The sequence below is a fragment of the Tursiops truncatus genome, chromosome 17, assembly GCF_011762595.2.
Source record: "Tursiops truncatus isolate mTurTru1 chromosome 17, mTurTru1.mat.Y, whole genome shotgun sequence".
Classification (NCBI taxonomy): domain Eukaryota; kingdom Metazoa; phylum Chordata; class Mammalia; order Artiodactyla; family Delphinidae; genus Tursiops; species Tursiops truncatus.
In genome coordinates, this window is record NC_047050.1 from 9,833,847 (window position 1) to 9,905,935 (window position 72,089).

The 72,089-nt window shown below is 39.0% G+C and overlaps 1 long non-coding RNA gene across 1 annotated transcript; it reads left to right on the forward strand.

The window, feature by feature from the left end:
• Positions 1 to 30,308: 30,308 nt before the first annotated feature.
• Positions 30,309 to 42,336, forward strand: LOC141276840 (uncharacterized). The gene is made up of 3 exons (XR_012327019.1): positions 30,309 to 30,328; positions 40,503 to 40,552; positions 42,120 to 42,336. It is a non-coding gene; the product is annotated as an uncharacterized lncRNA (long non-coding RNA).
• The last annotated feature ends 29,753 nt before the right edge of the window (positions 42,337 to 72,089 follow it).

Below are 72,089 nucleotides of genomic sequence, written 5' to 3' on the forward strand. Positions count from 1 at the left end.
GCTTTCTGTACCTCTTTTTTTTTTTTCCTTCCCTGTGCTTTTCCCCTTTCAGTTACCATGGAAACCATTTCCCTGGTAGGGGAGGAGCCTAATGGCATCCAGGAGTGTGAAGTAAAGTCAATTTATATCATGGTTTGTGAAATATTGGGAGTTTGTAATCGTTGTTATCACCACATATGGTAAATCAATCTCTCTCTAGAGCAAATTTCTAAATATTGATATGAGTATGGGGGTGATAAAATTATAGAGAATCAGACATCCCAGCAACTTGCATGGCAACCTTTAAGATATACATTTCTATTTTGTGTTTGTACAAATAGAAAATGAAATACAAAAGAGGCAAGATGTACTATTTATGGTTTTTTATCTAGTTTAAATTCTCCAAAGGCATGAAATGGTCTCTAGTATAAAGCATATGGTTGTTTTAATGATACAAATTAAGAAGTCCTGTCTGATCACTTATAAAGTTTATATATATATCATGTATGTGTGTGTAAATGTGTAATTTTTTACATATAGCTTATATATAGCAGAGCAGTTATGCCATCTTCATTCTCACTGCTATCATTATCACTTGAAATCAGCCGATATTTGGACAACCATGTTAATTCAGAAAAATGCAGGCTTTAAAACTTTGTCAAAATATGTGCACTTCACACAAGCAAGTAAGGTGATTATATTTTAAGGTTTTAAAATAGCTCGGTCTGTCCCCCCTGCCTGAACCAAAATTTGTTTATTTAGTTTCACTAGTAGCTTGTTCTGCTTTCTGTTTTCTCTCAAAGAGCCGTGAATGACAAGATGACAAAATACTGGATTATTTGTGCTCTTGAAATAGATGCCACCTGAGTTGTGACAGGTATTTTAAGTATAATCTTCTGCATTCACTTAACACTCTGATTTGAACATTGTCAAACCTTGGGCATCTTCTTGTCTGCTTCCCACCAAAATGAGTCACCTCTTGGGTGTGACGGCAGAGCTGGAATAAAATGGGAATGCACAATGTAGGTGCCAAGGGACCAGTAAGAGAGGGGTGTTAGAACTGTGGCTAAAACTTTGGCTGGCTCTAAACACAGATGTAGAACAACCAGGGAGACTGTGAGTATTTTGACTTTTTTTTTTCTGAAAGAGCACCCTATGTTAATTTTAATGAACAGAGAAATTGTGGCTTAGCTGACATTTTTGAAGAGCAACCGTTCTTCTTAAACGATTTCTGCGTGTTGCTCTCCTAGCATCTTGTCCTCTCGTGAAGACGGCCAGCGTTGACCAGGTCATTGAAATACTGCGTCATCTCATTCCCTTTTTAGATTAGGGAAAACGTTGAATATTTTATGATCTTTCGAGACAAAGAGTCTTCAGCTTAAAAAGGGAAGACATTTTAAAGTAAAAAAAAAAAACCTCAAACCATCTTATTTGAGATTTTTATAAAATGTACACAAAAAAATTAGAAAGTGGAATTCTGTGCAGTTAAAGACAATAGGAAAAGCCTAGAGGGAGGGGATGGAAGAAAGGCCAGGACGATCATTGAACTTACTCATTAAAAAGTGCCTATGATTTCAGCAGAAACAGAAACAAGCCAGGACACTGCCGGTTGGCGTGTCTGTTCGTTTTCCATCCTTTGTCCTCCTCTGCCCAGAGACGTGCTGTTGAAAGAAGCACCACCATTTCCCCCAGGCTTTGTCTGAACCACATGAGTTGGTTTTACAGTTGCTTCTTACCGAAGAGTAAATTCAGTGATAAGTTTGCTGTTATTCTAGGAAATAGAACATGCGCAGAGAGCGGAGTCAGAACCAGTTGGGGAAGGGAAGGTGGCCTCAGAGGTGACGAGGTGGAGCCGGCTGAGTGGAGGAAACCACTTCTTCCTCTGAGATCAGCCACCGTGCGGTCAGAGGGCTCGGTGCTCCGCTTCTTTCTGAGGAGCTGTTTGCAGTGCAGCCGCGATGTGTAGTGTGTGCAGCAATTCTCTTTGAGGAAACACAGGCCGTCACAGAAACTTCCAGAAGCTAAGGACATTATTCGTTTAGATCTCTCTAGTGGGAACCCTTGTTGGTATGGGCTGACACCAGAGCACAGGTGCTACTGTCTTCAGTGAGGCCAATAGAATCAGGCTGGTTATGCCTCCCCTCAGAATCCTAGTGGATTCCATGTGCATCAGGGTGTCAGTATAGAAAATATCTGGGTCCATCACTCAAGGTTAATGAGAGAGAGAATATAGGGTTTTTCTTTTTTTTTCCACTCAAGGTTAATGAAGAAGAGAATATAGGGTTTTTTTTTCTTTTTTAATAAGAAGAAACCTTCACTTTTAATAGTATGACCCTTAGGTAAAATTGGAAAAGTTCCAAAGTTCTCTCCCTATGTTTATTATTTGTTTGTTTGGCTTTGGTTTTGGATAGATAAAGGTTATGGATGATTTGAGGAAAGGGAAACATTCAAGAGCCTGGGTCTGGTGCTGAACAAAGTCCACTGTCTTTTTTTTTTTCGGTACGCGGGCCTCTCACTGTTGTGGACTCTCCCGTTGCGGAGCACGGGCTCCGGACGCGCAGGCTCAGCGACCATGGCTCACGGGCTCAGCCGCTCCGCGGCATGTGGGATCTTCCCGGACCGGGGCACGAACCCGTGTACCCTGCATCGGCAGGCGGACACTCAACCACTGCGCCGCCAGGGAAGCCCGAAAAGGCTATTTTTCAACCAATGAATTGCTTTTGCCCCTTTTTCTAAACTCAGTTGAGCCTATTTGCATGGGTCTATTTCTGAGTTCTGTATCTCTATCCCTTTGCCAATACCATACAGTTCTGATTACTGTAGTTAAATAACAAGTCTTGAAATCAAGTAGACTGATTGTTTCTACTTTTTTCTTCTTTAAAATTTTTTTTTGCTCTTCTAGTTACTTGACCTTTCCATATGAATTTTAGGAAAACTTTGCATCTACCAAAATCTTTCTGGGATTTTAATAAGAATTGAGTTACATCTATCAGTTTAGGTAGTACTGACATATTTACTATGTTGGGTCTTCCATTCCATGATCATCATCATCCTTTCCATTTATTTAGATCTTTAAAAAATTCCTTTCATCAGTGTTGTATAGTTTTCAGCATACAAATCCTATGCATATGTTGTTACATTTACACCTATTTCCTTTATTTATTTATTTAGTGATTGTAAATATTTTAAATTTTGGTATCCACACATTCATTGCTATATAGAAATACAATTGGATTGTGTGTTTTAGGGCGTGTTCTTTGAACTTGCTAAACCTACTTATCAGTTCTAGGAGGTTTTAAAGATTTCTTTGCGTTTTTTACAGAGACAATCATGTCATCCGCAAATAGGGACAGTTTTCTTTCATCCTTTTAAATCTGTACGTCTTTACTTCCTTTTCTTGCCTGATTGTTCGGGCTGAAACTTATAGCACTATGTTAGAAAAGAGTGATAAGGGCAGACATCCTTGCCTCGTTTCTGACCTTAGTGGAAAGCATTGACTATTTCACCATTAAGTGTAATGTTAGCTGTAGAGTTTTTTTTTTTTTTTAAAGATGTCCTTTTCAAGTTGAGGAAGTTTCCCTTTATTCCTATTTTTAAGAGTTTTTATCATGAATGGGTATTGTGTTTTGTGAATCACCTTTTCTTCATCAATTTCTCTGATCATATTATTTTTCTTCTTTAGCCTGTTAAAATGGTAGACTACATTGATTGATATTCAAATATTAAATCAAACTTGTATCCTTGGAATAAACCCCATTTGGTCATGGTGTATGATTCTTTTTGTCTATCGATGATTTATATTTGCTAATATTTTGTTAAAGATTTTGATGTCAGTATTCAATGAGGCGTATTGGTCTATGATTTTCTTTTTTTGTACATTCTTTGGTTTTGTAACTAACTTCATAAAATGAGTTGGAAAGGGTTCCCTTCTCTGGAAAACATTGTGTCGAATCGATGTTGATTTTTTCCCTCTGGAAAGTGTTGGGAAGTGTTCCATGTGCAATTGCATCACATTATTTCTGTGAATATATTTTGTGAACTATAACCAAATTTTCCCTACTTTCTTTTACCCTCCCTCATTATGACAACTAGATATAAGGTCTCCAATAGTTCAAGAGGGATTAGAGCAAGTATAAAACTAAAAGATTTGAAAGAATGTGGATCTAGTTTTGTTCACCCTTACCCACAGAAAAAGAGAAGGAAAAAATAAACCTTCTGGGCTGGGGAAAGCAAAAAGAATTCAAAGAGAAGCTTAAGTAATGCTGATAAATGTTTAATAATCAGCTTTTGCCGGGGGGGGAGTTGTAATTTGTAACGTTTTTCTTTAAGGTCTGTGCTATAAATATTCTTACCATGGCTAATTTCAAGCTACCAATGTGCCATTACTCAGTGTGGAGCTGGGAGGGGCTGCTAAAAACTGGCCTCACAAGTTGACGTATGCCAGCTCCTGCAGCACTGTGAGTGATGGTGGCCTGTGAAGTTCTTTGAGAAAGGACCTCACTGACTCACTCCACTATTTAGCTTCAGGAGGAAACTGTCAGTAGAGCTCCCACTAACTGTGACGATCTAGGAGTCAAATAGGCCAAGTCTGTTCTACTCCTGAACAATCAAATTTATTTCAAGAACTTCTGGGGATTCTCTCCTACAATGATAATGACATGGAAGAGGTAAAAATGGGTGTGCGGTGCTGTGTCAGGCAGGCCTGAGGAACTTTCACTGAGTCTCTTCGGTGACAGAAATAGAGGAGAGAAGCTACACTTTCCTTCTGTTCCTGAGAAGGGCAGAGCATTTGGCTCCGTGTGAGAGACTGGATATCAAAGCAATCTCACTGTCATGAGAGGAAACATGAGAGCAAAACTCAGCATGATTTGTATATAACAATCAAGTGTGGTCATGGATATCTCAATGAATGTCTGTGTAGATGTCAGAACCAAGAACAAGGTACGGCAGTTAAACATCTCACTGAAAACCAGCTCAGGGTTGATCATAACCAAGGAACAAATTCTAACTGTGCCTTCACTTGCTGTGTGACTTTGGGCAAGTCATTGACCTCAATTGCCTTGGTTTCCCCATCAGTAAAATGTAGATAATAATGTTGCCTACACTAGTGTGTAATGATGATTAAATAATATATAATTCCCCCAATATGGTAGACACTTGAAAATACATAGGTTGAACATATTAAAAAAAATACTTATGTATATCCTACAGTTCATCTCATTTGCTTCTAGATACATTCTTCTGCCTTCGAAAAGCAAGAAATGTGAGAATTTTCAAGGGCATTTGTATCCTTTCTTCTCTGGAACCCTAGGGATTCAGACTAGGATGAGGGCATCTGGGGAGGCAGGAGGAGAGAAAATGTGACAACATTAGATGACATCCAGAAGAGTCAAATACCCAATCATTCATAACTCAAGCTGGATATAGGGTAATGTTTTTCATTCTTTATTTTTATGTTTATTAAATTTCAGTATCCTTGAGTACATCCATGAACCTGTTTGAATTAGAAACTATTGTGCTTTTATTGACATTAATGACAATTTATAGAATGAATACATTAGATGTGAGACACGCATCTATGGAAGTGTCACTACACTTACATTCATAGAGTCAAAGCAAGATGGTGGAGCAGGCACTGCGTATTGGGAATTCTGGGTGAGGGAGGCTAGTTGTGAGGGAGATAGAGTATCTATTCCAAGCCCTGTAACCATGGCAGTGGTGTTTGGTGAGAATTTAAGACTAAATTACATTTTTGTAAAAGGAGAGAAATAGATGCCTTGATCCTCTCAGTACTTTCATTGGTGGATTGGTGTCAGAAAAATCTTTCTGTATGGTACTTTGCATATTCTCTACAGTATAATAATGTCTTCTAAGCCAATCATTTCTTTAAACTGTGAGAGAAAATTATTTATTTAAAGAAAAAGATATTATTGCTTTAGGGCCTCCAATGATGTGTACAAAATACAAATTCAACAATTAAATTACATCAAATTAAATTAACTCTGGCAGCTGTAATTTCCCATAAAAAGCACTGCAGAGTATCGGGCATGAGAGAATGTCATGTAAAGCCTCTTATTTTTTTCTTATGGTTTTCGTTATTTAATCTTTTCATTCCTGAAAGAATTAGAATGCTCAAATATACTTTTTATATAATTTAAATCTTTCATATTAAATGTATCTATTTGATTTATCTACAAAATGTTCTATTTGGCAGTATCTCATTAATAACTTGTCTGTTTCAAATGAAACATTCAAGAAACTAACAACGCATTCGGAGTACATGACAATAATCTAGTAACTATCAATAGGAACTGATAATCACCACAAAACAAATTGTCATCATATGATATCGATTATAGCTTGTTGAAAATATGTATATTTTATATTCATACTTCCATTTGTATCTAATATGAATTTAATGCTATGAGCTCCTTGCAGCCTGGAACTGTTTCACTTTGGGTATCTAGCAGTGGTTGACAGATCATACTTGTAATCTGCGTTCAATTGAATGACTGCTTTGTACTTGGGCGGTGATTCCTCAGTTTTAGTTCTTACAGTCTAGTTTGAGTATAATATCCAGACACAACACCCTTAGGATGACTCATCTCCTCCCCCCGACCCCGTCTTCTTCTTCTTCCTCTTTTTCCTCATATGTGTATTGTATTTGTCTGAAGTTTTGAATTTGATTTTTGGACTACCGATACAGGATGTAATTGACGTCAAGAATTAAGGATTATCTGGAACTATCAAAGTTACAAGCAGCAATAATTCTGGGTGGTATGTACAGCAGTATATATACCAAAATTCTTCATTTAATTTGTTTGGATAATGACGTTGAAAATGGGAGCCAGGCAATTTGGGTTATATTCCTGGTTGTGGAATTAACTTCTTTTCCAAACTCAGAAACTTCACCTGATGCTTTTTTGCTTTAGTTTACTCATATGCAAAGTGCTGATAATATGACCACATGATAATATGATAATATGACTATCCAAAATAACTTGTGAGGTTCAAAATGAAATATGTATAAATATATATATTATACATACAAATATTTTTAAAAGTAGAGATATATAAATGTTAGCTGTTTTATTTTATTTTTATTTATTTATTTTTTTTGCGGTATGCGGGCCTCTCACTGTTGTGGCCTCTCCCGTTGCGGAGCACAGGCTCCGGACGCACAGGCTCAGCGGCCATGGCTCACGGGCCCAGCCGCTCCGCGGCATGTGGGATCTTCCCGGACCGGGGCACGAACCCGTGTCCCCTGCATCGGCAGGCGGACTCTGAACCACTGCGCCACCAGGGAAGTCCTGTTAGCTGTTTTAATTGTCAAGGTTGTATATAAATTGGTTAATAAAACACAGTTATAATTTGCAGTATGAAGCATTATAGTTATTTTATTATGTAAAGATTGTCACTTCTAGAAACCTGATAACAATGTAAAATGTGATTTTATGCATTCAGTATCTGTGATAGAAAGTCTTGAAAGATATCAATATTCTATTTCAATAAAAAACAAGTTTTGCCAGATATCCAGACCAACACGGTGTTCTCTGCTGCCATAGGCTTGCAAAATTGAGAATGCATTAGCCCTAAAAGCAATGGCGTCAATCACCAGGAATTCTGCAAGCTTTCACAGATCTCTGAGGAAGGATTTTTCCACCCCTTCCCATTTGCTCAAGACTGCTTGGAATTGAATTTAGACTTGTGAGGAGAAAGTAATAGGTAATTTTTCCTTTTAGTAATGTCTCTGTGTGTGTGTTTGAATGTGAGAGAGAGAGAGAGAGAAAGAGAGAGAAAAAGAGAGAAAATCATTGACACAAGAGTCTTATAGCTTCTTTCCATGTGTACTTTGCCTATTAAGCACTAGAAGTTTTGGTGGCTTGGTTAAAACAGATTTTTGGTCATCACAGCCATGGGGAGCAAAGAATATTTTAAAGGTAGTTCAGGATAATAGTTGTAATGCTGTCTAATGATGTTGGCCTATCTCTGTGCTGGAATTCCCAAGGAATTTCTGCAGAATTCTCCATTGTGTCTGTGCTTATTATGCAATACTGCCACTGCAAAGGGAGAACAATAGCATTTCATTTCTCTGACATATATTGCTGGTTTTTGGTACTCAGCCATGGGCAGGTCTTTTCCTAATTGGGAGGAAAAAGGCAATGTGTGCAGGGTAATTTCTAGAAAACTAAGAGATTTTTCTAAAGACAGACCCAATCGTGCAGGCTCTCAAAAACAAACAAACAAAACAAAACAAAACAAGCAAAAAACCCCAAAAAGCCCCCAAAACCCACCAGATGTAGTCTGGTTCACAAAATGTACTGATTTTATGAGATGTTTTTAGAAAAAAAAAAGAAAAAAAAGAGGAAGAATTCAACTTTGGAAGCTATTGTCAAGAATCTTTTCTAAGTAGCATGAAAAGGAGTTGGAGTCAGAGCCTTGGTTCGGACCCCAGGTCAGCCACTTAGCAGTTACTTTGTCTCTCTGAGACCTCCGATTAAATCTCACACATACGAAGATGAATCTTTGTTACCAATGAGTGAGTAAACTGTGATTGTCAGGTCCCCTGAAAGTAGTTTCGTTTAATAACATTTACCTTGGTGATGGAATTTGGGAAGTCCCGGTCTCCTTTACCCTCTGTCACAGGACATGAGGGCTGGGAAGAATGCCGTGAGGTCTGTTTCACAGGCCTGCTTTGGGTCTCAGACCTTTATCCTGGTTGAGAAGAAGGCAGTACTTCCATAGCCCACAAATCCTGGAGTCAGGTAAGCCAGTTGGGCTGGGATCCTGTAGAACAGGGGTTCCTGGCCTTGGACGTACACGAAGAACCTGCTATAACACATTTTCCTAAGCCCCATGTCTGGAAATTCTGATTCAAGGGTCAGGGTAGGGGTCCCGAAATCCTATTTCCGACAAGTTCACGGTGATGCCAACACTGCCGGTGAGTCGCTCCCTGTTTCAGGGGCAGTGAGCACACGGCTTCCATAGGCCCAGAGCGTCAGGGAATCATCTTCTCACACGGAGAAAGACCTTTGCCCCCCAAAAGGAAAGAATGAACAAAATAAAGAGAAGTACCAAATGTCCTCTCCCAGGCCCTGCATGAGACACCTTAGTGCCCTCCAGGCAAGGTGGTCTCTGCAGTGCCCTGTGAGGAAGAAAGCCCAGAATAGGGAACAGGGACCCTGAGAAGGGGAATGAACACCATGCCAGGAACGTGGCTCTGCCACAGGCCTGAATCCCTAAGGAAGCTCTGACTCTATTTCCAGTGCTTTCCACCATGGAGAGCAGGCTTACAGACGCCTCTCCTAGGCTTCCTGTATTACATTTATAACAAATCAGACAAGTGAGCGTATTGTTGGAATTCATCCCAATTCATTATAGGAGCCTGTATCCAATGTACTTGGACCAGAGCAGATTCATAGAAGTTTAGTAATAGCTGCAGGATGAGGGTGACCAGTCCTCATTGGTCATCTTCAGTGAAGAACTGGTTTCCATTCTGCTACCACCTGTTCTGTCCTTCTTTCTCAGGGCTCAGCCCCTCCCTTACTTGACTTCTCCGACAAGTTTCACTCTGATGATGGCTCTTAGCTATTCTGACCCGAGGGAGGAGACGTACTATTCACAGACCAGCAGCCTCCTCGTGTCACGTGACAGTTTGTCAGAAATGCAGACCCTCAGGCTCCATCCCAGACTTATTATGACATCAGAAGCTTCATCTTTACAGCGCCCCCAGGTGATTCAGATGTACATGCACATCCGAGAAAAACTTGTGGAAAGGATAACAAAGCGTTGAGAAAAAACCCTGCACTACCCCTCGTGGTCTTACCCACTTTTCTAGCTCTGCTGTCAGCTACATTTCATGACTGTAATGTGACTGTAATGTGTACCATGTAAGTTCCTTGAGGGCAGGGATTAGGTCCGTCTCATTCAGCAGCATTTCCAGCCCTTAGTCTAACAGAGTAAATGACAAATGACTACTTATTGAAGAACCAAAATCACATCAGGCTCAGATTTCTCCCGAGTCCTAGAACCATGACTTCTATCTGGGTATTTCCAGAACTCCTTTTTCTTTTCATTCTTTCTTTTTTTCTTTTTTTACAGACACCTCTAATTTGACATGTGAAAATTGATTTCTTGCTTAAATATGCTACACCAGTGGTATTCCTTCTCTCTGAGAAAAGCACCTGTTTCTAGAGTCATAAACTATCCTTAACTGCACATTCAATCAATTATCATATCTTGACTTCCTAATAATTATGGGATCCACACCATTTTTTCTAAGATCATGGATGCCCACTCTCTTCCTTTATTTTTTTGTTTAGTCATTGTTTGCCTGATTTATTTTTTATTTAAAAATATGATTTATTTGCTATTCATGTTTCCTATCAGTACATGACTACTACATGTAATTTATTTACTTATTTATTTCTCAGCTATGAGGTATAATTGACAAAATTGTAAGATCTTTAAAGTGTCTATCATAATTTGCTAAATGTACACATGGTGAAAGGATTCCTCCCATGTAGCTAATTAACACATCCATCACCTCACATATTTAACTTTTTAAATTTTTTGGTGAGAATATTTAAGTTCTACTTTCTTAGCAAATTTCACTTACACAATTCAGTGTCATCAACTCTAGTCACCATATTATACATTAGATCCTGAGACCTTATTCATCTTTAGGTGAAAGTTTGTACCCTTTTCCAACCTCTCCCTATTTCCACCACCCCAGCTGGTAACCACTTTTTTACTCTGTTCCTATGAGTTTGACTTTTTTTTTTTTTTTTTTTTTTGCGGTACGCGGGCCTCTCACTGCTGTGGCCTCTCCCGTTGCGGAGTACAGGCTCCAGACGCGCAGGCTCAGCGGCCACGGCTCACGGGCCCAGCCGCCCCGTGGCATGTGGGATCTTCCCAGACCGGGGCACGAACCCGTGTCCCCTGCATCGGCAGGCGGACTCTCAACCACTGCACCACCAGGGAAGCCCCTCACTTTTTATTTAGATTCCACATATAAGTGGTACCATGTGGTATTTGTCTTTCTCTGCCTGGCTTATTTCACTTACTTTAATGCCCTCAAGGTCCATCCATATTGTTGCCAATGGCAAGATTTCCTTCTTTCTCATGACTGACTAATATTCCATTGTCTATATATCACATCTTCTTTATCCCTTCATCCATTGATATCCATTGATAGACACGTAGGTTGTTCCCACATCTTGGCCATTGTGAATAATGAGGCAATGAACATGGGCGTACAGGTATCTCTATGATGATCCTATTTTCATTTCCTTTGGGTGCATACCCAGAAGCCTCACCTGATTTACTTTAATGCAATCCTTTATTGCCACCTTGTCTATTGTCTTACATTGCTCAAATCTATTTTTTACACTGCCTCCAAAATGATTGTTCAAAAATCTAAACCTGATTGAGTCACCTTTTTCGCTTAAATAGCTTCTTATGGCCTTGAAAATAGAATTTAAACTCTTAGAATATTTTCCAAGGTGTTTCATTATCTGGTTCCCACCTGCTTCTGTACTCTGATATTTTACCTCTTCTCTCCTGGAACTCTGTAACCAGCCTCCCTCTGTGACTTGCGTTTCTATAATGAATGAGCTTGGGTGCCTCTTGCATCCAGAATTTCCATCCTTTCTACACCTACTTATCTTGAAAACCTTCAACTTTTCCTTCATGACTCAGGCCAGTGTCTTTGCCGTTAAGAAAACTTCAGTGCTTCTGCTCTAAGTCAGGTGCCTCTTCCATCTGTTCTTACAGATCTTGTGTACATTTCCAGTGTACCACTTATCATGTCATATCACAATTGTGTTTATTTATCAGGTCCACTTATGAGCTCCTTTAGAGCAAGTGCAGAGACTTTCACCTGTATATCACCATAAGGTAGCATCTGCAGGGGTCATTGTAGATCTTTATCATACACGTGAGCACGCATGCACACACGCACAACACACACGCAGTTTAATTGATGAATAAGTATGTTGGAGGAAGCAATTCTCAAACAGGGGCTTAGAGGGAAGCTGAAGATTATAAATACCTCTTGAGAGCAAGGGTCATCTCTTGTTTACCTTTGAGCTCTCAGAGCTTAGCACGATGCTTGGAATATAGTATGCACTCCCTAAATATTTACTGAGGAAATAAAGGGATATATAGAACAACGGAAGAATAGATACTTTCAACAGAAGTATTGCTATAAAACTTTGATTACCTGCTTGATAGGGGCGTCATTGCCATCTATTTCATTTCTTCTGCCCTTTGTCTTCTACTCCTTGAAACTCGGCGTGTTGGCAGATATGCCCACAGGCCCAGGCCTAGGCCAGTTCTGAGCTAGGTATGACAGGGATTATATCAGTACCCTCAGTCCTATACTCCTGGGATTCAGTTTTCTTGATTACCAAGGCCTGGTGCATCATGAATAAGTTCTGGGACTGTGTCAGCAACTTATTAATAACAGCCTTGGGTGAGCAGGGCACATTTGGCAGGGTTATTTCATCATCCCTCCTATCAGTTTCAATTTCCTCTGCTGTATGCCAGTACATTTCACTTCCCTGACTGGACTTCCTCCATAGACAGCTTGTAGGCAATTTTGTGTTTCTTTCCATTATCACACCCTGCTACCTGCTCTGTTCTTGAATTATTAGATTTACCAACTGCTCGATCATTTCTGATACTGAATCTATGCACCTCTGTTTACCTCTCTCCAAGCCTATATTTCATGAGGTGAGATGCAGGAGTGATGATGCTCTTTTATTTTAAATCCAATGAGGCAAATCTGGTGGTCATTGGGCCATTCCAGGTAAACAATTTTATCCATCAGACAAGTCTATTCATGCTGAATACCTGTGTAACCATATTTTTTTCCTAGACTTATTTTCTCTATGTAGACATTACCAATGTTTTCACACATAGTTAGCAATATATTTTTATACTGGTCAATTTTTTTTTTTTTGTGGTACGCGGGCCTCTCACTGTTGTGGCCTCTCCCACTGCGGAGCACAGGCTCCGGACGCGCAAGCTCAGCGGCCATGGCTCACGGGCCCAGTCGCTCCGCGGCATGCGGGATCTTTGCAGACCGGGGCACGAACCCACGTCCCCTGCATCGGCAGGCGGACTCTCAACCACTGCGCCACCAGGGAAGCCCCTATACTGGTAAATTTTTGAAGGCCCTCTTATACATCATCCTTAAAATGAAATAAATATCCATGGGTTCATACTGATATAGCTATATAATGAAATAAACAAATAAATAGGGGGAAAAGGAAAGCTCTTTCTTACAGAAGAATTCCAATTAATAAATGTGGAAGAAATGAGGGAAGTTGAAAATCACCAATGGACAGCCAGTAGAGTAATAATTGTCACCGTTAAGCTACACCGATGGATGCTAAAATTCCTGGGCAGAAGTTTGAGGAGAAATATGGTGTTCATGCAGTCTCAAAGTATCTCCCACCAAATATTTATTAATTACAAAAAGAATTAACATTACCATGGAGACATCTGATAGACACCATCTTATCAAATAGTCAAGCTGAACATTGTACCCTGATATGATTCACTGAGAAGGTCACCTTTCTGTGGTAAAATTGCCCAAAATAAGTAATCTTAAAGTAATCACAAGAAAATTTCAGGAAAATAAATCCACCTGGAGGGCATTCTGCAAAATACCTGACCGGTACCCTTCCAAATTGTCAATTCATGACAGACAAGAAAAGCTGTCACAGACCAGACAAGGAGAGACAAGGAATTGTCACAGATTGAAGAAGATTAAAGAGACACAACAATTTAGTGCAAAAAGGATGATGGAGGAAAAACTTGTAAAAATTTTACTAGTCTGTAGTTTCATTAGTAGTACTACACCATGTCAATTTCTAAGTCTTGTTGATCAACCTATGATTATGTAAGATGCTAACACTAAGGCAAAGCTGGGTCAAAGCTACACAGGAATTCTCTGTACCATTTTAACAACTTTTCTGACAGTTCATACCTATGTCAAAATAACGAACTCAGGTTAAAAGAATGTAAAGCGCTTAGAACAGGGCCTGGCATATAGTAAATGCTTGACAGACTCACCTTGGGGATTGCCAATGTCATTGTAGCTTTAGCCTGCCTGGGCTGCCTTGCCAGGCCACACCCAGAATGTGTGTGAAATCCAGTGCACATATCTGCCCTCTGCCCCAAACCTGAGCCCTATGTGACAGCCCCTGTTACCAACACATAGCGCTTTCCAGAAGAGGCATGGAAAAACTGGGCTCTGCAGCTCTGTCCTGAAATATGTAGGAAAATAAAACAAGAAATTCTTATTGCTTTTGCTTTACCTGTTCATCTACTTTAATAGATTGCTTGAATTTCTCTGAATGTAAATAGAGAATCTTAGCCAGATCGCTTTGAGATAGTCAAGGTGGACTCATGCACGGGTGGCCATATTTCTCTCATATTCTCTCTGGGACAGCACTGCCTCAATAGGTAAGAAAAAAAATCGTTTGCAAAAAAGCATTTGACAAGGTTTGACGTTGAAGATTTATATCTAAAGCAGACCCAGGGAACAGGAGGTACAATAGGATGTCGTAGCTGAAAACTAATTTAAGAGTAGTAGACAAAAGACGGCCATAGATGGCAAACTCGGCTTCGAAGGGGGTTAGAAATAGCATGTTTTCCAGAGCTCTGGGAATCAGACCTACACATCTGGGGACATGTGCAGAGGAGAAAAGATCATCGAATTTGCTGGTGATACTAACGTTGAAGTCTTAGTGAATAATAAGGTGCAATATTATCAGATTGAGAAGGATTTGAATTGAGGGTGATTAAGGCAGAGGATGCCGAACGCTGTTCAGGTATAAAGATACAAACTAATAAGTACGGGATCAAGGAGCCAATTACGCAGAACATACACCCAGAAAAGGATTTGGAGGATATTGTGGGGAAATCTGCCAACCATCAGCATAGGGCACAACTGCATTAGAAAAAGCAATCCAGATTTACTAGGTTATCTCATCCAAGGGGAAGGAGAGGAGACGAGAGAGTGAAATTGCACATTTGTTAGGCATTTACTTGATGTCTAGTTTGAACATAGTGTCCACTGCTGGACTGAACAGAAAATGAAAGAGACTAGGCTTGAGGATGGGGGATGCAGTAAAGGGAAACCCTTAAGTGGGAACCTATTTCCATTTTAGTCGCACTGGGAAATGAGAGGTTTACTAGCGGAGGTTTTAAAAATGGGGTATTCTCAAGAAAATTTTTGAAATACAGAAAATGGTGGACACATTATTGTTTAGTGGCATAACAAATCTCCTTTAAAGGACTCAACTAGAAAAGCTGACTGTGCTGCCGATGTGCTGGTACATGTGCACACAGAGGCAAAACTCAGCCCCAGGGTTAATACAGGGGAAGCAGAGCAGAACTGTTTAATGCTACATCCAAGAAAAAGCTGTCAGGAAAAGCTGGGAAAGTAAAAGTGCAAATGAACTGAAGAGACACTTCAACTTATTTTTGGTGAAGGAGGTGATTAAAAATCATTGCTAAAAAAAAAAAGAAATCACAGGGAAAAGGAAGTGTGAACAAATTTGAAGTGACCAGTTTTGACAAGCAAAGTTTTCCTAATTGCAACATCTTCCTATATATACGAGAATGTAGTTACATAAACAAGCCCTGAAGTTTTCCACCTACTTATATTTGTGTGCGTTGCCTCTCTGATTCTGCCACAGGGAATGTGGATCCATTTTAATATAAGTACAGTGTATGCCAATTCCACGCAGCTCAGTCTAGCATTCTGCTTCACACGGTCCACTAGACTTAGTATATATGAGCGAAGCATGGAGTTCTGCACTGGCACACAGAGTAAAGTTAAAGCAGAAGCAATTTTACTGGTGATTTAGGATTAAAAAATAATTTTCCTCTGAAATATGCAGACAAGTAAAGCAAAGTACTAAGTCTTGTTTACCCTTTGATGCAGCTATGTGGTTATCTCAGTTTTCCACTTTACTTTGTATGATAAAGAATCGCAGAATTTTCTAGCTGGAAGGGACCTTAAGAATCATCTAGTACAATCCTCTTAAGTTCCCGATAAGGCAAATGAGAAACAGAGGGATTAAGAAATTTACCCAAACTTGCAAAGGTACTTAGAAGCAAGCCCAAAACTAGATTCTTGATTCCTAATCCAGCATTCTAATGTTCAAAGTTGTGGTCTCCTAAATGTATAAAGCAAATGTAACAATGTAATCCTGAATTTCTGCAATTTTGTTTAACATACGTCTTGTTTTTTTATATTCGTCTGAAGTAGGGCATCTAGAGTTTCTTGCAGTATTACAGTGTAGGAGCCAATTGGAGAGCAGCATGTAGGTCAAGAGGGGCATGCCATCTCTAGGACAGCAAGAGTGACCCTTGACTCTTAAGCTGGGAAGGGACACACCAGTCCTTGAGAAGGACCCTTCATGAAGAACCACATGCCGTAGAGCAAACGGTGACCTGGGGGTCAAAACTACTTTGTATCTAGTGAAGGCTTTACTAAAACAAATGCAGCTTGGGCAAATCAAGAGTTTTTCATCCCCCTTGATCCTCCTTAGGTGACAGAATAGGATTAGATGATCTAAAATTTCCTAAAAATGTAAGATTCTAATATATGATTACAGTAAGGCTGCTTCTTATATAGAGGATAAGGAGGTAGAGAAGATGAAGCGAAGAGAAAAAGTGTAGCAGTATAGAAAGTGAAATGTAGAACGTAGAGTGGGTAGTAAAGATGACACTGGTGTGTGAGAGGATTTACACTTGGACGTTCTTTAGGAGATCACCATACTGGGAATCAACAAGCGGTTTCTCCATAAATCCAACACTGCAAGTTTGTTCTTCTGAAGCAGACTACACTTTGGCGGGCACGGGGAGTGGGCATCACATAGAAGATTTAAAGTACAATCACCTTCAGTATAGCAAGTTGCTCACATTATGAGAAAAGTCCATGCTCCTGAGACTAACTGAAGGAATATAGCTCATCTCATGGTCTCCAGGACCTAGGAAGGGGAGTATAGAATCCAGTGCAACAAGGACAGATGGTGAAATATTTGTACAACTCTCAGTTAGGAAAGGTTTTATTTATTATATTTATCCTTCAAGAGTACTGGCTTACCTGAGCTTTGCTCACTTATTAATTTGTCATTGTCTCCTGCCAAAAAGTCTCTATCTTATTAAAATCTCTGAAGATAAAATATTAATATCAACATTACATAATATCACATGTGGATTTACATAATTACTCTTACAGCAGAAGGACTCTACCTATTGGAAACTTTTCATGTATGTATATTCTTTAAATGTTGTGTCAGGAGAATTTTGCTTTTACTAATGCAGATATGTTAAATTATTCAAATAACACACCGGGTAAAATGTTCAAAGCAGGGTGAGAGGAGTGGAATCTTGCAAGTGGCATTTCATTATTTGGTACTGAAATGGGAGCAGCCACAACTATACCTGACTTTGAACTTCACATGTTATGGTAAGGCCTCCATAGTAGTTGAGATTGCCGGCAATACCTGTTTTCTGAGTGTATGGAGCTATAATGTTGCATTATTTTGTACCAGCAATTCATCCACATTTCGGAATATATGTACCACCAGGCATGGGACTGTGGGATCCATAATTTATTCTGCAACATTTTGAGCTCTGCTAAAGGATAGTTATAAAATGTTTGGTTCTTTGTGCTTTTTAAACGATGTAATAAAAAATTAAATAAATGATGTAGCAAGGCTCCAAAGACATAGCTTGAATTGTCTTATTCATTAGTTTGAGTTTAGATGGCAAAACTTTTAGAACTAGCTGCTATTAATCACCATCATAGTTCATATATAGACCCCTCTATGTATATTTTCTTGCTATTTTTTTCTTGTAATTTATTCATAAAAGGCAATGTTTTGATATTGCTTAAAGGATATTGTTATTCATTTATATGTGGCCATATTTGTATTACAAAGCTTACACTATACAGTAATTTGGGTGATTAATTAAATATTGAGTATTTAATAATAAGCAAAAATCAGAAAATATTTTGGTGATTACATAATTATAAGAAATCCTTATTGTGTTTAAACATAATATTTAATATTTTAGCTATGTTTTTGTACTCAAGAAGTAGGTTCACTGATATCTTATGATTAAGTAGGTATTTGTAAGATGCTTAAATTTTAATTTTAACTAAATATAATGAATAGACACCACTGATATTTGAATAATTATACATGGATGCTTCCTTAGTATATTATCACCTGGGACATTAATATGAAAGAGTAAATTTGACTAAATTCAATAATATTTGGCTATTTAATATTAACCAGAACACTTCTACCACCTTTAAATGTTAGAAAAAATACAGACATTTGTGAAATTATCATTAAATTAAAGGTAATGCAGTCTATGTATTTTTCATCACTTTATACATTGAGGTAATAAATTTCCAAGACTACTGGTTGTGGGATTCCACTCAGCCCCAGATTATCTGGTCAGTGTTGAAATTAACTAGATAATGGGTTTTAAATGAAAAGTATAAGTTAAATCTCAGAAATTGTTTTAAAATATGCATTTGGGATATAAAATAGGCATTGAATAATTAATGATGTTCAGACTGAAAAGGAAGAGAAGAAACAATGAAAATTCCTGCAGAAGCTTTTCACTTACCTAGGCACCTTCACCCATTTTACTCAATATTATTTTTTACTAGAAAGGACCATACCAAATATAACCCACACACAAAAAAAATAGTTTTGCTTCACTTGCCTCGCCTACAGTGCCAGGGGGATGGATTTAATGATCTTATAGGCCTTTTCAATCTCTCTAATATTTGTGAAATGGCAACTGTCAATGTTAAACAAGAAATTGCTGAAATAGCACAACTTTTTGAAATGGATAATACCTCATAGGACAAGAGCCCGGAAATGGAAAGAACAACCATAAACCTCACTGAAACTCATCTCAACAGGATGCCAACTTTACTCTTGAGCTAATAAAAACAGCCAACTTTAAAAATGCTATCTCTGCTATACAGTAAGACCTTGTTGTTGATCCATTCTAAATGTAATAGTTTGGATCTACCAACCCCAAATTCCCAGCCCATCCCTCTCCCTTCCCCCCTACCCCTTGGCAACCACAAGTCTGATCTCTATGTCTGTGAGTCTGTGTAGCACAGGGAACTGTATCCAGTCTCCTGGGATGTATCATAATGGAAAAGAATATTAAAAAAGAATGTCTCTATGGGTATAACTGAGTCACTTTGCTGTACAGCAGAGACTGGCACAGCACTGTAAATCAAACATACTTCAATAAAAACAAAAACTAAAACTAAAAGGAAGCAAAAAAAATGCTATCTGTCAGTGAGTCTAAATCAGCCACTTTGAAAATCTCAGAACCAGCTGTGTATGCCAAGGTACAGTGACTTTCTTTTTTTTTTAAATTGAATTATAATTGACGTACAATATTATATGTTACAAGTGTACAATATGGTGGTTCACAATTTTTAAAGGTTATATTCCATTTATAGTTATTATCAGTGACTCTTTCTTAGTGTACATATTTTTCTTTCTTTCTTTCTTTCTTGCTTTCTTTCTTTCTTTCTTTCTTTCTTTCTTTCTGAGCTGAGCAGCATGTAGGATCTTAGTTTCCCGACCAGGGATTGAACAGGGAACCACTGGACTGCCAGGAAAGTCCCCAGTGTTCGTATTTTTCGTTTTGAGCTTTGCGGTTGCTTGACCATTTGGTTTCTATTTATGTCTGATTAGGGAATATGATCGATTATGTATATCCTAGATGTAATTAAGTTTAGTACTATATAGTAAACTCTGTCTATTTGTTGATAAATGCAAATATGTATTCTTGTGACAACATTTAAAGATTTCTATAGAAAGAAAACATTTAAGCAAAAGCACTTTCAAGTTCTTCTGGTATGTTAGGCAATTAAAAGCTCTCTATTTTCCAACATAGAGTCTGAATTTCTAAATATTATCAATATTTGACAATTTTCTCTTTTTTTTAGTGGCAGTTCTGGAGCAGTGATCCTTGAGAGAAAGAATGCACAGAGAAAGGAGTCCAAGATACTTTTATTTTCCTGCTAGAGGCATTTGACAAATTCTAATGTTGTGCAAAGTGATAGATAAGGAAACCAAGCAGAAGTCACTGCACAGGAGCTGAGTTTTCAGTAGTCTTCTAGTGTTGAGGGTGTGTGAACTAGCTTTCAGGACTTGCCAAAAAGGAGCCTAGACAATCAGTTAAGATGCACAATAGTTAAGCCTGGGAACAGGGGAGAACTAGAGGTAGAAAGTGACTTAAAAAACTTCAGTTCGGTTGAGTCATTCTTTCATTAGATGAAGGTGATCTGCTCCAACTCAGGCTGCCTACCAGAAGATGAAGTATATATCCTCCAGAGCCTTCTCAGTTTTTCTTGTACAATATCTGTCATTCAGTCAAAAAAAAATTATAGGCACCCGAAAGGGTCAAGAGAAAGAAAACTGATACAAAATTTCCAGATGACCCAATCATTGAAGTTATCAAACACAAACTGTAAAACAACTGTACATGTTCAAGAAAATAAATGACAAAATGAAATATTTCACTGGAAGCCTGATGTCCAGAAAAAGAGTGAAATGGAAATTATAGAATCACAAAATGCAGTAATGAAAATTAAAAACTAGTAAGTGGGTTTGAACTGGACACAGAAGAAGAGTGGTTTTGTAAACTTGAAGACAGGATAGTAGAAGATATCCAGACTCAAACATGAAGATCAAAATGGTTGGAGAATTTGTAAAAGGGCATAAGAAATATAATAGAAATGTGAAAAGGTCTAATGTATGTTCAACTGCCTTAGAAAGGCAGGAAAGAGAAAGTATGACAGAAGCAATATTTGAAAAGGTAATGCAAAACCATATTTCCAAACCTGAGAAGAGAAATCAACTCATAAATTCACAAAGAAATATGAACCCCAAGTAGAATAAAGACAAACAAACCACCCCTGGACACGTCATAATAAAATTTCTGAAAGGGAAAGGCAAAGTAAGAAGTTAAAAGAAGCCAGAGGAGAATAAAATGCATTACCTTCAAGGAGGAAACAATATGAGAAATAGTTTTTGATAAGAAACAGTAGATGCCAGTTGCAATAGAATGACAATTTTAAAGAGCAGAAAAATAGATGACAACCTAAAAATTGTATACCCTAGAAAATGATCTTTCAACAGTGCCAGTAAAATACAGAAATTTCCAGACAAGAAAACACGAACATAATTTAAATCATTGCCAGTGCATCTGAATTAAAGGATAAAAATGAAAGGACTTTTCAGGCAGAAGAAAAATTATTCTAGACAGAAACACAAGGCAACTATGTGGGTAAAAATAAATGAATATTGACTAAACAAAATGTAAGGGTAGCGTTCTGAGCCCTCAAATGAATATGGAATTCAAAGGCATGGTAGCAATAAAAAAAAATGTGGTAGTTTGGGGAGAGGAAAATGTGTATTTAAACTATTTATCAAAACTGACCACATATTGGCCACAAAACCAATCCCCAAATCTTTCAGAGAATGAAAATCATTCAGAGTATGTTTTCCAATCATAGAATTAATCTTGAAAGCAACAGCAAAAAGTTAACTTAAAAGTCCCCCCAGTATTGGAGATTAGGGAAATTAGAGGCAGCAGTTAACAAAAATATTAAGAATTCTCAGTGGGTAACAGAAAACATTTTTATTGTATAATAATAAATATATCAATAAATATGTCAAGACTTGTAAGAGGCCGCTAAACAGGTAATTAGAATGAAATTTGTAGTTTTAAATGCATTATATTTGAAGAGTAAAAAGGGTGAAAATTCAGTCATCTAAATATTGCCTCAAAAAGTTATTAAAAGGGCAGCCGAAAAAAAAAACCCAAATAAAATAGAAGGAAGGAAATAAAGGCAGTACAGAAAGCAATGAAATAGAAAGCAAACAAATGGAGAGAATTAATCATACCGCAAATCAGTCACTTGAAAGAATAGCATAATTGATGAATATCTGGCAAGATTTATCAAGAAATAAAAGACAGTACAAATTCCTGATCTCAGGAATAAAAATAAAAGAACCACTATAGATTCTTCAGATCATAAGTATAGACTGATATTATTAAACTTTTTAATTTGAAAATTTAAATAAAAGAAAAATTTGCTAGAAAAATAGCATTTACCAAAGTTGATAGAAGACAAAATAAAACAAACTGAAAGCTCTTTATCTAATAAATTGAATCCCTAGTTAAAAGCCTCTATAGGAAGAGCATTCCAGGCCTAGATGATTTATTTCACCATTAACTTCTTTCAAATATTTGTGGAAGAAATAAAATCATTCTTATACAAATTCTTCCAGGGGATAAAAATAGAGGGTACATTCCAAAATTGAATTAATTATGAGATCAATGTGATCATAATACCATAACCTGACAGGTATATTGAAAGAAATGAAAATTACATTCCAACCTCAATTATGAACATAGACATAAAAGTCTCAAACAACATATTAGCAAATTGAATCCAGCAATAAATAAATAGAATAATATTTCATGACCTAGTTGAGCTGATTTCAGGAATGCAAGATTGATTAACTTTTGAAAATCAATCAATGTAATTCAGTACATTAACAGAATGCTTCAGAGAAAACATACGATGATTTCATTAAAAGTGAAATAATTTTATAAAATTCAATACTTGTTAGTAATTTTAACAAATAAAGTCGAAGCAAAATTTTCGTAATCTGATACATGATATCTGCAAAAACAGATAAAACCTCTAGCACACCTCAGACAGAGTTGAAATGTTAAGTGCTTATGAAGAATCAGACAAGGATATTCACTACATCTTTGCTAATTGAAGTAAGGTTTGTAGATTGACATCATGTGTATCACTAGGGAGCTTGTTAAAAATGTAGAATCCTAAGCCCCACTCCAGACTTACTCCCTTAGAATTTGCATTTTAAGAAGATCTCCAGGAGTTTTATATGCATATTGAATTATGAGGATTTCTTTAAACCACTTCAATTCCTTATGGTCCTATGGTCTATGTTAAGACAGGAGGTCTTAACAATTGCAATAAGAGAACACAAATAAATAACATGTTATAAGGGCTAAAAAGAGGAAATGAGGTGTCATGATTCAGGACAACAGGATAGTGTATGTAGAAAATCTGAAGACTCTGCAGAGACGTTATTAGAATCAATAAGTGAAGTTAGCAAAGCTGCTAGATGCACATTTAATATGCAAAAATTAAAAGTATTTCTATGTATAGTAAGAAGTGTTAATAAACTTGGAATTTTAAAATGGTACTTAGGGAAAAAATTAAGAAAAATATTTTATGTGCTGAAACCTACAGAACATTATTGAAAGAAATTACAAAAACCTAAACAAATACAAAGATATACCATATTTTTGTGTTGGAATATTTGATACTGTAAAAATGCTAATTTTCTACAAATTGACCTAAACAATGCATTGCAATTCCAATAAAAATTCTAAAAGTTTTTTTGTGGTGGGAAATAATAAGCTTCAAAAAATAAGATTCCGAATTAGTATGAAAACGAAAAGTTTCAAGAATATTCAAAAAACATTTGAATAAAAAGAAAGAATTTGGAAGGCTTACTCTACTTGATATTGAGACTTACTAAAAAAACTATTGTAATTAAGACAGTATGGTAAGCACATTGGGTAGGCGGATGGACCAACAGAACAGAATACGGTCCAAAAATATATATAAAGTCATCTGAATTTTGATGAAGTTGCTACTATAATGCAGTGAAGAAAGGATTGTTATTTTAATAAATGATGCTGGGTAAATTGGCTATCCATAAGGGAATTGAACTTTGATGTTACCTTACTCCATTGGAAAAAGAAATTCCAGATGAACTATAGACCTAAATAGAAAATCTACAATAACAAACCTGCTAGAAAATAACTTAGAAGGATATGGTCATGACCTGGGGTGGGTAAAATTTCTTAGACTGGACAAAAAACACACTTGCCCATAAAGAAAAGATTGGAGAATTCTACTTCAATAAAATTAAGAATTTTGTTCATCAAAAGAACACTATTAGGAAACTGCAAGTGCAAACCACAGAGTGAGAAATATGTCTGGAATGCAGATGTCCACCAAAGATCTCCTGTCCAGAAGAAACGCTTACAAATTAAGAAGAAATAAACCACAATCTAATAAATAAAATAGAAAAAGCATTCACTTCACAAAAGTCGACATCAAAATGGCCAAATATGAAAAGGTGCTCAACCACAATTAGTCATCAAGAAAATGCTGATTAATACCAAAATGTGGTACTGGTATAAATCTACCCAAATGGCTGAAGTTATAAAGACCGTCAATAGCAATATCTTATCAGGATATGGGACCAACAAGAATTATCGTACATTGCTAGGGGGAGTAAAAATTAATTTAACAACGTTAAAATCATGGCAGTATCTGCTAAAACTGTAGATATACATACCTCCTTGATGCAGGGATTTCTTTCCTAAGTGTATATTCAACAGCAATATATACTGTGTACAGTAAAAGACAGGCAGACGGATGTCCGTAACATTATTTTCAATAGCCCCAAACAAAAAATAACTCCAATGCTCTTCAATACATGACTTTATAAATTGTAGTATGTTTATAAAATGGACTATTATCCAGTATTGAAAAATAACAAGCTCTTTGTACATGCCACAACATGAGTAAATTCAAGCACTATTTCATTTCATTAATTTCAATTTCACAAGTGGAAAAAACCCATGACAGTGTCATCAGATCTTTTCAAATGCAGGAAAGAGACCATTTTGTCAAGTAAGCTATGTGCAATCATAATCAAATGGGAGGGGCACATAGGGAGCCAGCTAAGAAAGTAATCTGAGAGATCAGACTCAAAGCAGTCCTGTGTTTTTTTTGTTTGTTTGTTTGTTTTTTTTGCGGTACGCGGGCCTCTCACTGTTGTGGCCTCTCCCGTTGCGGAGCACAGGCTCCGGACGCGCAGGCTCAGCGGCCATGGCTCACGGGCCCAGCCGCTCCGCGGCATGTGGGATCTTCCCGGACCGGGGCACGAACCCGTGTGCCCTGCATCGGCAGGCGGACTCTCAACCACTGCGCCACCAGCGAAGCCCAGTCCTGTGTTCTTTAACTGCTGGGAGAGAGTGGAAAGAGTCTGAGACAAGAGAAACAGTCAGATCGCCTCCCCTTTGGGAGTAGTTTCATTGCTGTTATCATTCAAGTGCAGTAGAAGTAAGTTAGACCAAAGAGAACTCAGGAATGTGTGTTTCCATTTCCATTTAACTAATTAACTAACTAATGTGTGTGCTTGTATTTTCAGACTGGTAATTGTATTAGTCACCTATTGCTGCGTAACAAGTTACTCCAAGATTTAGCAGTTTGCACAACAAACGTTTATTATCTCAAATCTTCTCAAGGTCAGAAAACTGGGAGGGATTAGCTGGATGGTTCTCATTTAAGGTTTCTTAGGACCTTACAGTCATGTCGTTGACCCTGGGCTGAGGGTACCTGAAGGGGCTGGGAAATCGACTTCTAAGCTCTCTCCAGTGGCTGTCAAGAGAGGAGGCTTCAGGTGACTCTGTGTGGGCCTCTTAGCCTGCTGACACCTCACAGCATCTGGAGAACTCTACAGTGAGCGATTCCCAGGAGGAAAGAAAAAGAATGCTCAAGACAGGAGCTGCAGGCTTTTATAACCTAATATTAGAAGTGACGTTCCCATTCTTCTGGCATCTTTTAATTGATCAAAGCAAATCACAAAGTCCAGCCCACACTCATGGAGAAGTGAGTTAAGTACCATCTCTTGAGGAGAAGAGTATCAAAGAACCTGTAGATGTATATTTAAGGTCATAGTGGCCAGACGTTCACATGTTATGAAATTCAAACTATATCGAAATCTCCCCAGGACACCAGTTCTGTTTTCTTGGGGTTATCTGTTTCTTGTGTGTCTTAGAGACAGTCTATGAAATTACAAATACTGTTAACAGTTGAACTCCTTTGAAAGCTCTATTCCCAGTATTATAGACCAATCAGTCTCTCTGGCTTTTATCAGTTCAAATAAGCACTGTTTTCTGTGAGGGTGTGAGGAGAGGGATGGAGAATGACCTTCTCCATGCCTTCTCCTCTAAACTCTTGCCAACTTCGGCCCACTTATAACTGTAGTATATGCCTTTTAAAACATTGGCTTAACAAAAGCTATTTAATTGTAGCTCTTTTTCCCCCTTTGGGACGTTCTTTGTGACTTTCTCTCACCATTAGCCAGGGCCTTAGGCAGTTACTAGAAAGGACTAAATTGAGTTGCTTTTGTTATTAGCTGTGGTTGTGAGTCAGCTTACTGCTTCTAAAATAATTATAGAAGGAAGCCATTATTTTGAATAGAAATTTGAGTATATTTAGAAGAAAACGAACTATGTATTTTCTCCTGGCTGCTTCTGCTTCCCAATCTCGTTTCAAAGAAGAAAAGGCTTAAAAAGATCGCAAAGAGGGAGGGAGAAAGAAAGGGATGGATCAAAAGTAAGAGAAAGTGAGAGCTACAGCCTCAGAGATGTGAAGACAAGGACTTGAAAGGAGCATGACAGTGCTCAAAGATTGGGAAAATGACATTTGAAATTTTATAGAACATGCAGTTAAATTATTGTATTGAGATTTCCCCAAATGATAGGATTTCTGCTGACATACCATGCCAATCCGTATTAGCCTAAAGAGATCAATTCTGAATAGCTTCATTCTTTTAAAGATATGGAATATGTTCTGTGACTCTTCCTGGGGAAATGATGCAGGATAATAAAATCATTGTTTGTATATGTGTGTTCGTCCTAGATATGTCACACATGGTTTTGAATCCCAGTTTTTTAAAAAAATGAAATCTAAGCTGAAACTAAAACATAAAGCATGCTTCCTTTGACCTAATTTATATCTAGCTAATAAGAGATTGATTTTTCCCCTATTGTTCTAGTATTTGAACATTGTGGATGTGTCCCTTGTATCACAGATAGTTCAGAAAGTTTTCATGTAAGTAGTACTTATGAAGAAACCATGTCTTACTTGTTGTTTTGCTAAACTCCATTCCAATTTAAGCCATCTTACATCCTTTTTGGAAGTAGGTAGAGTATATTTAAATAGTAAGTATTTACTTTAGAATTTCACAGATTTCAGCAGACAAGCTATGAAAATTGTCATCTGTGACATGTTTGTGATAGAGTTTCAGAAAGAATTTTATATCTCCCCAAAGTTCTAAAGCAAGGAGTATAGGTGAGATTATTTTTAAGAGAAAATTTGAAAGCAACTCTTTCTGAGTCTTTCAATCCCATTTTTACGCTGGTTCATTCTGGAATAATTTTGAGGGTTAAAATATAACTCTCTACAGTTAAGTATAATTTAAAAACAGTGCACAGTCAAAATGCAAACATTTAAACAATTCTGATAATTTTATCAACGTGAAAGGCCAGTCTATCACTAACATCCATTTTAGATTAATTGTTTTTTTCTATAGCACATCTTTAGTCATGAATACTTTAAGTTCAAAAACTCCCAGTAGCTCACAGTTTCCTTAGCCTGGCATTCTTAGGGCTTCAGATTCTAATCTTGATCTATTTCTCCAGCCTCAGTTCCCATGTATCTCCCCACACTACCCTAGACCTCCCATAGTCCAGGCAAAGTGCGTTTTTCTGGGGTCCCCTGGCACTGGTACCAACAACAGCAAAAGTGTTCTGCTGACCCCTTAAATATCACTGGTCTTTCAGATGGTCTAACCATGGATCCAGGGTAAAAATGGCTTGTTGACGCTTTGTTCTTTGGTTTTCTGGACTTCTCTTAGGACCTAAGCCTAACACAGAGGTGAGGATGCCTAGGACATTCCTAAGTGAATATTTGACTTGAATTCAGATGCTGGATATCAGAGAGAGCCAAGTGTGATCTAACTGTGGTGACAGCGTATTGAGTGCTCCCAGATGCAACTAGAGATCTTTCTAGTGTTAGTAGGTGAGTGATAAATGCCGTAGTCACCTAGAGTTCACCAAAAGATGATAAGATTACCTGATGAGAGCTCTTGGGAAACATCTCCAAATTAGAAACTGAAGGTCAAATTTTCAGGTTCACTCTTCCTGTGTCTTATTAAAATTTATTCTTATTATTACAGGATGCATTTCAGCTGAAAAGATATTATAACACATTTAGGATGACAGGCTTAGCCTCCATAAAGTGTTATTATAACTTATTTCTTAGGATGAAATTGGAAAATAACACGATCTACTTCCACATTGCTACTTCCATATTCCATAGATTTTCCTAGGAATCTAAAATCTGGAAATGACTTCGCCCTCATTCCATCAACCCAGTGTTTCCATGAGGCATAACTACAAAAAGGTTTTCCTGGGTGCCCTCGGGGCCTGAAGACCCTTTTATGTTAGGCTTGGACTCCTTGTCTTCCGGTCATCATTCAGCCAAAGCATCGTCTTGGTTCTCCAATTTCATAATCTTTTAGTATTAACAGGAATCGTATTTGGTCTTTCTACCTACCACATTCAGCCCTATGAATTACCTACAAGGTTATCTTCATTAATAAAACATAAAAATAAAAATCAAATGACAACAAATGGACAAGTTAATCTCTCTCATTTAAAAATCTGTTGGTAACCTGTTGCCTCAACAGAAAATATATTACATCCCTTATAATGTACTATTAGCATTTTGGGTTTCTTCTCTCTTTTTCTTTCACATTCCTCCCATGCTCCTAGACTTACATTTTTTTCATCCTGATGCTTTGAGTACACTCTTCTTTCTGTCTGACGTATCCCTGCCCACTTGGGGGTTTTCCCTTGTTGAGGACCATGGTCTTTGGACAGTGCTGACATGCCCCAATCCTCTATTTTTCCTTGCTAGAGTTCCCAGTCCCAGAAACTGAGGCTTGTGGGTTTTTTCTTCTTCTTCTTTAAATCTTTCATCTCACAATCCATGTGATAAAGTCAGTCTTCTTACTCACTCCCTTCCCCTAACTATGGAGTCATCCATTGGCCTTTTGTTTTCACAATACCTCTGAACCCTAAAACACATTTATTTATTTATTTATTTGGCCACGCCGCAGGACTTGTGGAATCTTAGTTCCCTGACCAGGGATTGAACCCAGGCCCACGACAGTGAAAGAGCCATCTTAACCACTGGACCTCCAGGGAATTCCCCCTAAAACACATTTAAAATGCATTACTAGCAACCATAAAGTTTCTACAGTCTCTAACTGTATTTGGTATGATGATAAAGGAAGGGGTTGAGACAAGAATGCCCTCTTGGTTTACAGCATGGATGGCTGGATGGTCATGGAAACCAACTGATAGAATATTGAGAAAAAGCCAACAGTTAGTTTTGGACATGATGAGCTTAAAGTGCTTTGAGGATGCTCGTAGCAGTTGCTCAGTAGGAGCTGCTCAGGAGGGCTACGCTCAGAAGAAAGTGCTGTCCCAGGGACCAGACTGGAAGTTGGCCTTCAATCTGTCTCTCCATGCTGCTAGAGTGATGTGTTTCGAAAACACAAATGCGAATAATGTCTAAAATTTGTCAACAACTACCCATAGTTATCAGGATAAAATCACACTACCGTTCCTTAAATGAACATTATCAAGGAAAACATCATGTCGTTGGGTTTTGTCATCAAAATATATGTAATATATTTTCTGTTGAGGCAACAAGTTTTTGTTTTTGCTAGAGTTCAGCTTTCGGTAATGACAGATTGTCAGCTCTCCAACAGGACATCACAATTAGAAACTCTAGACAAAATATTTAAAAACAACTATTTGAAGGCACTGGAAAATGAGCAAAATAGAGGATACACTATGATTCCACTTACATGAAACTCTTAAACATGCAAACCAATCTATACTAACAGAAAGCAGGTCAGTGGAGGAAGGTAGGCAGGTAGGAGAGGAGGGTAGGGTTACAGAAGGGCACTCGGAAACTTTTGGGTGTGATGGATACGTTCAATAGCTTGATTATAGTGATGGTTTCCTGGATGTGTATGTGTGTGTGTGTGTGTGTGTGTGTGTGTGTGTATACATCTACGTACAGAACTTGATGAATTCACATAGCAGTGTGTTTTATTAATTACTAGAGTAATTCTTGCTTGTTAATCTAAATACACACTGAAATACTACAGGCTTGGGGGAGACGGCTGGGGGTGTCAAAACTTTCTCCTTAAACCCCAACAGTTACTACCAGTAACCATTGTGATCAGTCGCTGAGGTCAGCTAGAACACACAGAAAGAAATAAAAACAGATTTATGGGGTTCATCCCCGGTCCCTCTTATCAGGGGAGAGGGAAGAGTGGAGGCCGAGAAGGTAACTGATGGTCCCATGACCATCCTAGACTAAAATAGTTCTCAACTACTTTAGGAGATGTAACCCAAGGGGCTGAGTGCAGGTCTGAAGGAGGTGGGGAAGCAGAATTTATGTGGTTCGATCTCCTCCACTGACTCAGGGAGTTTACCTTCCTCTTTATTTTCTACCTTGTCCCTTGGGTCTTAGCTGATGCCCCTTGAGTTTTTCTTTGTCCTGAGATTGGTCAAGGGACTTTTCCTAGCACAGGGGAGGGATCTCATTGTCCCCTACACCCAGCCAGCCACACACTCGAGGCTGCATTACTCACAATGCACACACCCACAGGGGCTACCTTCAGTCCCAGCAACTGGGTGTCTGGGACTCAGAGGACTCAACATGGGCTTCAGCAGAGCAAAACATCATCCCAGTATTCCCTTCTTGTCCTAGAAATCTAAAAAAAAAAATGTTCACCTTATATAAGTTATGATAAGTCATGTAATTTATACAAATCTCATATACCTAGAATCTCATATACCTAGAACCTATAACAATAAGTTCAAGATCAAGCATTTACCAGAATTTATTGAGCATTTTATTGGATTCCATCCTTTCAGGATATTTTGGCTTCAGAGCTGGCTGCTCACCTGGAATTGTCACCTGCTGAAAGGCTTTAATATTGTTTCTTAAATTATAAGAAATAATGACCATGGTGCTATGATTAGAACTCAAGGGGAAAAAATCAGGCTAATGTTCTGAGAGCAGTAGAGGGAAAGGGAGTACACTAATAATTCCAGGAAGAAAAGTCACAGCATTAAGCTACTCCGAAAACACCCCCCGGATTCTTTCTTCCATGGAAAGATCAAGGCTGTGTTGTTCTTTTCCTTCAGGGCTCTTTAGGAAACAGAATCTCCAGTCTTTTGAGTCCTGAGGCCTAAAGCCCCTTGGAGAGTTTTGGGAGGATGATGCACGAGGAGATTTTACCCAATATATGTCTTCCAACTACAGAAATCTTGGCCCTACAATGAGTGCTACCTATGACTGCTCTAACCAATAAAGAAAACCCAATTATTCTAGAGCAAAACGAGCCTTCTAGATTTTTCAGATTTTGATTTCTTAATATGAATCCCTCTTGAAATGTTTATTGCTTTCAATTTGAGTTGAAATTATTTCCAATCTGCCTAATAATCCACAACCTAAATTATGCCCGTTGCTTATTTCTTTCCTGGAGTCCAATTTTTAACCTTTGAGAAAAGTTTGGGAGGCTAAGGAGAAAGAAGTCAGATTGGCTGAAACAGCCATGGATAAACCCGTCAGCTTTTTTGCTGGTCAAGAGACTGAAAGTTAGTTAACTGACACATGACTTTGGGGTTAGGTAAGAGAGCAATCCTATCACATCAGACCAAATCCTTAGAGATGGGCTGTGCGATGTTGTAAAATGGGATATGGCTCCTCTCCACCAGGTGAATTACGGGAGATGTTTTCCTTATTGATTTGCAATATCTCTTGGTATATGAAGACAACTTGTTTGTAATCAATTTAATTGAAGAATTATTGGCATACCGTAACTAGCACATAAAGTGTGCCACGTGACAAGTTTTCCTTTTTGTTTGTAGGGGGGAAGAATTGATTGCTTTCCTTATTGTTTGTAGGGGGGAAAGAAAGAGAATTTTGTCATCTGTAAAGTAAGATTACATATACCTACCTAGCATGATGGAGGAGAGGATTAAATGAGGTTATAGATGACAAATTCCAGACCCTGCTGGTACATGTATATACTCAAAATATGACAGCTGTTATTGTAATGCTTATTAACAAATGAGAGAAAGTTAGAGCCAGGAAGTGTTGCTGACTGTTCTTTAAGGCTGTTATTTCATGTTCTGCTTTTTGTTTTTTAAGTTTTAAATTCATAGTGTTGGTTTAACCTAAATTATGAATGTCTTTGTTTTGGCTTCTTTTCTGGGTGACTCGTTTGGGAAGAAATGAAGAGAAGTCATTCAACAAGGCTGGGAGTGGGAGTTTAGGGTTGAGTTAGCAGGTCCATGTCCACAGTCAAAGCAGGCAAATGGAAAATCCAAGTTCATTCATCAAGGGGGGAAAGGTCGGACCGTGTTTGATGATCTGAGAGTTAGTTGACCCCTAAGAGTTAAGCCAGCCTTGAGCACCATGCTTATCTCAAAGGCAAGCAAGACCCGGAGGACAGGGGACTATGGGGTTTTGAGGCATTAGCAAAACCAAAGAGAAATACAGAAAGAATCTGATCTTAGAGCAGAAGGTTGTTTGCCTTTTGCCAGATTATCAATTTTCATGAATACTTGATACACAGGTTAGAGGTGGGGTTTGAAGAGATGGTGGCCTGATGCTGGCAGAGCAGAAATAGAGGGTGTGGAAGATAAGGAGGCCCTTGTACAGGTACAGATGCATTAGCATTCACCACCTCTCAAATACATCAGGTACTGTGGGAAATTGAACTGTAGTTCTCAGCTCTCTTACGTACCACTTAATGAGTCAAGAAATAGTTACTTGATGTACTGGGAGGACTGAACCCTTCACGTGGCATGTTAATTTCAAGGTGGCAGCTCTTATTATCATAGGAACTAGGCAACATGAGGGACCTTTTGTAGCATCTTTAATTTTCCTTGTGAATCATTTGTGATAGGAGAACAAAATCAGGTCACCTAAAGGAAATGATTTAATCCCAAAAAAGAGCCACTTAACAGGCATATATTATCACCATTCGATGGAAATTAATAAAGTGTTAGTGTTTACAGTGTTCCTTTCAGCATAATGCAAATGGAAACAGCATTCATTTACACTGGAATTTGCATTGCATTAGGAATTTCACCCACATTTGAAAAGTATTATTAGAGGGAATATTATTATATTATATTATACATATTTAAAGAAAAAGAGAGAAGAGGGAACATCCCCAGACATCCCATTCCTAGCTTGAGTATCATATCAGTGGGGTCATAGTAACATAATTACCAAATTCGGCTTGCTTGTGGCCCCTACCTACATGACTATAGAACATCAGCTCTCCTACCTAATCACACCAGTAATTTCTGAGAGTACCCTGGGGCTGTGTCACATGTATTCGGAAATGCCTGCTCTTTTCCTTTCATTTGATATCCTCACTGAAGCCCATTGACTAGAAGTCCTTTGATGAAACCCCTCCATACTGGCCTTGCTGTGGTACTGGGAGGGGGTCCTTCAGACTCTCCTTGGATGCTATTGAATTCCATGTGTAAATGGAGAGAATTTCATCCCCCACGTCTGATACTTCACTAGTCACTGGGGCTCTGAAACTGCACCCCTTACATCCTAAATCTCGTGACATTCCTCCTTCAAATGGCCCTTTTATCATCTGTTTGCAGCTAGTCCTTTTCACTCTAGATGGGGCCTTAGAGATAGTCCATCAGACTGGTTGAGAACCATCTCTTCAAATAAAAGCTTCTCCATTTTTTCTTAATGTCCTTAAATCTGCCCTAAGTATGATGCACTAACTGCTTCTTTTTCCTTTAGCCCAGAAGGAATCTAGTACGTTGTCTAAGAATATACATGAGGTCAGGAATTGTGTCTGGGCTCTGTGGCTTACTTGCTAAGTTTTATTTTCCTTATCTGTAAAATGGTACATACCTTACAGAATTGTTTTGAGAATAAAATGAGAAAAACCAGTACCCAGAGTAAACACTGAAGAAGCTATTATAAGCTTGGAAAATGCTCATTTCATAGGGAAGAATGGAGGACCTTGGTAACAGTAAATGTCAGACTTAGATCTTAGAGCAGCGCTTTCTTTACCCCCATCATCCTCTGATATATATATATATATATATATATATATATATATATATATATATATATATATATATATATATATATATAATTTTTTATCTTCTGTCATGTATTTTTTCATACATGATAGTTATAAGCAGCAATATCTAAGTATCATATAAAATCATAGATATAGCCACCATAACCCTTCCCATTGCCTTGAAAAGAGGCACAGATTCTTCACGTCTGTCCATGCTAGGTTGTGGGTGCCACAAGCTAGCTGGCGTCTATGGCAGGATGGGGGTGTTCCATTCAATCTTGAGTGCAAAAGTTGTGTGATTTTTATGATACCCAATGGGAGAGTTCAGGTCAGAAATGGAAGCTGGGGTCAAACAAATAGACATGTGACATGTTTGAGAACAGGGATATGTTTGGGTGTGGAAGTGCAGGCAGGGCAGGATGGTAGGTCCGTGAAGAGTCAGTCCAGGCACCCAGGCAATGGCGAAGCTCACGCTTCAAGGCAAGCATGTGGAAATAATTAGAAGATAGAGACCAAACCAGAATGAGCTAATGATCACAAACAAAACACTTTATGGCCACACACTTCAGTTACAAATCACTGAACAGTAGTGAGAATAAACTTGTATTTTAAGTCAATCTGTATGTGCTCACTTGTTTGAAGATGATGAGGAATTGCATGGCTTTTCTAAAATCAGATGTTGCAACAATGTGACAGATTCTATGTTCTAACTGAAACCCACTGAACTAAAACTGGTGTTCTAAACCTATCTTAGGAGGAAAAAAACCCCCAAAACCATTGCTTAAAATGGCTAATTTTTCTTTCATTCTAAGATTCCTTTCTCACTCCCAATCTTTTAAAACATCAGTAATTCATCACAAAGAAAATAACCCTCTAAACCCAAATTCTTCTTCCATGTCTCAAAAGCCGTCTGGACCCCACCTCCCCCAAACCCCATTAATTTTGAGTCCTAGGAAAAATGAGAGTGTGCGGATCCAAAAAAAAAAAGCCCATTTTTTCTATAGGATCTCTTTTAAGATGGGTCCAAATTATATGGCGTGCTTACAAGCACCACGAGAGAATGTGCAGCTGAAAACCCCATATATAGCCCCATCCAAAAGCAGCAACACTCTCAAAGGAAAACATGCTTTAGACTCGGGGAGGCTTTTAATTGCTTATGTGCCTCGTCCCCTCCTTAGTGCTTACATGCTGGGGAAGCTGCTAATTTATAACAGTGGTTTAGCCACTCTTGCCTGTCCCTCATGCAGGTAGACTCTTAATGGCCTTCCAGGTAAAGATAATTAGCTACTTTCATGCTTCTGAATGTATCAGTTAAAAGGGTACTTCAAGAAATAAACCCAGTGTATTTTAGACTGACTATGTTATGAAAGCAGATAAAAGTATCGTGTAGACCAATGCGTTAGTGAAACCAGGAATGCCTTGACCTGTGAATATACCTAGTGAATATACTATTAACTCAAAGCCTCTGGTTGAAAGAAAGAAAGAGAGAAAGAAAGGGAGAAAGAAAGAAAAAGAGAAAATACAAGTCAGGCAGACCTAATTCAGCCAACCAGCAGTTTAAAAAGTTGGAAAAGAGGTAAAAGGGAGCCTGACACCTATATTTCCTTGCATTGAAGAATGAGAACTTCCAGTAAGCTTTGGACAATGATTTAGAAGCAGGGAAACACAAAGGAATTGAATTCACTATCTCTACATATTGATTAACAGTTTTTAAGCCCATCAGTTATACTTTAATTCTATGTGTGGTATGTTTAACATGAGCTCCCAATCCACCTGATTGGATCACCTCACTACCCATAAAAGAATCAGCAGCTAGCGGTTAAAATTGTAATTAGAATCAGGCAGTAATTTGTCATTGGGACAGGGGGTGGGGGGTGGGGGTGGGGGGAGGAAACCCTCTTGCCTCTTCTGTTTAAATTTTTCAGCATAGATGATGAATAATAATTATATTTCAGCCAATTACCTCTGAGATGATAGAAAGTGAATGTGCGAAGGAATAATCAAAGAGTTTAGATATTTGAGCTCTATTTTTTCCTTTTTCATAAAGTGGTCAGTAAAATACAGAAAGTAAGTTTCTTATTCACACAGTCTCTAATTTCAATAAAATTGGAGAGTCGTCAGAGGTGGGTCCTATCTTGAACATCCAATACATATCTCATCACATTTCTGTTCTGTGGACCAAGAGTCTTAAAGAAAGAAACAAATAGTATGTTTCAGGATATAAATGAACACAAAATTCTATTTTTAAAACCATTTAAAAATAGATTTTCTTTTTTGTATGATATCGCTGAAATAGATGTTTTCTTTGGGGGTTTTATAACCATGGTTTTTTTGATTAGTTTTACTGTAAAATTTACTCCCAGGAAATGGACACTGTTGGGATCCTTGTTGAAAGCATTTAGCTTATTTATAGGTACAAATCTTTTGATTATTTTCTGGTTAAAAGTGTAGCATCAGTTCTAAGACACAGAGGTCTTAAAAACTATAATGCTTTTGGATTAGCTATCCTGTTATAAAAGATACAGTGATACTGGTTTTAAGATGTGACTTAAAAATTAGTCTTTGAAAGTCCAGAAATTAATTAAATCTAAGATGTATAAAGAAAATTTCAGTGTTATATGAAATAAAACTGGAAGACCATACAATTGAGTGGAATAGGAGATTTGGTAATTTAGCATATGGTGCCACGAGTTGAATTAGTTCCCACAAAATTCACACTTGGATGCACAGAAATGGGAAAAGCTAATGTGATATTGTGATTTATAATAAGAAATATATATTTGGTCTTTCTTCCCATTTCTGGCACAGAGTTTCTCAAATCCTTGGAATTTCCTAAGTTATGAGAACAATGAAGGTGTCTTTTGTTATGTTAATGAGGTGGCTTTTGGAAAGCACCTAGGGATGGGGACTGATTGCCAAGAGAACCTACCATGTGGTTAGAGGATTGGAACTTTCAGTCCCGTCCCTACGCCAGCCTCCAGGGAGGGAGAGGTGTTGGAAGTCGAATCAAACACCAATGGCCAAAGAGTTAATCATTCATGCATATGTAATGAAGCCTCCATAAAACCTGAAAAGGATGGGGTTTAGAGAGTTTCCGCATTGGTGAATGCATGGAGATGTGGAGAGAGTGGCATGCCTGGGGAAGGCATGGGAGCTCCAAGCCCCTTACCGTGTGCCTTGCCCTGTGCATCTCTTTTATCTGGCTGTTCCTGAGCTATATCCTTTTGTAGTAAACTGGTCATCTAGGAAGTAAAATGTCTCTCTGACTTCTATGAGCCACTCTAGAAAATTAATTGAACCCAAGGAGGGAGTCATTGGAACCTCTGAGCTATGGCTGGTCAATCAGAAGCACAGGTGACAACCTGGGCCTGTGACCAGCATCTTAAGCAGGGGGAGCAGGGGGGAGTCTTGTGAGCCTGAACCCTTGACATGTGGGATCTGATCTCAGGGTCAATAGTATCTGAATTGAGTTGAATTTTAAGACACCCAGCTGGTATTCCAAGAATTGCTTGTTGACGGAGGAACACCCCACACTGAAATTGTGGGCAGAACCCAAAAGAGCTACATATCTTTCCCTTTCACAACACTAGACAATTTCACTGAATCCACCCTTACTGCATGCACACACGTGTGAGTGCACAGACTAAAACCAAACCAAAGCAAGAGGCATGCATGATGATGTTGATAGCCTTTGGCCATAAATCTCAAAGCAGATAAATGATGCATCATAATGGTTTCACCCGCTGTCTGAGCCAACATGGGCTTCATCTCTCTTTGAGCAGGTTTCTGTACTAAATCTTCCCTCTCTTCTTTTCTCCTTCAATCCATTTGTTCATCCCAATCCATACTTACTCTTACTTCCAGTCATTGCTAAAAGCTACTGCCCCTTTAACTGTGTATTCTTACATCTTTGCTCATCTCTGTGGATCACCTGTTTCTAAAACTTCAGTTCATTTCTCTTCTCATTTTTCTGCCCATATTAGTATCTTGGTTCTTTAACTCCTGTGCAGTGATTAGTACCTATCTTGGTGTAGTAGAAATAGCCTTGGCTTGGACTTTCATATTTGTCAATTACTAAAGTAAACTTCTTAATATCTCTGGGCTCCAGGTGCCTGATATGTAAAATGAGGAGAAGCTTGACAGGACCTTCAAGCTCTAAATCTTGTACAATCCTTCCTACACAAATAGCTTAGCATTTTCATAATGTCCCTTGCTCAGCAGCAATTTCACGAATGGATGCTCTGTCTCTCTAATTAGACTGCAAGATTTCCAGGAGCGTACACGGGGACTTCTTTTTCTGTTCTACCTTCTAGCTTCTAGCTGGTTCTAAGTATATTATAGATATTCAATAAACGTTCATTGATTAGTTTACTGAAGCCCTTTTGGGCAGATTTTCTTTTCACATCATTACTACCAACATCATAGTGCAGAAGTGAAGACGTAAAGCGGTTACCAAGAAACTAATAGAAAAAATTACAACAACAATGCAATAAAAATGACTCTCCTGTGGTACCTGATAATTATCTATATTTGTAGTTTGTTCCATGCCTCTTAATAATTATACCAATCATTTAAAGTATAACTGGGGTAAAAAATTGTGGGGATAAACTTAAAGATTGCTTTAAAGAAATGATTCTTAATTTGGGGAGGGGAGGAGACATGGAGAACTTTGAGAATCTGACGTCAGCTGTGGGCTTTCTCCAACATGGTTTACAGGTTCCTTACAGCCTGTTATGTAAACACCATGTTTTCCTAAATGCCGTACATGGATCCCAGGTTTCATTTTTAAAGGGTCTACTTTAAAAGGAGTGTGCTGGGGGGCGTCCCTAGTGACGCAGTGGTTGGGAGTCCGCCTGCTGATTCAGGGGACGTGGGTTCGTACCCCGGTCCGGGAAGATCCCGCATGCCGCGGAGCGGCTGGGCCTGCGCGTCCGGAGCCTGTGCTCCGCAGCGGGAGAGGCCACAGCAGTGAGAGGCCCGCGTACCAAAAAAAAAAAAAAAAAAAAAAAGGAATGTGCTGGGAAGGAAACTCATTGCTGCTCCACTTAAAGCCCTTTTGAAATGAGAAAGTCTCTTTTAACACGTGTGATTGAAACAGAGGTGGCCATATCTTAATTACCGATGTAAGACCTGGTTTAAACGAAGATATAAAGGCCAATCAGACTCCTTCTTTGGGAGTTTGAAATTGAGGCAAAATTTTTAAGTCAAGTCAGTTGGTAGGGTATTCTAGAATTAGAAATCCATTTGGTCTTGGGAGATGGAGTGGACAATTCTGAACCATGCATTAACTAAAGAGGAAGTAGAGGAATTTTGGTAAACACCAGAAATAAATGATGAATAACACGCAGAGAAGCAAATCAAGGGCTCACATAGCCTGTAAGTAAAAGAGAATATGACCTGGGTTCCTGGTAGCTTTCCAATTCTCATGAGACCCATTTGTACTGCATTTACTATTCCTGGATGCTGTCCAAACTCTGAGTCTTTGACAACCCTTTCCTATCTCCCTCATTTCCACCACACACACACACACACACACACACACACACACACACACGCATGCACTCACCATTTTCTTGAACTAATTTGAAATTGGTCTGTTTCTCATAGCCAAAACCTCTCTGACTAGAATAAGCAGTAATCTAAGATGTTTTCTATGCAGTTTATGGTAGAAAATAGGATGCTTTCTCAGGGTGGAAATGTTGATGATGCCGTTAATTCTCATAAGAGAATTAGAAGGTGAAGGTTCTATGTAACTGTTCCTGAATGCTTAATATTTAGATTATTCCCTCTGAATAATTTGTAATTTATTTTATAGAAATAAGGAAAGTGATACGGTAGCTAAAAGTTTATTAGTGTGACAAAGAATTAAATAAAAAAATAAACTTTTTATGCTTCAAAAATAAAATGTTTGATGTAATTTAAAAAAACGTTTGGGAATTCCATTTCTGTCCAGTGGTTAGGAATCTGGGCTTTCACTGCCCAGGGCCCAGTTTCAATCCCTGGTTGGGGAACTGAGATTCCACAAGCTGCGTGGCATGGCTTAAAAAAAAAAAAAAAAAAGCCACTGTAAATATAAAGAGGCAAAACAATTTTCTAATGAATGTTTTACCAAATAAAACATTTATGTAGTAACAATTGTGGTTTTGATTTGAAGAGATAAATCTTTAATAAAAATATTTTATATGTGAAAGCATTTACTTTTTTATCATTGTTCATATTTCATGTTTATAATTTCTTTTCTTTTGAACGTTTTTTCAGCTATTTGACTATGTCTTGAAATTTTATCTCTACTAGTCTCAGATAGTCTTGAGCTTAATTAATTCCATGGTATATATTCAAATGGCATATAGTAAATATTAACTCAAATTCTGTTAACTTTTACAGGGCTTTTTATGGGCTACTCCAGTGCTCCACCAGGGATTACACTCAGAAACGTATCCTTTCTTCTTGAAAAATAGTATTTTGCACAATGCTTTTTTTTTTTAACATCTTTATTGAAGTATAATTGCTTTACAATGTTGTGTTAGTTTCTGCTGCATAACAAAGTGAATCAGCTATATGTATACAGATATCCCCATATCTCCTCCCTCTTGTATCTCCCTCCCACCCTCCCTATCCCACCCCTCTAGGTGGTCACAAAGCACCAAGCTGATCTTCCTGTGCTATGCGGCTGCTTCCCATTAGCTAACTATTTTACATTTGGTAGTGTATATATGTCCATGCCACTTTCTCACTTCATCCCAGCTCACCCTTCTCCCTGCCCATTTCCTCAAGTCCATTCTCTATGTCTGCATCTTTATTCCTGTCCTACCCTTAGGTTCATCAGAACCTTTTTTTTTTTTTTTTTTAGATTCCATATATATGTGTTAGCATACGGTATTTGTTTTTCTCTTTCTGACTTACTTCACTCTCTATGACAGACTCTAGGTCCATCCACCTCACTACAAATAACTCAATTTCATTTCTTTTTATGGCTGAGTAATATTCCATTGTATATATGTGCCACATCTTCTTTATCCATTCATCTGTTGATGGACACTTAGGTTGCTTCCATGTTCTGGCTATTGTAAATAGAGCTGCAATGAATATTGTGGTACATGACTCTTTTTGAATTATGGTTTTCTCAGGGTATATGCCCAGTAGTGGGATTGCTGGGTCGTATGGTAGTTCTATTTTCAGCTTTTTAAGGAACCTCCATACTCTTCTCCATAGTGGCTGTATCAATTTACATTCCCACCAACAGTGCAAGAGGGTTCCCTTTTCTCCACACCCTCTCCAGCATTTATTGTTTGTAAACTTTTTGATGATGGCCATTCTGACCGATGTGAGGTGATATCTCATTGTAGTTTTGATTTGCATTTCTCTAATGATTAGTGATGTTGAGCCTTTCATGTGCCTCTTGGCCATCTGTATATCTTCTTTGGAGAAATGTCTATTCAGGTCTTCTGCCCAGTTTTGGATTGGGTTGTTGGTTTTTTTGACATTGAGCTACATGAGCTACCTGTAAATTTTGGAGATTAATCCTTTATCAGTTGCTTTGTTTGCAAATATTTTCTCCCATTCTGAGGGTTGTCTTTTCATCTAGTTTATGGTTTCCTTTGCTGTAAAAAAGCTCTTAAGTTTCATTAGGTCCCATTTGTTTATTTTTGTTTTTATTTCCCTTTCTCTAGGAGGTGGGTCAAAAAGGATCTTGCTGTGATTTACGTCCTAGAGTGTTCTGCCTATGTTTTCCTCTAAGGGTTTTTCAGGATCTGGCCTTACATTTAGGTCTCTAATCCACTTTGAGTTTATTTTTGTGTATGGTGTTAGGGCGTGTTCTAATTTCATTCTTTTACATGTAGCTGTCCAGTTTTCCCAGCACCACTTATTGAAGCGGCTGTCTTTTCTCCATTGTATATTCTTGCCTCCTTTATCAAAGATAAGGTGACCATATGTGCGTGGGTTTATCTCTGGGCTTTCTATCCTGGCACAATGCTTTTTAAATCCTTAGATAATTCACAGATGTTTCTACTTGCTGTGGGAAATATCATGGAACGTATGGAAAAAAGGAGGGAGGCTCTGAATGGTGTAAGAGCCACACACTGTCAGTGACTCTACAACTCATGTATTCAGAAGACTTGCCAGAATAAAAGAAAATTTTTTTGATTTGCCAGGAAATAGACATAGAAGGGATTCTCCATCTACTAATCCGTGGGTTTTGTGACTATCAAGATGATGAAGGATGATTTTCTTCCACTCATGCGTGTTTGCTTTTTGTGAATTTCTGGTCATAGGAAGATGAAATGACCTCATCTGGAACCAAAAAAGCACAAAACCAAACCAAAAAAACTACACAATTCCTGTTTACCTGTTGTAGTGGTAAATATTTTGAGGTATTTGACTAAAAGAAACCTGATTAATTTGTCCAACTTTTTATTGTAAGAAATGTTCTTAAATGTGTGCAAGACAAAAATACTGCATCTCCTTTTCAAAAATTAATCGTTGATTAAAACAGGCAATAGTGTAATATTTAGAAAACAGAAGTCTACGAGAAGACATATGGGGTGAATTTTTGACTCAACCCCACCAGGAAATCGCCCAGTGTCTTTGAGCAAGTTCTTGGCCTTCATTATACCTCTGCATTCATACTGAAAACAGGAAGGATAATCCTCTCCCTATTTCATGGGAGAGTTGGGACGATCACAAGAGGTTATGGAACAGATTGTTGGAAATGGAGGGAACCTTAATGGTCATTCCAGGCCCTTTCATATTGCGTGTATGATAACTAAAGCCCAGAGGTATTAAGTAACCAATTGTTTTCTCATTCTGCATACATAGTCTCCTCTATATACTTCTATTAGAATGTTTAAGTCACATGTGTTAATTCTCTACTGTATATCTCCTGACTAATCCAAATGAACATTGAGAACAGAGACCATGTTGTATTCATATTTGCCTTTTTACACCCATTTTTCTCCTAATTTACTCTTGTTCAACATTCCTTGGGGAAGACTGTCCTGATCCCAAATCCCTGTTATACATTTACATCACATCTTATACTTTCTTGGTAGCACTATCACAATTGTAATTTTACATATATATGTATTTTACATCTATAGTCGTAAATTTATACATAATTATACATGTATTTGTATAATTTATATGTATTATTTATATGTATTATAATTTATATGTATTATATAATTTATATGTATTATATATGTATAATGATTTGTTTAAAGTTTTTCTCTCCAACTTGTTATGTTGCAGTTTCCTCATCTGTAACATGTCAATAATAATGGCATCCAGCTTATAGAATTATTTTGAAGAACGTTTGATTTATTAACAGTGTACAGAACATATAAGAGAACTCAATGAATTTTATTATTATTATTACTGTTACTATTAATTTCCAGGCAATGTGTTTGTCACTGGGGATGATGGTAGAGATTAAAATATCTCTTCAAATCAGGCTGGACACAAAATAACTTCAGGTTTAATAGGTTGTAAGGTTATCTCTGTGCTGCACCACAGGATAGCTCTTCATCTCTTCATTCTAGGGGCAGATAATTCTATTCAGGTATAGTAACAGCAAGGCAGACCAAAGAAAAAACAGAGAGGGGATCAGAGCCATTTATTGAGAGCCATTTTGCTTCTCCAGTAGCTTAAAAGTGTGTATGATTGTAGTCTAGAGGTATCCTGCTGAATACATGCCTTCTAGAAGGCAGTCAGTCATTTCTCTCTCATATATACTTGAATTTCTGCTAGATCCTGGAAGTTCACAGAGAAAAAGACAGACAAAGAGACTTTCCATTGAGGGGAAGACTTCACTGTAGCACTGATGCAAGTTAAGCCAAAATGTAGAAGACTGAGGCTACTACAGGACAACAGAATATTTCTGAGAAACCACCCATTCATATCTGCTAGCAAAGGAATGTAGTAAAGAATTTATAGTCTATGATAATCTGAAAAAAAAAAAAGAAAACATGCAGTTCTCAGTATTACATGTAAAAAGGTGAGCATTTTAGAGGGGAAAGGATCAGTATTATTTTTGTTCTACCATCACACTCGTGAAATTGGGTAGCCTGATTCAAAATAAGCACTCAATAAATTGGTAACATCTTCAGAGCTGATAAACAATGACAGGTTAAGTACCTTGCAAATTTAAAGCCAATTAAAATTACTGACTATTTTGTTTCATGAATATGCCTAAATTTGAAAATTGAAACTACATTATGTTCAGTTCTCTTTTAAATGAAGAGATAAAAGTATTTCTTTTTCAGTGCTTAACAAAGTTAAGCAGTTTTTATAAATGAATACAGTTGACAGATATGAGAGAATTTATGGAAGGTAGCTCTGAACTACTGAAGGGAGACAACATTATAAGTTTTGATAAAGGAAGGGGAAAAAGTTACTATCATGATGCAAGAGAATTTTGTGACTTTTTCTGGGAAGTAATTTCTGAGTACAGTTTACTCCCTGAATTATTTTACAATGGCTCTAACCCTGCCACATAAAGGTGATGCTTGACAACTGTGACCAATCCAGTAAATATTGGTGAATAAAATATTTCCAGTTTTAGGACATGCATCTGCTAAAACTAAAGGCACTCATAGAATAAAAATCTTTTAACTGGATATTCCACTTTTCCTAGAGTGTTCAAAAATATCATATATTTCCTTCCTGCTTATGAAGAATCAGCTAATTTATTCCTGATAAATTGTTTTCTTCCTGAAGTTTGGTGATTTTTGAACTTCTGCAGTTCACTACGTACTGTTTTTTAAAGAGGATACTGAGACATAAATAAAAGTTAAAAGTAACAGGGAGTTTTATCCACCCCTACAGATGAGAGAACAAATAACTATTTTTAGGGATATTGTCAACTGGGAAACATTAGAATTCTCTGGACTTAGTTATTTGACTAGATAATTATGAACATTTGTTTATTCAACTAGTATTTATTGCAATTATCTTCTATGAGGGACATTGTATTAGGCACTATAAGGAAACAAAAGTTGAGTGAGTATATTTTTTGTCCTCGAGCTACTTCAAGTCTACTTATGGAAATATATGCACACAAATAATTTTAGTAAAAGATAATATTTGGTACATGATGATAGAAGTATAATGAAAATAGAGGTGAATTGAGACAAAGATGAGTTTAGTTTAGGAAGCGACAAATATTAGGCAAAACTTCATGGGAAGAGTGACATTCAAGGTTTACCTTGAAAACTGAGTAGAATTTTAAGATAAGTAACATGAGGGAAGGCTTCTCAGTGGAAGTAGAGAGGACAATCGTGGAATTGCGAAAGTTCAATGCATATTAAAGGACCAGCAGAAAACAAGTTAATTATGTGTTTCTTTGGTGTCTAATCCTGCTCTCTACATGAAGTAGCTGCTTATTGGACTAAACTGAAGTGAGCTAGAATTCAACCTCCATAAACCAAGAAACATTTCCCAACACAAGCATTCTTTTGGGACAAGCGTAGTTCTATAAATACAAGGTGGTTAGCACTTCCAGAAATCAACTATTCCGTTTTCCTGCCTTTAGGCCGGAAGGTACCTAACGTTTTCTCTGCTTCAATGATGTACAGAGGAAGAACTTTCTGCAAGTTTCTTGTGGAGAAAAAAATTAACTAATTTTGATGGAATATCAGTTATGGAAGGTCCTTCCCCACATGCCATTTAAGTATCCTTCAAATTCAGCATGCAATGACTAAAGACATGACATATAGAATTAATTTCATCATAATCTGTAATATCTTACTAGCATTAATATGTTGAGAAAACCATAAAAGAGTGCAGTCTGGCTATGTACTTTTGGACAAAGGCTCTAACTCCGTACCTTGATTACTATAAAATAGTCCCTTAGGTCCTTTTCAACTTTTTTGTAATAATATCTTTTTAAAACAACAAAATGAACATTAATTTTATTTTTTCTTTTCAGTTTGAAACTCCTCCAGATTGTCAAGATTAAAACAAAGGAGCAGAGCCATAAATCTGAATGAAGACTTAAAAGTGAAAGGAATGTGTCAAAACAATATTGTTCCCCTAAATCCCTTTCTAAAGGTGTAAATTGCAATCTGACATAACCGCCATTTGGAGTTGCCATACTGAGTTGTTTTGTTTAACAACGGGTTTAATCAGACAAATAGCTCTTTAAAACAAGAAAACAGATGGGCCATCAACTTTAAAATGTGGAAGCCCAGTAAAATAATCTGTTGGCCTCAGGCCAGGAAATTGTGACCCAATAGCAGGAGAAAACATGGGGGAGAAATGTTTAGGAAGTTGCTTGTTAATATGGTATAAACACCATGAACAGAAATAGATGTTACCATCCTTGAATAGTTAGTATCATCTAATTTATAACAAAAATCATCTATTCGGACATTGTTGATAAATGTTTGGTAGAATTCCTTCAATTTATAATAGCCATTTACTGAATGTAACAGGAACTTCTAAAACTATCCATTAATATCCACGGACCCGTGGTGGTACTGGGACTCATCAATTTGTCCCAATTTTTCCATTTCTGAAGCCCAGTAGTTGTAGTTAAGTAGTTTTTGATTTGAGTCATTTGACTGCATGGGATAAAACAGGATAGCAGGTGAAAATTTGAGATTTAAAATGTTTGTCCACCTTAATAGTTAACTTCTTTTGAAATAATGTGATTTCTCATTTAAGCTGAAATTTTCCATTCAGATGGCATTCTTTCTTTTTTTTACCTAAAAGTAATGCTTTATGCTATCCTACTCTCAAATTTTCCATATTGAAACAAAAACTTACCATTGTTATGTATGTGGACCTATTACTTTGAACCATACAAAATTTTAATTTGTTAGGTAAAAACGCAGTTTAATATTACCAATTACATATGTAAATTTTTGTAATGGGAACACACAGTCCATGAATTCCTGACAGTAACTTCCTTATTAGACAGAAGCTTCGTACTTTACTTTTACTTCGCATCTCTTTATTTTTCCCATAGCTGTCTAGTGCTATTGACAGTTTAGTAAGTGTTTGATGAATATTTGGTGATGAATTGTTGCCATGTTGATTCAATAGACGGTGGGGCTGACTTCTAAGTGGCTCAGTCAAACATGGAGATATAAGAAGTATTTAGCCATCAGAGACAGAAAATAAACAGACAAAGAGGAGCCTGTGTCAGAAACAGAGAAATGTATATATATATATATATATATATATATATATATATATAGTGTGTGAATGGAAACGTGTGATTGTTCTGGGCTACCTAAAATCAAGAAATAAAAAAGTGCAAAATTTCTATTCAAAGCCATCCTGGAAGAAACATGATAAAATACTTGTTGTCTTCAGGATGATTGTTGTTTTAGTGCACACCCCTAATTAGTTCTTTCTGAGCTGAAAAAGCTAATTAAAAAATGCCTACACACTGCACGGGACTGATGCGGATGTGTGCTCCTTGATGAATGGACTCACCACCCAGGATTGTCATCACATCCAGACCCCTAAGGAGGGAAGATTCAAGACTCTGTGTGCTAGGTGCAATCCCAAAATGGCAAAAAATGGGTAAATTAATATGCATACATATGTGCGAATCAAGATGAAGATGTCAGTTTCAGGTAGCAGAAAGAATTTACCAGCACTGACTTCTGTTAGGCAGAAGCCATCAGGGAAGAGGGAGTAGATTTTAAATTTAGACATTCATTTAGATTTTTTTCTTTTTAGTAGGGTTGCCAGGCTAAGTCCCATGTAAAATCAAGCCTTTTCAAGTAAATGAAATGTGGAAAGAGAAAGTGGTCCAGGCTCCCTCATCTTGTCCACGGAATGTGGAGTTTCTGAAAGCCTAGGAAAGAAAAACCTCTTCTTCCTCTGGTTCTTTTCAAGGGCTAAGACAGAATTTTGCTTAGGGAATACATTGCTCTGTCCTCAGCCAGTATTTTACTTTTTTGTTCCTTGCTGAACATTAATCTGTTCGTACATTTGGGGGAAAAGGTATAGAGTCAGTAGGTATCAGTGTGCCCCAGCAGAACGACCCCAAGGTGGAGGCGAGCTATCAGAGGACAAAGAGCACAGACTTCAGAGTCAAGTGGACCTGAGTTTGAATCCTGGCTTCTCTACTTTCTACCTGTGTGACCTTGGACAACTTACTTAACTTCTCTGAGAATTAGTTTTCTCATCTGTAAAATGGGAATAATAACCCTTACCTGTCGTGCGCATTAGGTGAAGCAATGTATGTAAACCAGCTAACACAGTGACACATACTAAGTGCCCGATAAATGGTAACTATTAAAAAAAAAAAAAGGGATTTCAGACAGTGGCTTCATTCCCCAGCTGCAGGGTGATCTTGGGTGGTCTCGGCCTGCAGCGGCTTGAAGCAGGGTTTTGGTTCCTGGCCAGTGATTGAGGTCGGGTCTCGGCAATGAGAGCACCGAATCCTAGCCACTAGACAAGTGGTCGGTGAAAAGGCCCTGGCCCTACAGCTTTGCAGAAAAAGAATTCCCACAAAGACGGAAAGTAGTGAAACGACTAAAGTATTTATTAGGAGAAAAGAGTACAGTATGTGTGGATAGACACACGGGCGGGCTCAGAGAGAGTCGAGCCCTCGTGGCAGTTTAAATCACTTATATGGGGCATTTCTTCCATGTTTCCTTGAACCAGTCATCTTGATTTGCCTGGCTCAGAGTCCGTATTCGGTGTATCTCAGGATCTTCCCATGTATGTGCGTGCATCTCTTAGCCATGATGGATTCTACCCAGGATGCCTATGGGCAGTGAGCATCAGTTGGCATCAGTTAGCATCACTTCCGTTTTGGCCTCCAAGGAGCCTTTCTGCACATGTGTAGTCGGGGAGATCTCCTGACTTGGAGAATGAGAGATATGTGGTCTCTTGTCTTCTATCTGGGCAGGGCCCAGCCTCCTCTCTCAATTGTCCTGTTATTCCCGTCTCTGAGTATCGGTCCACAGGGAATGAACTCAAACCGTTTGCCCCGGGGCTCATCTGTCTCCTGACTCAAGGGAAGCCAGCAACCCACAAACATCAAGTACTGAGGTAGACATATTCTGCAGTGAAGACCTCAGGGAAGGTTAGATAAAAGGAATGCTCTTGGACAGGAGGGGTGGGAGCACAATGGAGAGGAAGCTAAGTCCCAGACAGACGCCCAATATTTCCTCTTAGCTTCTCTTGTGGGACCTACAGCAGAGCCCATCCCCTGCATCTGAAGCCAGTTCCCACTCTTAAGTTCACAAGCACTATTGCTCCTATTTTCAATTCAGACTTTCCCCCCAAATTACTCCTAGGTCCTCTCCAGTCTTGCACTGGTCACCAACATTCAACTGTTGCTGCCCCAGGACTGACATGCGTGCCTTCCTCCTACATAATTTGGGAACTTGCCTCATATTTGACAACAATTATGCCCTTTTCTCCTTTCGACAGTAGCCTTAGGTCCTCACTGAATTGACTAGATATCATTCTACATCTGCTACTTTCAAGATATTATTGTCATGAACACTATTTAAGCAGACGAATTCTCCTTTGCATTTATTATTTGAGGGAAAGGCAGAAAATAGTTTCCTTCCTTGACTAATCCTCTGTTTAGAACTAGAAGATTAGGTGATCTTTTACTTTAATTTTATGTTTTCCATAAAACATCCATCCACCCATTTATTTATTTAACAAATATTTATTGATCACCAATTCTGTTCTAGGTATTGTCCCTAGTCCCTGAAGCTAGATTGGAGGGTCACGATGACACAGTTTCTGTTTTCATGGAAATTGTAAGAGATTGGCTACCAAAACTGATCTCACTTAATGTGTAGACAGATATTTTCTGACCACACCATGTCTACTTGTAGTTTATGCTTCCTTGAGTTTTCATTACATTTCTTTCCTTATATTATGGAGGAAGCCAAGTGTGTGTCAGTACTGAATATATCATGACATAAAATTAAACTTTTAGAAAAATTCATTTTGCTTAAATTTTCTGAGGCATGAATTTGGTAAGCAGTATCTCTGTGATATAAGCTAAACTTCATGAAAACTGTAAAATCTCTCTCTTCATCACTTTGCAAATGTATCTTTTTGAGAATGTAAGTTCCTTGAGGGGAGGGACTTGTCTGTTTTGTTCCCAATTATATTCCCAGGACGTTAATAGTGTCTGATACATCGTCACCCCATATATTTTTGTATGAATAAATGAATGAACACGCATCCATTGCAAAAACAAAATAGCTACTTTCTAAATTTTCATTCTGAATTATAGAAAACAATATATCTTATATTATATTCTCTCTTCTAAGGATAGCTATCCAGAATATCATTTGCGTTGGTAATGTGTATTCACCATATTTCCTCATAGTTTTCTCCTGCCTGACAGAGAATATATGGCACCTGTACTCTTGGGAAAGGAATTTTCGAATCTACTGAATATTTTTCTTTGCCAAGATGATACCAACTAACTGGTAGACTGAATGCATCAAACATCATGTGCTATCCTGTCTCCCTAAAAAGGCTGTTCACGAAAGCAGAGAATACTGCTGACTCCATCAGCATCTTCAGTATCTGAATTTACTCTTGTCCAGGCTAAAAAACATTTCCAGTCTCTTGTACTCATTTTTCCCCATGACACAGTTTTGCATCTCTTCAACACTCTTGTCATTTTCCTGCTGATTATAATACTAATGGTTCCTGCTAAAGGTCATTTTTACAGAAGGTCATTTTCAGGTAATGAGAGTTCAGTATTTTAACCTGAAAAGGAATCAGAGTGGTCTAAGTGGGTGGTGTGAGTGGTGTGTGTGTCAGGGGATAACTTCCAGGCAAAATCCAAGATGCAAGATGCTCTGCGGGGAGGAGATCTTGATGTTCAGGTTCCTGCCTTATTTACCACTAGTTTGATACGGTGGCAAAGAATATTCATCTCGACGTGACTTGCAGGCCTTGGTCATGACCTGAGAAAATGTTTATGTTTGGGAATGCAGTGATGCTGGTGCTTTATTTCTTCTCCTCTCTTGTTCTTGGTATTTCAGGATGGTTGAAGTCAAGACACTGAGGAACGAGTGACAGCCGAGGCTGCTGCTTCAGGCATCGGGTGCCTCATGGGCAATGTTTTCCAGGGGTTGGGTGTCACTGAGGTATTGTCACTAATGTATCCTGAAAGTTCCCTTTAATGTCAAAGGTGATGATGTAGTCTTAAAACGAATAAATGTGACAACCTGAGTCCTTACATGCAGACCTGAAGCCAAGTATTTGGAAAGTGTTATGGGGGCACATATGAGAATATAGAATTTCTCTGTGGAAACTGCAGGAAGATATTCTGAGTACTTTTCACTTCTTCCCACAAAACTTGATCAAAAGCGTAGAGAAAATAAAACTTTTGTGATTCAGTTCCAAGTGTTTCTTTAAAGGAGCTTCTGAAGATGGTCTAAGAGGCAGATATATGAGCTCACTTTCAAGCTAATGTTCTCAACTTGTGATGTGATCTCACTGTGGTTAAAAAAAAAATAGGTTTCAAGGTACAGAAAAGAAGAATAACTATTGAATAGGTTATTTAGAATGAAAAACTGGACACAAACTGTGCTGTCCACTTTGAAATCGTATAAAAAGCAGTAATGCGGATGGCACTATGTAGCCAAAGCTGACTGATATGTCTTTCCATTGAAGATAACAGAAATCCCACTGTGAGTGCTTGTTGGGGCTTCTTTGAAAATTCTGCATTTCCTCTGCACACCCTCAAACACACTTGTGTCTCATGGCCTTCTCTGACATTGTCCCAGTCTTACAGGAAACACTGGAGACTCATCATTTGTTTGACACGACGAACTCTCCCGGGCACCAGCGTGTAGCTCAGCAAGGTATAACTGGGAGTTTTTTCTTATTGTCGCTGTTGAAACTATAGAGGATTAAAGATTTGCCAAAGTTCAATCTAGGTAATCCCTTCTATAGGATTAACTCACTGAACGGCTTCCCTGGTATATTTGTTTTAGGAAAAAAAAAACCAGATTTCAAATCCCTAAATCTGGAGGTAACATTTTATTTACTGCACAGATAACATCATTGATAACTTGTGAGTGTGTCTGTGTATGTGTGCTTTTTCCATCTTCACAGCTTATCCCATGAGAAATCTAAATGAAAATTAAAAAAAAAACACCTCTACTTTTTCACAAACTATAATTATTTTAATTACAGGATAATTATATAAATAATGTATTTGAATGTAAGTTTCAGTTTTCTTTGTTTTCTAAATATTATCATCTTTCAGTGTTTTCACACGTGTAAACAGGAAACATTTAAGTTTAGATGAAGAGCAGGTGAAATGCCTATGATACAAGTACAGACAATCAAAAGATGATTAGGCTATTGAAAACTGCCTAACTAGGTACTAATTTTTAAGTGAGCAGGTGTACTTAGTCATTATAACTTTAAAATGAAAATATATTTGAATTAAACCAAGCCCCCCTCTTCCCAACATTAAAATAACATTAGAGGTCTGGCTGGTACCAACTAAATCCAGCAAAGGCAAAAGAGGTGGAAATTCCACAGTGAGGTAGCCAGCCAGTCCAGAAGTATAGGAGGCATTAAAGAAAAAAAAACTACAGGCTTCTAAAGAAATGTTGAAACGATTTCACAACACTTTACTGACTCTCTTAAAATACGGCCCAAACATCATTAACGTGTTAAAAAGATTAATACTTTGGTTATTGTGAAAGGATGATTAACTTTCACAGGGATTGTACAAAGTCAGAAAGATCGTATAATTACCATGGGTGGAAATCAATTGGTGTTTCTTTTTATTTTTCTTTCTCGATTCAGTTGTTTTTCTGGTTGCCGCTGAAATGCATCAATGCTCTCTCAGCTGCTCATGTGGAATGCACAAAAACCTGATTCTGAGTCAAAAGGAGATGGTAAACTTGTGACTAAAGCATGAACATTAAATTTGAAGGTGGTGTTATATAACATAATACTCATTTAATTCACATACGGCTGCACCTGAAATTGAAAGCCCACTTTTCATCAAAAGTTACTGCAACTATATAAAATAAACTTATCCAGCATTTCATACGGGGCCAATTTAGATCTGTTAAACCCTGTGGAAGAAGGTAAACTGTTTCTAATTATCCAGAGCATTTTTCAGTTTAATGACTTTGTCTTTTGTGTGCAAAATTATACTTCAGTAATCTGAAAGTCTAAGAGCTTGTGAAAAGAGAAAATACACTGCTACCTGTTCAAATATATATGAAAATAATCTGGATGAACTCCATGTAAACTATTTGGGTGGATGTTATCCTGTGATGTAATCAACTTCCAGCTCTGTCTACTGAGCCTTCAAATGTCGTTAATGGTTTCATCCTCTGACCCATAATCCCATCTGTTCTTCCATCATTGTTACGCGTATTTCCTTCCAGTGTCAAATTACTGGTAGGCTCTACTCTGCATGTACTGCAATGGGTTTGCTCTACTGAGTGTCTCGGTAATTGTTTCAGATTTTTGTTCTATAACAGTTTAGTCAGTTTTATGCAACTTCCTGGTGCCCTATTCTATTTTTTTGTCTTACTGCAAGAGGAGTAAAGCAGAGTTGCTTTCAATTCCATCTTTTATGCGTTGGCATGCTGCATTTGTAGAAAAGTGTTATTGGCAAATATTTCAAAAGCCTAGGGAATTGTGTCCATCAGAAGTCATAGATGGCTTTCCTGTAGCTGCAGAAGAGAGGTCACTGGAACAGTGCATGCTGGCATTATAAACCTCAAATTTGAAGAAACTCAGGAGAGAGAACTTGGAGGCTGAGGAAAATGAAGGTAGTGTACGAGCTTACACTAGGCTAGGAGAATCCTTACTGCGGTCCAAGACTGGTGTCGTCAGTACAGCAAAGGAAACCATTACAGAGTTCAGCGGGTCTTGATAATAACAGTGGGTCTTGTTAATGATTCCCCAAGGGGCATGAACTGATCCCTTTGTTTATTCAAATACCACATCATGTACAGGTAGAAAAATCTAAGCTTTAATATGAATTGACAAAACAGCAGTTCCTGACCTCAATCAATGCTTGTGAGTTTCTGACACATCCAGGACTAACCTGTACTACAGAACCTCAACAAACATGTGTAGTTTGAAATAATAAACAAATTGACATCCAACTCCAATGATCCTCTACCGGTGCGTTTGACTTTCCTTCATTGCTTCTACCGTTTTCCTCCTACAGTCCTGATGCCGTCCGGTTTAGTCCCCTTCTCTCCTTCTTCCTCTCCTCCTCAGATTGGTTGAATGTAAGGTCTGTGGGACTCCTAATACTCATAGATTTCCAAGATATTCATCAAATTAGGGTCTTCTTTAACATAGTCACAAATCTTACTTTAATCCTTTTGGTACTCAAACACAGTCCTGACGTCGTCTTTGCCTATGGAAAGGGAAGTGGATACAGAAGGGAACACTGGCTTATTTCTTAACACTTACAAATTAGACATTTATGCAATATTTAATAAGGAAATAAACCAGACATTCATACTGTTCGTAATGAAAGCCAATAAAAGTTAAGCTCAGAGGGTTGAATGATCTGCAAGAATATGCATCCAGTAAGTACTGAATTTGGACCCAAAATGAAACCTAGAACCAGGCTGTTCCTATGTGCCATGCAATCTTCCCACTGCCGTTTTCTTAAAAATAGAAAACTTCAAAAACAATTACTGAATACATTAGAGACAGTAAAATAAGGAAAACAAACCATAAACAAAAAATTAAGAAGATTGAAAAATGGGCCAGAGACAAAGGTATGCATACCTTATAACTGATTTTTGAAATCCCATTACTAATTTTTGAAGTAGATCCGATCAGATCACCAGAAAGCTATGAACTTAGACCATATTCGTTTTCTGTCTGTGGACATGCCTTTCCTGAGTTATCCTTCCTTCTTTCCTTCAACTTTCATTCAGGTCAGTTGAAAGGAATATTCCTATTAAAATCACTTTGGGTTACACCTCAGTGAAGGCACCATCCTTTGGAATGAGGCACACATCTATCTTTCTTGGAGTGCTAATGAGATTTTTACATTTCTGATTATGAATTTTCTTATCTCGTGGCTTACGTTCCTTTTTTAGTTCACATTTTATTTTATTCATGTCCTTTATTACAAGGCATCCCAAATCTTATTATAAAAAGAACTGTGAGGTATAAGTGAATGAATTTATTTGTGTAACCCTGAGGTCGACTGCCAACCTGTCCACCGTGGGTTGGCTCTGTTCTGACTCGACTGTATTCAAAACTGGGTCCTTGTCCAGTTCTGTTAAAGCACTTACCTATGATCAGCAGGTTTGAATTTTTTATTAGATATTTGGGTATTTTGGGGAGGAGGTTACACTGTGCCCAGAGAACTCAGCCCCTCTCCCCTTTCCATCTCCTTCACAGGTTCCAAATAACCATTCTGTTAGAAGGTGCAGACATCCATTCACAGAGGCCCAGAGCCTCATCCACTGCCCCAGAGAGGATTTCTCAAAGCTTCTCCCCAACAAAGACTGGGGACAGGATATGGTCCCTCACAGAAGGGATTCTCCTACCCACCACAAGAGAAGAGTTTTGCTTTTGTTAAACAAGTAATACCTACACTTTGGGAGAGCTCTTTTGCGGTTGTTATCTATCAAGAAAATTCTACCCGTTTTCATGCCTTGTTTTACCATCACCACTTCTGAAACATGATGAGAATTTCTGTTTATATTCTTTCTTCAAATGGTGAATGTGCAGTATTCTTATTTATCAAGCAGAAAAGAAGTCCTTTCTTGAAATATCCCCAATCAAAATGGAGAAAGAGGTCTGAGCTGATTGCAGAACTGCAACTATTTGGTTTCCCATTTGAAAACAGGTCTAGGAAAGAATCTTACACAGTAGTTATAACATAAGGAAATGGTGCATGTTGGGGCTCAAAGCTAGCTGCCCCAAATACGCCTTAATGGCACATTAATTATTTTGAATTAAAATGACTTGAGAAATAGCTGGTGACAAAAAATATGATATTAAAAAAAGCCCACTCTGATCCCCCTCTTTCCCCCTAAAAGTGGGAAATAAATCTCCTGTGTGAAGGTATCCTTCCTATACAGGGAGGATAGAAAGCATCCTTCTCAGAGTTAGGGAATTCAAGGCTAAGAAAGCTATATAAACAACATTTGATACTTTTTCGTTACTCTGCTACCACAAGCACAATCCCTTTTGTTTTGTTAACTTCACAAATAATTTTTCTATGTCTAAAACTGAAATAGAAACAGTCTGCTTTGGTCACTTCTGAGGTCCCATTTCTATGAGACCTCCATGTGTACAAATTAAACTGTTTTATTCTCTTGTTAATCTGTCTTGTGTAAATTTAATTAGTAGACCAGCTAAAAGAACTCAAGGGGGATGGGGGAAAATTTCCCCCAACCCAGCATGCTCCTGGGGCCCACTCAGACTCCAGGGACCTTCCAGCAAGCAATGCTCTGGCAGGACTCATGCTCTCAAAATTAAGCCTCAGTCACCAAGAGATACCAACACTGGCCAGCACAGTACTTATAAGATGCTCCGTGTGCACTTGTATTTTTTCCTTTTCGGGTCCACAGTGCCACAGTGCTCGCATACACAGACACATGAAGCATGACGCAAACTGAAAAATCATCAACCACAAAAGACAACATTTTTTTTAATTGCTTGCTTCCTGTGCAAAGCTGGCAAATTGAAAATCAGTCCAATTCTATTATGGTGAAGGAGTTACTTTGTAATCACAGACTTAGGGAGGAAAAAGAGGGCTCTTTTTCTTTTTTAAAAAAAATTTACTTAATTTATTTGGTTTTGGCTGTGTTGGGTCTTCGTTGCTGCGTGCGGGCTTTCTCTAGTTGCGGTGAGCAGGGGCTACTCTTCGTTGCGGTGCACGGGCTTCTCATTGCGGTGGCTTCTCTTGTTGCAGAGCACGGGCTCTAGACGCGCAGGATCAGTAGTTGTGGCATGTGGGTTCAGTAGTTGTGGCTCGCGGGCTCTAGAGCACAGGCTCAGTAGTTGTGGTGCACAGGCTCAGTAGTTGTGGTGCACGGGCTTAGTTGCTCCGCGGCATGTGGCATCTTCCCGGACCAGGGCTTGAACCCGTGTCCCCTGCATTGGCAGGCAGAGGATTCTTCACCACTGCTCCACCAGGGAAGCCCAGGGGCTCTTTTCTTCACAAATAAATCTCCACCACAATGCAGCTGACTTTGTTTGAATTTCATTTTCCATGTTGCAAGTGGCAAACGGTCGGGTCTGTGTTGCTATGTGTTATGGCTGCCTTCCCCCCCAAGGGAAAAGAAATGGGCAGTGGGTACTTTTTACTGTTGGAAAAAAAAAAAAGCTTTAGCAATTCCTCGTTAGTGGGTTTCACAAATATGTCAGCCATCCCCTACATTTTTAGACGTTTGAGCTCATAATTTGTATTCATGCATGTCTTTTCAAGCATACAGTCTGCCTCTAAGCTCTTTTTCATAGCCAGGCTTCTCAAAGGGTTTTATACACACTTTCTCCACTTCCTCATTCTGGAATCATGATTTCATCTGGTCTCAGGCACCCTTTTTGAACTGTGTATCACTTGCTAAGATAAATGATAGAGTCCACGTCCCCAGGAATAAAGCACACACCCTCCCTGATGTCGCCGTAGCATGGCCCACGTGTGAAACTTTCTCTTTGTGAGACTTCTCATTTCCTGCCTTCTTCTACTCCACCTGACTTTCCTGGGTTTTCTTCTCTTACTTTCTGGTCATTCCTTTTTCATTTTCTTTCCCATTCGCTTCTCCTCTAACTTAGTTCTAAATCTCCTGTGCCCAAAATGGAAGTCACCAGCCTCGTATGACGACTGAGCACCTGAAACGTGGCCAGTTTGAATTAAGATGTGATGTGCGTGTAGTATACACACCCGAATTTGAGCACTTAGTAGGAAAAAAGCATGTTCATTATCTTATTAGTAAACAGTCAGCTCTCATCATGTGTGTGTGTGATGTTCTAAAAAGTCTCCAGGAACACAAGGTAGTGAACACTGAACCATCTTCCCTAGGAGGAATACAGGAATAGGGGCCTGCGATCCTCTGGTCACAACCCGAAGTCAATACGCAACCTTGTGTGGTGTGTGTTTCTGTTTGAAGACAGCTTATCTCATATGTATTGTCGACTCATTAGCATTGAACTCATGGCCAACAGCACTGAACTCATGGCTGAACAGAGCTTATCTAAAACGTGTATTTTCTCCATAGGGCACATCCAGTCTTCCTGTGCTTAGGAAGCTATAGGCAGAACTGCAGCGCTATGCCTGGGGTCCATTTTAAACAGTGAAATTACCAACAAAAGGCACAGACATATAGATAATGTGGCACTGAATAAACCGTGAAAAGTGTGCTTGTTTTAGGGTATGAGGGCGAAACAGGAAGCCAGAGCATTGTCTTGTTTGACCTCAGCCGGGAAAGTGCACATCCGGTGACCATCCTCCCTCTGCGCATGTCTGCAAATGATTGCAAAAGTGCTGCATGTATTCACGTTGGAGTTACAAAATAGATTTCAGCTAGTAGGTACACTGACGAATACAGAATCCACAAATAAGACCAACTGTATTTTATATTGATTACGTATTGAAATGATAAGAGTTTGGATGTATTGGGATAAGCAAACTACATGCTAAAAGCATTGAGTTTGTTTTTTTGACTTTATTTCATGTGGCTACAAGAAAGTTTAAGAATATGTATGCGGCTGCCATTGACTCACTTGGGATTTCTCCTGGTTATAAATGTAGGAGTTCATAAATGCTGTGGTGAATGTAGGCATTTCACAGGACTGGTTGCTCACCACAGGTTCCCTCTCGCGTTCTTGTGACTTGAGATACCATGTAGGGGCCAAAGACTCCCCGGATCTTAGGGTCGCCCTTCCCTCAGCTTTTTCTCCCACTCCTACCTCCACAGCGTGTTCTCCTGGATCCAGCTTTAGTACATGTACAAAAGCCCGTTAATTCCTCCCAACTCCTCTGCCTCCGTGCTGCTGGGTCCACCATTACTATTGGCCCCCACTATCTGCATGCCCCCTGCGTCCTCTCACACTCCCAGGCACAGCAGCCTGAATGACCTTTTAAAACGTCAGGGACTTCCCTGGTGGCGCAGTGGTTGAGAGTCCGCCTGCCGATGCAGGGGACACGGGTTCGTGTCCCGGTCCGGGAAGATCCCACATGCCGTGGAGCGGCTGGGCTCGTGAGCCATGGCCGCTGAGCCTGTGCATCCGGAGCCTGTGCTCCGCAACGGGAGAGGCCACAACAGTGAGAGGCCCGTGTACCGCAAAAAAACAAGAAAACAAAAAACGTAAGTCAAATCACAATCACACCTCTGCTCAGAAACCTCCAATTGACTTCCTATCTCACTCACAGTGATATCCAATTATATTCACCAGAGCTGACCAGACCTATGGGATGTTCCCCAACCACTGCCTCTGGGATGCATCTCCTACGCTCTCTCCACCGACCGTTCCATTCCATTCGCACTGGCCTCCTTGCCGCCCTTGGCTTCCCGATGCCCGGACACCTTTCCACGAGCTGCTCTTTGCCCAGAATGGCTCCCCCAGTGCATTATGGCTGTTTCCTTCATTCAGACCTTGGCTCACATGGTACCTGATCAGAGAGGACCTTGCTGATAACCCTCTAAAAAAGGATTTCTGCATCATCCTGCGTCTCCTTGCTCTGATTCATTTTCTCCTCCTGAGCTTTGCTGTTCCCCTCTCTCCCACTAAGATATAAATTGTGTCAGAGCAGGAACTTGGCCTTATTTATTCACAGCTATTTCCCTGCTGCCTGATTAATACCTGGCACATAGTAGGTAACCCCCAAATGTTATTTGAATAAAGTTTCTATCTACTATTCAGATTTTATTTTTTTTTACTATTCAGATTTTTATAGTATCAAAAACCTAGTTGGCCAAACTCAGTATCTCAACACATGTCTAATAATAATGTTTAGATGATGAATATCTTTAGCTGAAAGCAGTACCAGCTTAAGTTGGACAAACCTTGGTTCAAATACTAATTTTGCCAATTATTTTTTCTATGGTCTTGCAAAAGCTATTTACTACTCTAAGTCTTAGTTTTTCTTTTTTAAAGTGGGCCTAATAATACTCGCCTTACCGTCTTCTTGTGAGGAATACAAAAAATATTATCTCATGTGTAAATTCCCTGCATGAAGACTAGTTTATACCAGGTACTCAGTCACCAATGTTATTCATCAATCTTTTACTAAAAGCCCACCATATGCCAGGTGCCATATCAGACTCTGGACAAGTAAATCCTATGAGATGTAAATTTCTTTTAAGAAATAGCCTAGCGAGTATGAAAAAGGGGGATAGAGGATGGGAGGGAGAAGACACTATTAGAAATGAGCTTCAATATGTTAATGTAATAAAAGTACATGTGATTACAATAATGTCACAACAGAAGGAGAGCTCGGTAATAATGGAGAGTGAGGTGGGCTCAGGACCATTTCATAATGGAAGTAATGCCTGAACTTGAAGATGCATTGCGTTTCATAGGCAGGGAAATAGGGCAGACGATGCTCAGCAGATAAAGCAGTGGGCAAAGGCCCTGAGGGGTGAATAGGAAGAGGCATTCAGGAGATGGCAAGCAGTTTAGCACGGCTGAGCATAATATCCAAGGGATTCAGTGGAGTCCAGATTTAGATAAGAGGGTTTTTGATGCTACATAAAGGAGTTTGAATTTTTTCTTATAGGCTGGTATAGTGGGTTAAATGGCGCCCCACCCGAAGTTCTATCCATATCCTAGTTCCTAGAACATCTGACTGTTTGGACAAAGGATCTTTGCAGATATAACTAAGGAGGTTGGCATGAACAGATCATCCTGGATTTTCCAGATGGGCTCTCAATCCCAGGACAAGTGTCCTTAAAAAAGACACACAGGATATTTTAATTTATTTTTTTATTTTGGCTGCAGCAGGTCTTCGATGCTGCGGGCGGGCTTTCTCTAGTTGCGGTGAGCAGGGGCTACTCTTCGTTGCGGTGCATGGGCTTCTCATTGCGCTGGCTTCTCTTGTTGCGGAGCACGGGCTCTAGGCGCATGGGCTTCAGTATTGTGGCTCACAGGCTCTAGAGCGCAGGCTCAGTAGTTGTGGCGCACAGGCTCAATAGTTTTGGCGCACGGGCTTAGTTGCTCCGCTGCATGTGGGATCTTCCAGGACCAGGGCTAGAATCCGTGTCCCCTGCGTTGGCAGGCGGATTCTTAACCACTGGACCAACAGGGAAGCCCCACACAGAAAATCTGAGAGATAGAAGAGAAGGCTGTGTAAACTTAGGGACAGAGATTAGAGTGATGCAGACACAAAGCAAGCATTTGGAGCCACCAAAACTGGAGGAGGCAAGGGACGATTCCGCCCTAGAGCCACTGGAGAAAGCAGGGCCTTGCTGACACTTGACTTTCAGACTTGGCAACACTGAGAGAATAAATGTCTGCTGGTTTAAGTCACTAAATTTGTAGTAATTTGTCACACAGCCTCAGGAAACTAATTTAGCAGGGATTTTAGACTAATCCTTTTTTTATAAGCAAGATCCTTAAGCAGGACGATCCTAAGGAGATCTCTGAAGGTATGTGGTAAATGGATCCAAAGGTGACTTGACGGTCACAGCATTTAGGTCAAGAATCCAGACCAAAAATGATGGGATTTTAAACTAAAAGCTAACCACTGGTGTGGACTAGGGGCTGAGGGTTGAAAGTTGGCAGATACTCAAGATGCTAGAAGCATAGAAGCTGCAGGATGTGTTCATGGCTTGAGACGATGAAGGAAAAAATATTAAAAATGATTCCCTAGATCCAGCTAAGCTGTCTCAGTGAAACGGATGCCGTTTCCTGAGAGAGGGATTCAGGAGGAAGTGGCATTCTGCTTCTCAAGTGCCTCTGGACATGAGGTGGAGTCAGGAGACACTTACAATAAAGGTCTGGCGCTCAAGAGAGATGGAGGCTGTAGATGCTTGTTTGGGACTTACCGGGACAGGAGTGGTAGCTGAATGTCAGGGAGGACATGAACTTGTTCTGAGAAAGTGTGTAGAGTGAGATGGACAGCACGTAAAGACAAGACACTAGAGGGCCTTTAGACCTAAGCAGACATGGGAATGAGTGAAGAAGGCTGAAGAGAAGCAACGGAGAAAGAATGAGTAGCTGAGGGCTTCCCTGGTGGCGCAGTGGTTGAGAGTCCGCCTGCCGATGCAGGGGACGCGGGTTCGTGCCCCGGTCCGCGAAGATCCCACATGCCACAGAGAAGCTGGGCTCGTGAGCCATGGCCGCTGAGCCTGCGCGTCCGGAGTTTGTGCTCCGCAACGGGAGAGGCCACAACAGTGAGAAGCCCACGTACCGCAAAAAAAAAAAAAAAAAAGAGTGAGTAGCTGAGAAACAATGGAGATGCGTGAAAAGGGAGGTAGTCAGAGGGGTTTTGGACCACCCAGTCATCGAGGACAGGGGAAGAGTGGCTTTTGCATTTGTCCAGTTGGTGTGCATTAGAGACTTTTTTTCCAGAGCAGTGTTTACGGTGTGGTGAATAATGGGGCTGGACTGTTCCTGGGGTAACATGTGGAGGAAATACAGAGATCTACAGAAGAATAGTCTTTAAAGAGCATCACAATGAAATGAAGAGAATCACACATTGAGAGAAAATCCATGGGCAATGGAGGGATTCTTTTATTTATATATAAGAAGAGGGATACTTAGGCATGTTTATAAATAGCAGAGAAGAGCTCAGAAGGATCCAGTAAAGAAGGAGAGGCTAAAAAAAGAGGGGGGAGGAGAAATAAATGATACAACTATAGTGAATATGGAAGAGATGAGAGGGGATGGATTTGACCAAGGAGAAGTCATGAACGAAAGGAGAGGCAGATCTTTCTAGGAGATGGAGGAGAAGATAAGTCTGAGTATAGATCACAGTATATCTACATAGTTAGGGAGAAGAAAATTTTCCTTCTTATGGCCTGCTTTTTTCTTTCTAAAATAAGAGCTAGTCCTTTACATTGGGAAGGGGGCAAAGACAACATCTTGAGAAATTTGGTAAAAATTTAGAAATTTCCATAAGAGAACCTGAGTGAAGACTAACACAAATTTATTTCTCTCATCCTTCATTGAAGTTCACTCATCAAAAAACTCTCTCTCTGCCGATTCATGGCCACTCTTCCCTCAAGAGTTGACTCAAGGATTACTTCCTACCTTCTCTGATGGACCTAGACTCTTTGCTATCCAACTACATATGCCTATAGATTAGACTATATCATATTTCAGTGTACAATTTTTACTCTGTCATATTTGTTAAACTGTACCAGGGTTAAACTTTGCTTTATACCCTTTTGAATTCTTCCTGTGGCTCACAAACACTGCTGAAAGATAATCTAGCTCCTCTATCAGGACCCATGGCCTCTATCAGTTTGCTGGGTGTACTTCTGACTTATGTGTTTGGTATTGGAGTAATTATTAATAGCATCCCCATTCACTCTCAAAAGTGTCCTAGCTTGAATGATAGTTTATATGAGAGACCCAGGGGAATTCACTTCCAAGAGAGAACATAGGAGCTAGGACAGTAGAAGTTGGGAAATGGTACTGTTACTAAACCAAGGGACTGATAGCCAAAGGGGATGAGGTGAAGATGGCACTGAGCTGCTTTTGAAGCCTACAGAATAATAGAATCCAAGTTCTACTCATAACCCAGTCAATTCCAGAGTTGTCAGAGAGCTATGGATACTTTTACAACAGTACCCAGCGCTATAGATTCTTTCACACACGGGCATCTGTACTTGTTCCAAAATCCAACACAGAAAAACCAGCAGAAGATACAGCTCTCCTACTGTGCTGTCTCCCCTCTCCCTGCACTCCTCCCTCTAGCTGAGTCAAGTTCCCGTCCTCATGTTCTCTTAATAGAATTTTCTTTTCCTGGAAGAAGAGTAGAAAATTTCTGATTTTGTCACTAAGGTCAATAAAGACAGTAAAAAAAAGCATTATTATCTTTAGGAATAATTAGCCTTAGGAACCATGGATGAGGAGACGAACTATAATTTATTGATACTCTATGTATTATATATGTAGGTAGGTAGGTATTCTAATCAATCTAATGAAAACCTCTGACCTGAGTAACATAATCTGCATTATATAAAAGAGGAGACTGAGATTCAGAGAGGTTGACTCAACGTGCAAATCCACACAGCTTGTTAGTAATAGAACAAGATTCAGGCCAATGTTCATAGACTCTCCAGCCCCCTCTTTCAAAAAACAAAGGAATTAGGGAACTCAACTGGATCAATCAAAGATCTTTGATATCAAAATAAATGGTCACCATTCAAGAGCTCCAGGCAGCGGCTTCCTTTTACTTGAAGTTCTCCTTCAGTATAAGTTAACAGTGATTTACTTTGCTTTCTTGCCTCTCACATCACCTCCTTTTGCACATGACCTGACAATCCTCTTTTTGGCCAGCTGTAATGTCATGAGATTATAGGATTGAGACTCGATCTCGGGTCACGGTGTTTGAATGTCTGTAGGAAAGGAATTTGTATTGGGGAAATCATTTTCATTTGAGAAACTGTATAATATTTATTGATTGTGTCTACTGCCAATGTTTATATCCAATTCTAAGATTTCTGAAAAAAAATTCTTGTTCCTTGCTGCTCAGAAAAAGTTTACTGAAAACACCAGTTCACTAAAAGCCCTGAAATCTGCAAAGTCTGTCTTCTGCTAAAACAACTGTTACAAGTACAAAGGGGCTCCTGCTGACATGCAGTCATGAGGATAGTGAATGGTACCCTTGCTGGCATTTGCCTAGTTGACAGTGGGCAAGCTGAGCGAGTTACAGCCTGCGTTCGTCACGTTTGGGATAGTGCTCTAATGATTTGTTCATTTTAATAAAGACAGATTTTGGTAAAGTAGGAAAAAAACTTATCTATATTTGAACTTACCCACATTTGAATTTTGTCACTGCCATTTGCAGACACCCTGTGCTTTAACAAACTTTGGTGAAGAAGTAATTTCAAGGCAGTTAAGATAACTGGGTCTGAACAAGGACTGTGCAGTGGTTTCTGTTCATTTGTTTTGTTCTGTTTTATTATGGACACTATGAGTTATGGGCACTCCAAGGAGGATGACGTGTTTCTGGCACAGCCTGTCTGTTCCTTTTCACACAGGGCTCATCTTAGACTCCAAGTCACACTGTAATTAACAACACCAAGTAGCTCTCTAGAACCCTAACACAACTCATTTGTGATAAATGAAGTTACTCAAAATTTCCCGAGTATAAAAGTAAATGGGATACATCTTAGACATACCTACATTAGGCACATGTATGCATTATTGACAAATACAATTCATTTAGGAGTGACACGAATTCACTGATGAACATTATGTTTCCACCAAGCATTTTGTTTTAGCTTAAGGTACTCAGAAAGAGTCCATTTCCCATAGTGTTAATGTTGAAAGCTACGGCAATGACACCACAATAGTGCCCATCACTGTGATGTATAATATAGATGTTATTGCACATAATAGAAAGCGTTCTTTGGGTGTAATGCATTTTTGTTGCCTACATGCTGACACCAGGCAGATATAAATGTGCTTTAATGTGTTTCCTTTTAAAGGGCTAGTGTAGACACACGCTCGCGTATGCAATTTTGTATAAGGTTTGGTGAGCAGCTCACTTTTACTAGCTGCTTTCTAGATTCATTTTAGTACTCCTAATAGCGCTAATTATAAACTGCACAGTCTTCTATTCCTTCCTTGCTGTTCTTTGTCATTGCACTGCTCATAGACATTTAAACAGTGGAAGCTGTTTATAGTTCATTAAACGCTTTAAGCTGTTGTTCTAAAGTTCTATACTTTTCTTGTATTTTCCAAGTCATTTCCCTCTGCTGTCATAGGAAACCATGTATCGCAATTCAATAGAAGACATCAAGTATGCACGTTTTGTGGATAGCCAGCAGGGCTAACAGCCATAAATGGATCAAAGGCTTCGGCTCTCTATTTTATATCGTGTTTGGTATGGCGTTTGACATAGAATGTTTTAGTCTTTCTGTTTTAAATGATCCTCTCTAATTCTTTTTAAAGTAGAAATTTTGCTTCTTAAATAAAAACACTAGCCAAAAGGGAGTAGTAACTCATATTATGATATGATACAGCATAGAAAATGCGACTATTGGAAAGCTAAGTATTTTCCTATAATATCACAGTAGGAAGAGATGGGGTAATTACTCCAATAAATGACCCACTAGGATGGTATTACAATTTGAAGAAAGAGAGATTTAGAGGCATTAAGACTGCCGCGGGATGTGCAGGAAACCATAGCGGTATCAGAAGGAGGCTGTCTCTTTGATTTCTGTTGGATAGGTCACACTATGCCTTTCACGTCTCGATGTTCTCCTGGGCAAGCCCTGTATCAACCATGTTGTTGGAAGGTAATGTAGAATGGCTAATTTAGAATTCCTTCCCCAGAGCACGCCATGATCTTTTTGTGAAAAAATGGAAGTGAGAAGTTAGGGATTTAGTCTTTGCTGTTCAAACCGTATGAAACATTGTTCCCCATTGTATCATTTATTAAGCAAAGACTCACTTTCATCCTCACATTGGGTGTGCTTAAGACACATGGTTCTGTAGCAGAGACAAGAGCAACTTACCAACAACCAGGTTTAAAATACTAGAGCAAAATAGGAAGAATGGTGCAGAGAAAAGGAGGCTGTAGGTTAAGATTGCATTTCCCAGGGCTTCCCTGGTGGCGCAGTGGTTGAGAGTCCGCCTGCCGATGCAGGGGACACGGGTTCGTGTCCCGGTCCGGGAAGATCCCACATGCCGCGGAGCGGCTGGGCCCGTGAGCCATGGCCACTGAGCCTGCGCGTCCGGAGCCTGTGCTCCACAACGGGAGAGGCCCCGACAGTGAGAGGCCCGCGTACCGCAAAAAAAAAAAAAAAATTACATTTCCCAACAATGATTAATTTGAGAACCCAGAGGGTGTCTTCTTCTCTAGGAAGAGGCTAGCTTGCTTTCTGTGGTAAGGGGGCTAAGGTGCAATTGTGCAGGTGCCCTACTGTAAGCAGGCAGGCTCCTGTCAAGGTCAAGTATATGAAGCTGGAGTCTCATTCCTGTCCATGCAATATTCTTCCTTCCTGACCTTTTCTTTCACATTTCCCCTTATTATTATGAGATCAAATGATCTCAAATGATCTCACGAGACCAAAATTATCATAAAATCAGTCAATAAATAAACTTACAGTGGAAAATTTTATGTACATATAACATAAAAATAGCAAATTTCATTTAACAAATTGGACTCTGTGAACCCTAAGATTTGTGACCCAATATGTATAGTTGGTAACAAATAATCAACTCTTTGTGAGTGTTGCTTCCCTTGATTTTAATTCCTATTAATAAGTACTTAACTACACCATTTGCCGACACTATGTGACGCTGTTTGCATCAATGGAATGAGGACTCAGAGCCCCCCACCAATCATTTATATTACATATTACCATAGGATATAATTCTCAAGAATATATTTTTTCTCAGGAAGCTGGGCTATATTTCTGCATCTTTCACTTACATTTTTGTATAAAACCTTGTGAATTTATCTCAATATCTCTATAAAATGGGGAAATGGTATCAAATATAACAATGATATGAGGTCAAATGAGTATTTTTTTAAGTCCAAAAGCACTTTGTAAACTACATAAAATGCTACATAAATGTATGTTGTTATGATTCTTCAAACTCGTAAACACATTTTCCCATTGTGTTAGAAAGTTGAGACAAGCTGGGACCTGCAACCGGGGACCCTTTGCTGCAGGGCCTGCACCTGGACAAACGTCTCCTCTAGCAACAGATACAAAGAAACTATGAAACTATAAGGGACTAAAAGTAACTGCGTGCACGTGCAGTTGGGGTAAATTATGAACAAGATACAAAAACACCTGTACCGTTTTTCTAGATGAACCTATTTGCAGGGCAGGAATTGAGACGCAGACGTACAGAACAGACATGTGGACACAGCGGGGGAAGGGGAGGGTGGGACGAATTGGGAGATTAGGATGGACATAGCTACACGACCATGTGTAAAACAGACAGCTAGTGGGAAGCAGCTATAAAGCACAGGAAGCTCAGCTCAGTGCTCTGTGATGACCTAGATGGGTGGGATGGGGGGGTGGGGAGTGTGGGAGGGAGGTCCAAGAGGGAGGGGATATATGCATACATAGAGCTGATTCATTTCATCGTGCAGCAGAAACTAACACAACACTGTAAAGCAATTATACTCCAAAAAAAAAAGGCCCAAAACCCAGCTGCCACATCCGAGGTGTCGGGAGCAAAAGCAGGGTACCGCACATGGTACCACCAAGGGGATGGGCAGACCACCTAAGCCACCGTTCCAGTCCAACCCACAGGTCCACTCCTACCCTCACCCCATTTAAAGGACCAGCTCCCCTCCCCCCAGGGAGCGAGCAAGGAAACCTGTTATTGTTTTCACTCCCTCGTCCTAATAAAGTCTTGCCTGAATTTCTCGTCTGGACTCTTAACAATTTCTATTGATTAAAGAGTCCAAGAACCTGGGTCGGTAGCAATATCAGGCATACCTTTGAAGAAATGAATTGAAAAGAAACAGTGAGAAGAAATACAGAGCTGTCTGAAGGAAAGTAGCTCTAGTTGGGAACAACGGTCATCTCTGATGGGCGTGATTCTAAAGGAGCTTTATTTCCCTTCCTTCTATGCATTTAATAAACATATTTCAATGACCACGTTTTTAATAATAAAACAACCTTTTCTAAATCAAATTACAAAGAACAAATATATGAATTTTTGTGTCTGAAAATAGAATAAAAACTGAAATGCATGTAACTAAGAACACTTTATTACATAAAGACCCCATAAAATAGGAAAGTACCCAAAGACCTCAATAGATAAATAGTCAAAGACCGCAAAAAGACAATCTCTTCTGAGGACAAATAGCTAGGGATAACATACGGAAATAAATATTCATCATTAATCAACAAAATGCAAATTAAAACGAGGTAACTCTTTATAGATTAAATTAGCAAAAAATGTAAATTATCAGACCCAGTACTTTTGCAGGAACAGTAAGACTGCAATCCTCATGCATTTCTGGAGGCGCTCACCTATGGGGTGTTTATGCAGTGCCCAAGAATGGTTTGGTGCAAATCATGTCCCACCACTTTCTTTCTTTTTTCTTTTTTTTAAAACTTTTAAAAATTTATTATTTTTTTAACTTCTTTATTGGAGTATAATTTCTTTACAATGGTGTGTTAGTTTCTGCTATATAGAAAAGTGAATCAGCTATACATATACATATATCCCCCTATCTCCTCCCTCTTGTGTCTCCCTCCTACCCTCCCTATCCCACCCCTCTAGGTGGTCACAAAGCACCAAGCTGATCTCCCTGTGCTATGCGGCTGCTTCCCACTAGCTATCTATTTTACATTTGGTAGTGTGTATATGTCCGTGCCACTCTCTCACTTTGTCCCAGCTTAACCTTCCCCAACCCCGTGTTCTCAAGTCCATTCTCTACATCTGCATCTTTATTCCTGTCCTGTCCCTAGGTTCATCAGAACCATTTTTTGTTTTTTTAGATTCCATATATATATGTGTTAGCATATGGTATTTGTTTTTCTCTTTCTGACTTACTTCACTCTGTATGACAGACTCTAGGTCCATCCACCTCACTACAAATAACTCAATTTCGTTTCTTTTTATGGTTGAGTAATATTCCATTGTATATATGTGCCACATCTTCTTTATCCATTCATCTGTCGATGGACACTTAGGTTGCTTCCATGTCCTGGCTATTGTAAATAGAGCTGCAGTGAACATTGTGGTACATGACTCTTTTTGAATTATGGTTTTCTCAGGGTATATGCCCAGTAGTGGGATTGATGGGTCGTATGGTAGTTCCATTTTTAGTTTTTTAAGGGACCTCCTAACTGTTCTCCATAGTGGCTGTATCAATTTACTTTCCCACCAACAGTGCAAGAGGGTTCCCTTTTCTCCACACCCTCTCCAGCATTTATTGTTTGTAGATTTTTTTCCCAAAAGACTATTCACTCGGTGTGTGCAGAATGTAGAGACACCAAAGGGAGGAGGGAATCCTGTTTGAAGAAACTGGGACTAACAGCAGTCGGCTCTTCTTACACCTAGTCCAGAGGAATCACGAATGAAAAGAATTCTTGAAACACAGAAGAATAGTTAGGTATGTATGAAGAGTCCTGGAGAGGAGAATTGACATTCCGTCAAGGGACACCATGAGCCTGAGGCAACCTCTTAAGGAGGGAACCAGGGGAATAGGTGCCCTAACCCAGGGTTCCTAACAGGTCCCAACCTCTGTGAGGAACGGGGCTGTACAGCCAGAGGTGAGTGGCAGGCAAGTGAGCAAAGCTTCATCGGCCGCTCCCCATTGCTCCCCACCGCTCACATTACTGCCTGAACCATCCCCTAATCTCCCCCTACCCTCCGGTCCATGGAAAAATTGTCTTCCACGAAACCGGTTCCTGGTGCCAAAGAGGTTGGGGACATCTGCCCTAACCTCATTTTTCTCTCTTTGTCCCTTGCCAAGTTTCCCCATTGGCTGAACCCAGCTATTTGTCTGTGTGGAGTCAGTTGGTGCAGCCCACGTGGTTCAACCTCGTGGCACAGAGAGCAGGGTGCAAAAGGAAGAGGAACGGGTCTAGAGAATGCCTGTCCCAGGCCCTCTTTGAAAGAGAGGCAAAAAGCAGATTTTGCGGTGCTGTAAATCCCCACCAGACCTTCCTGTCTTCTCCAAGGACTCTTTGGGGGAAACAAATACATTTCTTGTCTTTTCCTTTCAGAGTACCTCTACCAGTTTCTTTCAGACCTAGGTGTCAGTGGGGCACAGGCTCTGGACATCCAGCCTCTGTAAAGCATCATCAAAGAACTTAAATAGAGTCACTTTTTAGGGGTTAGTCTCACACTCAGTAATACTGCTGGCTAATAATCACTGGGCTGGGACTGGCTTGTTTGGAGCAAGTGGTTGAGGGCAGTCTACAGAGCATCAGAGGAAATTCAATGAGATTCTAAGACTATATATAAGGCAGAAATGACTGTGATGGGGTTTAAGACCCCAGCATCAAGGACAAATCACTCCATGGCTGACCCATGGTTATGGACCAATGGTTAACTTCTACTAGATTAAGGAACACTCTTGTCAGAAGCAAACTTCAGGCCCCAAAAGTACAAAAAAGGAGTCCAGAAAGCTCAAAAGAAAAACTGGTAAATTAGGCAGGTTAGTGAATATTGAATTAAAGACTATGTATTTGACAAAAAGATGGATACAAATATATAGCTATCCCATGGCTATAATAACTGAATAAACTTGAAAAATAATTAGAATTCGCTATTGCATTTATAGAGAGTTTTGTTTCGTTTTGTTTTGCCTATGAATCTTTTCAGCGCTAAGGAATAAATGGATGAAAAAGTCCAATGAGGAACAGGTGCATTAAACTAAAGATAAATTTCCTCAAAGCCATTATATGAAAAGTGTGTATACTTCCTCCATAAAACTCTCAGATTTAAAATACAACAGAAAATGATAACAGTGAAAATGACAAATCCCAGCTTCTTCTCATGTTCATCCCAGGATACTTTCGGTGCCCGTTCTCATCTCCTCACTTTCTTTCTCCCATTGTCTGATTTTGGCAGCTCCACTTCTCCCGTTCCTCTCTGAGTCTTCATTCAGATTGGCTCCAGGAAATGAAAAGAAAGAAACGGTCTTGTAGTATGTCTCCTTCACCCCTGCCACGTTTCATATCCCTTCTCACTGGGAAACTATTATGCAGCAAAAGCAGAGGAGACTCACTACCATTGTGATGCCGGGAATGCTTTGCCTTGTGAGTGAAGTCAAAGGAGAGGGAATATACATAGCTTGATACCCAGAACAATTTCAAGGGTAAACAACGGCTACAATCATCCTTAGTCCAAGTTCTTTTCTCTGGACTTCCTCAGAAATGATTTTCTTTTCTTCTTAATTCTAAATGA